Source organism: Ovis canadensis, chromosome 16 (assembly GCF_042477335.2).
Source record: "Ovis canadensis isolate MfBH-ARS-UI-01 breed Bighorn chromosome 16, ARS-UI_OviCan_v2, whole genome shotgun sequence".
NCBI classification, from domain to species: Eukaryota; Metazoa; Chordata; class Mammalia; order Artiodactyla; family Bovidae; genus Ovis; species Ovis canadensis.
In genome coordinates, this window is record NC_091260.1 from 6,038,026 (window position 1) to 6,107,796 (window position 69,771).

Sequence of the window (69,771 nt, forward strand, 5' to 3'; positions counted from 1 at the left end):
TCGAGTGGAGACGGGTATGTCGGGGAACTTCTTGAGTTGCAGCAAGGGTGTGAAGGACCCTTTGGAAGTTCCAGTGGTTAGACGTGATTAGCCTCGAGAAGCCTCAGCGGAAATGGGCCTCATCTCGCCTGGAGGGCAAAACCTCCTGGATTTTCTCGAGTTGCGGCAGGTGCTCTAGACTTACGACGGGGACATCAGGGACCCGCTCTGGTGGCCTCAGGAAAGGCCAGTCCCCATGCGAGTTCCTCGGGGGCCTCTCGGGATTCCTCTCCCGTCGATGCCGGGGCCTAAGACCTTGTGTGGAGTCGGGGCCGGAACCTGAGGATTCCTCTCCAGTGCTGACATGGATCTTGGGGTACTTCTGGAGTCTCCCCAGGGGAATCAGTCCTCGTCTCGAATGCGGGCATGCACTTGCGCTTTCCTCCAGAGCGGTAGCAGCAGTGTCACGCAGTCCGCCGCGTGGATCAAAGGATCTATGGTTTTCCCTCGAGTCTTTCCCACGAGGCTTTCCCACGAGGCTTTCCCACAGGGCTGTCCCACGTGCACACGTGGTGGGAGTCGATCCTCGGCTTGAACCTCAAGGCAGTGCAGGGAAAACAGGTTCCTCTGGAATGGACTGACACATCTGGGGGACTCTTGGAATGGTGTCACGACCCTGGAGTTCCTCTCGCCTTTCCTGTGGAGAGCGCCTCCTCTTGAGATGCGACGGGAACGCCGGGAATTCTTTCCCTACGAAACAGGGAAAGGATCCCTCATCTCGAGCTAGGAGGCGGAAACGGGGCTCCCCTGGATGTGTGCGGGACCCCACGTGCTTCCTCTCGAGTGGAGACGGGTATGTCGGGTAACTTCTTGAGTTGCAGCAAGGGTGTGAATGACCCTTTGGAAGTTCCAGTGGTTAGATGTGATTGGCCTCGAGAAGCCTCAGCGGAAATGGGCCTCATCTCGCCTGGAGGGCAAAACCTCCTGGATTTTCTCGAGTTGCGGCAGGTGCTCTCGACTTACGACGGGGACCTCAGGGACCCGCTCTGGTGGCCTCAGGAAAGGCCAGTCCCCATGTGAGTTCCTCGGGGGCCTCTCGGGATTCCTCTCCCGTCGATGCCTGCGCCTAAGACCTTGTGTGGAGTCGGGGCCGGAAACTGAGGATTCCTCTCCAGTGCTGACATGGATCTTGGGGTACTTCTGGAGTCTCCGCAGGGGAGTCAGTCCTCGTCTCGAATGCGGGCATGCACTTGCGCTTTCCTCCAGAGCGGTAGCAGCAGTGTCACGCAGTCCGCCGCGTGCATCAAAGGATCTATGGTTTTCCCTCGAGTCTTTCCCACGAGGCTTTCCCACGAGGCTTTCCCACAGGGCTGTCCCACGTGCACACGTGGTGGGAGTCGATCCTCGGCTTGAACGTCACGGCAGTGCAGGGAAAACAGGTTCCTCTGGAATGGACTGACACATCTGGGGGACTCTTGGAATGGTGGCATGACCCTGGAGTTCCTCTCGCCTTTCCGGTGGAGAGCGCCTCCTCTTGAGATGCGACGGGAACGCCGGGAATTCTTTCCCTACGAAACAGGGAAAGGATCCCTCATCTCGTGCTAGGAGGCGGAAACGGGGCTCCCCTGGATGTGTGCGGGACACCACGTGCTTCCTCTCGAGTGCAGACGGGTATGTCGGGGAACTTCTTGAGTTGCAGCAAGGGTGTGAAGGACCCTTTGGAAGGTCCAGTGGTTAGATGTGATTGGCCTCGAGAAGCCTCAGCGGAAATGGGCCTCATCTCGCCTGGAGGGCAAAACCTCCTGGATTTTCTCGAGTTGCGGCAGGTGCTCTCGACTTACGACGGGGACCTCGGGGACCCGCTCTGGTGGCCTCAGGAAAGGCCAGTCCCCATGCGAGTTCCTCGGGGGCCGCTCGGGATTCCTCTCCCATCGATGCCGGGGCCTAAGACCTTGTGTGGAGTCGGGGCCGGAACCTGAGGATTCCTCTCCAGTGCTGACATGGATCTTGGGGTACTTCTGGAGTTTCCCCAGGGGAGTCAGTCCTCGTCTCGAATGCGGGCATGTACTTGCGCTTTCCTCCAGAGCGGTAGCAGCAGAGTCACGCAGTCCGCCGCGTGGATCAAAGGATCTATGGTTTTCCCTCGAGTCTTTCCCACGAGGCTTTCCCACAGGGCTGTCCCACGTGCACACGTCGTGGGAGTCGATCCTTGGCTTGAACGTCAAGGCAGTGCAGGGAAAACAGGTTCCTCTGGAATGGACTGACACATCTGGGGGACTCTTGGAATGGTGTCACGACCCTGGAGTTCCTCTCGCCTTTCCTTTGGAGAGCGCCTCCTCTTGAGATGCGACGGGAACGCCGGGAATTCTTTCCCTACGAAACAGGGAAAGGATCCCTCATCTCGTGCTAGGAGGCGGAAACGGGCCTCCCCTGGATGTGTGCGGGACACCACGTGCTTCCTCTCGAGTGCAGACGGGTATGTCGGGGAACTTCTTGAGTTGCAGCAAGGGTGTGAAGGACCCTTTGGAAGGTCCAGTGGTTAGATGTGATTGGCCTCGAGAAGCCTCAGCGGAAATGGGCCTCATTTCGCCTGGAGGGCAAAACCTCCTGGATTTTCTCGAGTTGCGGCAGGTGCTCTCGACTTACGACGGGGACCTCAGGGACCCGCTCTGGTGGCCTCAGGAAAGGCCAGTCCCCATGCGAGTTCCTCGGGGGCCTCTCGGCATTCCTCTCCCGTCGATGCCGGGGCCTAAGACCTTGTGTGGAGTCGGGGCCGGAACCTGAGGATTCCTGTCCAGTGCTGACATGGATCTTGGGGTACTTCTGGAGTCTCCCCAGGGGAGTCAGTCCTCGTCTCGAATGCGGGCATGCACTTGCGCTTTCCTCCAGAGCGGTAGCAGCAGTGTCACGCAGTCCGCCGCGTGCATCAAAGGATCTATGGTTTTCCCTCGAGTCTTTCCCACGAGGCTTTCCCACGAGGCTTTCCCACAGGGCTGTCCCACGTGCACACGTGGTGGGAGTCGATCCTCGGCTTGAACGTCAAGGCAGTGCAGGGAAAACAGGTTCCTCTGGAATGGACTGACACATCTGGGGGACTCTTGGAATGGTGGCACGACCCTGGAGTTCCTCTCGCCTTTCCTGTGGAGAGCGCCTCCTCTTGACATGCGACGGGAACGCCGGGAATTCTTTCCCTACGAAACAGGGAAAGGATCCCTCATCTCGAGCTAGGAGGCGGAAACGGGGCTCCCCTGGATGTGTGCGGGACCCTCGTGCTTCCTCTCGAGTGGAGACGAGTATGTCGGGGAACTTCTTGAGTTGCAGCAAGGGTGTGAAGGACCCTTTGGAAGGTCCAGTGGTTAGATGTGATTGGCCTCGAGAAGCCTCAGCGGAAATGGGCCTCATCTCGCCTGGAGGGCAAAACCTCCTGGATTTTCTCGAGTTGCGGCAGGTGCTCTCGACTTACGACGGGGACCTCGGGGACCCGCTCTGGTGGCCTCAGGAAAGGCCAGTCCCCATGCGAGTTCCTCGGGGGCCGCTCGGGATTCCTCTCCCATCGATGCCGGGGCCTAAGACCTTGTGTGGAGTCGGGGCCGGAACCTGAGGATTCCTCTCCAGTGCTGACATGGATCTTGGGGTACTTCTGGAGTTTCCCCAGGGGAGTCAGTCCTCGTCTCGAATGCGGGCATGTACTTGCGCTTTCCTCCAGAGCGGTAGCAGCAGAGTCACGCAGTCCGCCGCGTGGATCAAAGGATCTATGGTTTTCCCTCGAGTCTTTCCCACGAGGCTTTCCCACAGGGCTGTCCCACGTGCACACGTGGTGGGAGTCGATCCTTGGCTTGAACGTCAAGGCAGTGCAGGGAAAACAGGTTCCTCTGGAATGGACTGACACATCTGGGGGACTCTTGGAATGGTGTCACGACCCTGGAGTTCCTCTCGCCTTTCCTTTGGAGAGCGCCTCCTCTTGAGATGCGACGGGAACGCCGGGAATTCTTTCCCTACGAAACAGGGAAAGGATCCCTCATCTCGTGCTAGGAGGCGGAAACGGGCCTCCCCTGGATGTGTGCGGGACACCACGTGCTTCCTCTCGAGTGCAGACGGGTATGTCGGGGAACTTCTTGAGTTGCAGCAAGGGTGTGAAGGACCCTTTGGAAGGTCCAGTGGTTAGATGTGATTGGCCTCGAGAAGCCTCAGCGGAAATGGGCCTCATTTCGCCTGGAGGGCAAAACCTCCTGGATTTTCTCGAGTTGCGGCAGGTGCTCTCGACTTACGACGGGGACCTCAGGGACCCGCTCTGGTGGCCTCAGGAAAGGCCAGTCCCCATGCGAGTTCCTCGGGGGCCTCTCGGCATTCCTCTCCCGTCGATGCCGGGGCCTAAGACCTTGTGTGGAGTCGGGGCCGGAACCTGAGGATTCCTGTCCAGTGCTGACATGGATCTTGGGGTACTTCTGGAGTCTCCCCAGGGGAGTCAGTCCTCGTCTCGAATGCGGGCATGCACTTGCGCTTTCCTCCAGAGCGGTAGCAGCAGTGTCACGCAGTCCGCCGCGTGCATCAAAGGATCTAAGGTTTTCCCTCGAGTCTTTCCCACGAGGCTTTCCCACGAGGCTTTCCCACAGGGCTGTCCCACGTGCACACGTGGTGGGAGTCGATCCTCGGCTTGAACGTCAAGGCAGTGCAGGGAAAACAGGTTCCTCTGGAATGGACTGACACATCTGGGGGACTCTTGGAATGGTGGCACGACCCTGGAGTTCCTCTCGCCTTTCCTGTGGAGAGCGCCTCCTCTTGAGATGCGACGGGAACGCCGGGAATTCTTTCCCTACGAAACAGGGAAAGGATCCCTCATCTCGAGCTAGGAGGCGGAAACGGGGCTCCCCTGGATGTTTGCGGGACACCACGTGCTTCCTCTCGAGTGGAGACGGGTATGTCGGGGAACTTCTTGAGTTGCAGCAATGGTGTGAAGACCCTTTGGAAGTTCCAGTGGTTAGATGTTGTTGCCCTCGAGAAGCCTCAGCGGAAATGGGCCTCCTCTCGCCTGGAGGGTAAAACCTCCTGGATTTTCTCGAGTTGCGGCAGGTGCTCTCGACTTACGACGGGGACCTCAGGGACCCGCTCTGGTGGCCTCAGGAAAGGCCAGTCCCCATGCCAGTTCCTCGGGGGCCTCTCGGGCTTCCTCTCCCGTCGATGCCGGGGCCTAAGACCTTGTGTGGAGTCGGGGCCGGAACCTGAGGATTCCTCTCCAGTGCTGACATGGATCTTGGGGTACTTCTGGAGTCTCCCCCGGGGAGTCAGTCCTCGTCTCGAATGCGGGCATGCACTTGCGCTTTCCTCCAGAGCGGTAGCAGCAGTGTCACGCAGTCCGCCGCGTGGATCAAAGGATCTATGGTTTTCCCTCGAGTCTTTCCCACGAGGCTTTCCCACGAGGCTTTCCCACAGGGCTGTCCCACGTGCACACGTGGTGGGAGTCGATCCTCGGCTTGAACGTCAAGGCAGTGCAGGGAAAACAGGTTCGTCTGGAATGGACTGACACATCTGGGGGACTCTTGGAATGGTGGCATGACCCTGGAGTTCCTCTCGCCTTTCCTGTGGAGAGCGCCTCCTCTTGAGATGCGACGGGAACGCCGGGAATTCTTTCCCTTCGAAACAGGGAAAGGATCCCTCATCTCGAGCTAGGAGGCGGAAACGGGGCTCCCCTGGATGTTTGCGGGACACCACGTGCTTCCTCTCGAGTGGAGACGGGTATGTCGGGGAACTTCTTGAGTTGCAGCAAGGGTGTGAAGGACCCTTTGGAAGTTCCAGTGGTTAGATGTGATTGGCCTCGAGAAGCCTCAGCGGAAATGGGCCTCATCTCGCCTGGAGGGCAAAACCTCCTGGATGTTCTCGAGTTGCGGCAGGTGCTCTCGACTTACGACGGGGACCTCAGGGACCCTCTCTGGTGGCCTCAGGAAAGGCCAGTCCCCGTGCTAGTTCCTCGGGGGCCTCTCGGGATTCCTCTCCCGTCGATGCCGGGGCCTAAGACCTTGTGTGGAGTCGGGGCCAGAACCTGAGGTTTCCTCTCCAGTGCTGACATGGATCTTGGGGTACTTCCGGAGTCTCCCCAGGGGAGTCAGTCCTCGTCTCGAATGCGGGCATGCACTTGCGCTTTCCTCCAGAGCGGTAGCAGTAGTGTCATGCAGTCCGCCGCGTGGATCAAAGGATCTATGGTTTTCCCTCGAGTCTTTCCCACGAGGCTTTCCCACGAGGCTTTCCCACAGGGCTGTCCCACGTGCACACGTGGTGGGAGTCGATCCTCGGCTTGAACGTCAAGGCAGTGCAGGGAGAGCAGGTTCCTCTGGAATGGACTGACACATCTGGGGGACTCTTGGAATGGTGGCACGACCCTGGAGTTCCTCTCGCCTTTCCTGTGGAGAGCGCCTCCTCTTGAGATGCGACGGGAACGCCGGGAATTCTTTCCCTACGAAACAGGGAAAGGATCCCTCATCTCGAGCTAGGAGGCGGAAACGGGGCTCCCCTGGATGTGTGCGGGACCCTCGTGCTTCCTCTCGAGTGGAGACGGGTATGTCGGGGAACTTCTTGACTTGCAGCAAGGGTGTGAAGGACCCTTTGGAAGTTCCAGTGGTTAGATGTGATTAGCCTTGAGAAGCCTCAGCGGAAATGGGCCTCATCTCGCCTGGAGGGCAAAACCTCCTGGATTTTCTCGAGTTGCGGCAGGTGCTCTCGACTTACGCCGGGGAAGTCAAGGACCCGCTCTGGTGGCTTCAGGAAAGGCCAGTCCCCATGCGAGTTCCTCGGGGGCCTCTCGGGATTCCTCTCCCGTCGATGCCGGATCCTAAGACCTTGTGTGGAGTCGGGGCCGGAACCTGAGGATTCCTCTCCAGTGCTGACATGGATCTAGGGGTACTTCTGGAGTCTCCCCAGGGGAGTCAGTCCTCGTCTCGAATGCGGGCATGCACTTGCGCTTTCCTCCAGAGCGGTAGTAGCAGTGTCACGCAGTCCGCCGCGTGGATCAAAGGATCTATGGTTTTCCCTCGAGTCTTTCCCACGAGGCTTTCCCACGAGGCTTTCCTACAGGGCTGTCCCACGTGCACACGTGGTGGGAGTCGATCCTCGGCTTGAACGTCAAAGCAGTGCAGGGAAAACAGGTTCCTCTGGAATGGACCTACACATCTGGGGGACTCTTGGAATGGTGGCACGACCCTGGAGTTCCTCTCGCCTTTCCTGTGGAGAGCGCCTCCTCTTGAGATGCGACGGGAACGCCGGGAATTCTTTCCCTACGAAACAGGGAAAGGATCCCTCATCTCGAGCTAGGAGGCGGAAACGGGGCTCCCCTGGATGTGTGCGGGACACCACGTGCTTCCTCTCTAGTGGAGACGGGTATGTCGGGGAACTTCTTGAGTTGCAGCAAGGGTGTGAAGGACCCTTTGGAAGTTCAATTGGTTAGATGTGATTGGCCTCGAGAAGCCTCAGCGGAAATGGGCCTCATCTCGCCTGGAGGGCAAAACCTCCTGGATTTTCTCGAGTTGCGGCAGGTGTTCTCGACTTACGACGGGGACCTCAGGGACCCGCTCTGGTGCCCTCAGGAAAGGCCAGTCCCCATGCGAGTTCCTCGGGGGCCTCTCGGGATTCCTCTCCCGTCGATGCCTGGGCCTAAGACCTTGTGTGGAGTCGGGGCCGGAACCTGAGGATTCCTCTCCAGTGCTGACATGGATCTTGGGGTACTTCTGGAGTCTCCCCAGGGGAGTCAGTCCTCGTCTCGAATGCGGGCATGCACTTGCGCTTTCCTCCAGAGCGGTAGCAGCAGTGTCACGCAGTCCGCCGCGTGGATCAAAGGATCTATGGTTTTCCCTCGAGTCTTTCCCACGTTGCTTTCCCACGAGGCTTTCCCACAGAGCTGTCCCACGTGCACACGTGGTGGGAGTCGATCCTCGGCTTGAACGTCAAGGCAGTGCAGGGAAAACAGGTTCCTCTGGAATGGACTGACACATCTGGGGGACTCTTGGAATGGTGGCACGACCCTGGAGTTCCTCTCGCCTTTCCTGTGGAGAGCGCCTCCTCTTGAGATGCGACGGGAACGCCGGGAATTCTTTCCCTACGAAACAGGGAAAGGATCCCTCATCTCGAGCTAGGAGGCGGAAACGGGGCTCCCCTGGATGTGTGCGGGACCCACGGGCTTCCTCTCGAGTGGAGACGGGTATGTCGGGGAACTTCTTGAGTTGCAGCAATGGTGTGAAGGACCCTTTGGAAGTTCCAGTGGTTAGACGTGATTAGCCTCGAGAAGCCTCAGCGGAAATGGGCCTCATCTCGCCTGGAGGGCAAAACCTCCTGGATTTTCTCGAGTTGCGGCAGGTGCTCTCGACTTACGACGGGGACCTCAGGGACCCGCTCTGGTGGCCTCAGGAAAGGCCAGTCCCCATGCGAGTTCCTCGGGGGCCTCTCGGGATTCCTCTCCCGTCGATGCCGGGGCCTAAGACCTTGTGTGGAGTCGGGGCCGGAACCTGAGGATTCCTCTCCAGTGCTGACATGGATCTTGGGGTACTTCTGGAGTCTCCGCAGGGGAGTCAGTCCTCGTCTCGAATGCGGGCATGCACTTGCGCTTTCCTCCAGAGCGGTAGCAGCAGTGTCACGCAGTCCGCCGCGTGGATCAAAGGATCTATGGTTTTCCCTCGAGTCTTTCCTACGAGGCTTTCCCACGAGGCTTTCCCACAGGGCTGTCCCACGTGCACACGTGGTGGGAGTCGATCCTCGGCTTGAACGTCAAGGCAGTGCAGGGAAAACAGGTTCCTCTGGAATGGACTGACACATCTGGGGGACTCTTGGAATGGTGGCATGACCCTGGAGTTCCTCTCGCCTTTCCTGTGGAGAGCGCCTCCTCTTGAGATGCGACGGGAACGCCGGGAATTCTTTCCCTACGAAACAGGGAAAGGATCCCTCATCTCGAGCTAGGAGGCGGAAACGGGGCTCCCCTGGATGTGTGCGGGACCCCACGTGCTTCCTCTCGAGTGGAGACGGGTATGTCGGGGAACTTCTTGAGTTGCAGCAATGGTGTGAAGGACCCTTTGGAAGTTCCAGTGGTTAGATGTGATTGGCCTCGAGAAGCCTCAGCGGAAATGGGCCTCATCTCGCCTGGAGGGCAAAACCTCCTGGATTTTCTCGAGTTGCGGCAGGTGCTCTCGACTTACGACGGGGACCTCAGGGACCCGCTCTGGTGGCCTCAGGAAAGGCCAGTCCCCATGCGAGTTCCTCGGGGGCCTCTCGGGATTCCTCTCCCGTCGATGCCGGGGCCTAAGACCTTGTGTGGAGTCGGGGCCGGAACCTGAGGATTCCTCTCCAGTGCTGACATGGATCTTGGGGTACTTCTGGAGTCTCCCCAGGGGAGTCAGTCCTCGTCTCGAATGCGGGCATGCACTTGCGCTTTCCTCCAGAGCGGTAGCAGCAGTGTCACGCAGTCCGCCGCGTGGATCAAAGGATCTATGGTTTTCCCTCGAGTCTTTCCCACGAGGCTTTCCCACGAGGCTTTCCCACAGGGCTGTCCCACGTGCACACGTGGTGGGAGTCGATCCTCTGCTTGAACGTCAAGGCAGTGCAGGGAAAACAGGTTCCTCTGGAATGGACTGACACATCTGGGGGACTCTTGGAATGGTGGCATGACCCTGGAGTTCCTATCGCCTTTCCTGTGGAGAGCGCCTCCTCTTGAGATGCGACGGGAACGCCGGGAATTCTTTCCCTACGAAACAGGGAAAGGATCCCTCATCTCGAGCTAGGAGGCGGAAACGGGGCTCCCCTGGATGTGTGCGGGACCCCACGTGCTTCCTCTCGAGTGGAGACGGGTATGTCGGGTAACTTCTTGAGTTGCAGCAAGGGTGTGAATGACCCTTTGGAAGTTCCAGTGGTTAGATGTGATTGGCCTCGAGAAGCCTCAGCGGAAATGGGCCTCATCTCGCCTGGAGGGCAAAACCTCCTGGGTTTTCTCGAGTTGCGGCAGGTGCTCTCGACGTAGGACGGGGACCTCAGGGACCCGCTCTGGTGGCCTCAGGAAAGGCCAGTCCCCATGTGAGTTCCTCGGGGGCCTCTCGGGATTCCTCTCCCGTCGATGCCTGGGCCGAAGACCTTGTGTGGAGTCGGGGCCGGAAACTGAGGATTCCTCTCCAGTGCTGACATGGATCTTGGGGTACTTCTGGAGTCTCCCCAGGGGAGTCAGTCCTCGTCTCGAATGCGGGCATGCACTTGCGCTTTCCTCCAGAGCGGTAGCAGCAGTGTCACGCAGTCCGCCGCGTGGATTAAAGGATCTATGGTTTTCCCTCGAGTCTTTCCCACGATGCTTTCCCACGAGGCTTTCCCACAGGGCTGTCCCACGTGCACACGTGGTGGGAGTCGATCCTCGGCTTGAACGTCAAGGCAGTGCAGGGAAAACAGTTTCCTCTGGAATGGACTGACACATCTGGGGGACTCTTGGAATGGTGGCATGACCCTGGAGTTCCTCTCGCCTTTCCTGTGGAGAGCGCCTCCTCTTGAGATGCGACGGGAACGCCGGGAATTCTTTCCCTACGAAACAGGGAAAGGATCCCTCATCTCGAGCTTGGAGGCGGAAATGGGGCTCCCCTGGATGTGTGCGGGACACCACGTGCTTCCTGTCGAGTGCAGACGGGTATGTCGGGGAACTTCTTGAGTTGCAGCAAGGGTGTGAATGTCCCTTTGGAAGTTCCAGTGGTTAGATGTGATTGGCCTCGAGAAGCCTCAGCGGAAATGGGCCTCATCTCGCCTGGAGGGCAAAACCTCCTGGATTTTCTCGAGTTGCGGCAGGTGCTCTCGACTTACGACGGGGACCTCGGGGACCCGCTCTGGTGGCCTCAGGAAAGGCCAGTCCCCATGCGAGTTCCTCGGGGGCCTCTCGGGATTCCTCTCCCGTCGATGCTGGGGCCTAAGACCTTGTGTGGAGTCGGGGCCGGAACCTGAGGATTCCTCTCCAGTGCTGACATGGATCTTGGGGTACTTCTGGAGTCTCCCCAGGGGAATCAGTCCTCGTCTCGAATGCGGGCATGCACTTGCGCTTTCCTCCAGAGCGGTAGCAGCAGTGTCACGCAGTCCGCCGCGTGGATCAAAGGATCTATGGTTTTCCCTCGAGTCTTTCCCACGAGGCTTTCCCACGAGGCTTTCCCACAGGGCTGTCCCACGTGCACACGTGGTGGGAGTCGATCCTCGGCTTGAACCTCAAGGCAGTGCAGGGAAAACAGGTTCCTCTGGAATGGACTGACACATCTGGGGGACTCTTGGAATGGTGTCACGACCCTGGAGTTCCTCTCGCCTTTCCTGTGGAGAGCGCCTCCTCTTGAGATGCGACGGGAACGCCGGGAATTCTTTCCCTACGAAACAGGGAAAGGATCCCTCATCTCGAGCTAGGAGGCGGAAACGGGGCTCCCCTGGATGTGTGCGGGACCCCACGTGCTTCCTCTCGAGTGGAGACGGGTATGTCGAGGAACTTCTTGAGTTGCAGCAAGGGTGTGAATGACCCTTTGGAAGTTCCAGTGGTTAGATGTGATTGGCCTCGAGAAGCCTCAGCGGAAATGGGCCTCATCTCGCCTGGAGGGCAAAACCTCCTGGATTTTCTCGAGTTGCGGCAGGTGCTCTCGACTTACGACGGGGACCTCAGGGACCCGCTCTGGTGGCCTCAGGAAAGGCCAGTCCCCATGTGAGTTCCTCGGGGGCCTCTCGGGATTCCTCTCCCGTCGATGCCTGCGCCTAAGACCTTGTGTGGAGTCGGGGCCGGAAACTGAGGATTCCTCTCCAGTGCTGACATGGATCTTGGGGTACTTCTGGAGTCTCCCCAGGGGAGTCAGTCCTCGTCTCGAATGCGGGCATGCACTTGCGCTTTCCTCCAGAGCGGTAGCAGCAGTGTCACGCAGTCCGCCGCGTGGATCAAAGGATCTATGGTTTTCCCTCGAGTTTTTCCCACGAGGCTTTCCCACGAGGCTTTCCCACAGGGCTGTCCCACGTGCACACGTGGTGGGAGTCGATCCTCGGCTTGAACGTCAAGGCAGTGCAGGGAAAACAGGTTCCTCTGGAATGGACTGACACATCTGGGGGACTCTTGGAATGGTGGCACGACCCTGGAGTTCCTCTCGCCTTTCCTGTGGAGAGCGCCTCCTCTTGAGATGCGACGGGAACGCCGGGAATTCTTTCCCTACGAAACAGGGAAAGGATCCCTCATCTCGTGCTAGGAGGCGGAAACGGGGCTCCCCTGGATGTGTGCGGGACACCACGTGCTTCCTCTCGAGTGCAGACGGGTATGTCGGGGAACTTCTTGAGTTGCATCAAGGGTGTGAAGGACCCTTTGGAAGGTCCAGTGGTTAGATGTGATTGGCCTCGAGAAGCCTCAGCGGAAATGGGCCTCATCTCGCCTGGAGGGCAAAACCTCCTGGATTTTCTCGAGTTGCGGCAGGTGCTCTCGACTTTGGACGGGGACCTCAGGGACCCTCTCTGGTGGCCTCAGGAAAGGCCAGTCCCCATGCGAGTTCCTCGGGGGCCTCTCGGGATTCCTCTCCCGTCGATGCCAGGGCCTAAGACCTTGTGTGAAGTCGGGGCCGAAAACTGAGGATTCCTCTCCAGTGCTGACATGGATCTTGGGGTACTTCTGGAGTCTCCGCAGGGGAGTCAGTCCTCGTCTCGAATGCGGGCATGCACTTGCGCTTAACTCCAGAGCGGTAGCAGCAGTGTCACGCAGTCCGCCGCGTGGATCAAAGGATCTATGGTTTTCCCTCGAGACTTTCCCACGAGGCTTTCCTACGAGGCTTTCCCACAGGGCTGTCCCACGTGCACACGTGGTGGGAGTCGATCCTCGGCTTGAACGTCAAGACAGTGCAGGGAAAACAGGTTCCTCTGGAATGGACTGACACATCTGGGGGACTCTTGGAATGGTGGCACGACCCTGGAGTTCCTCTCGCCTTTCCTGTGGAGAGCGCCTCCTCTTGAGATGCGACGGGAACGCCGGGAATTCTTTCCCTACGAAACAGGGAAAGGATCCCTCATCTCGAGCTAGGAGGCGGAAACGGGGCTCCCCTGGATGTGTGCGGGACCCACGGGCTTCCTCTCGAGTGGAGACGGGTATGTCGGGGAACTTCTTGAGTTGCAGCAAGGGTGTGAAGGACCCTTTGGAAGTTCCAGTGGTTAGACGTGATTAGCCTCGAGAAGCCTCAGCGGAAATGGGCCTCATCTCGCCTGGAGGGCAAAACCTCCTGGATTTTCTCGAGTTGCGGCAGGTGCTCTAGACTTACGACGGGGACATTAGGGACCCGCTCTGGTGGCCTCAGGAAAGGCCAGTCCCCATGCGAGTTCCTCGGGGGCCTCTCGGGATTCCTCTCCCTTCGATGCCGGGGCCTAAGACCTTGTGTGGAGTCGGGGCCGGAACCTGAGGATTCCTCTCCAGTGCTGACATGGATCTTGGGGTACTTCTGGAGTCTCCGCAGGGGAGTCAGTCCTCGTCTCGAATGCGGGCATGCACTTGCGCTTTCCTCCAGAGCGGTAGCAGCAGTGTCACGCAGTCCGCCGCGTGGATCAAAGGATCTATGGTTTTCCCTCGAGTCTTTCCCACGTTGCTTTCCCACGAGGCTTTCCCACAGAGCTGTCCCACGTGCACACGTGGTGGGAGTCGATCCTCGGCTTGAACGTCAAGGCAGTGCAGGGAAAACAGGTTCCTCTGGAATGGACTGACACATCTGGGGGACTCTTGGAATGGTGGCACGACCCTGGAGTTCCTCTCGCCTTTCCTGTGGAGAGCGCCTCCTCTTGAGATGCGACGGGAACGCCGGGAATTCTTTCCCTACGAAACAGGGAAAGGATCCCTCATCTCGAGCTAGGAGGCGGAAACGGGGCTCCCCTGGATGTGTGCGGGACCCACGGGCTTCCTCTCGAGTGGAGACGGGTATGTCGGGGAACTTCTTGAGTTGCAGCAAGGGTGTGAAGGACCCTTTGGAAGTTCCAGTGGTTAGATGTGATTGGCCTCGAGAAGCCTCAGCGGAAATGGGCCTCATCTCGCCTGGAGGGCAAAACTTCCTGGATTTTCTCGAGTTGCGGCAGGTGCTCTCGACTTACGACGGGGACCTCAGGGAACCGCTCTGGTGGCCTCAGGAAAGGCCAGTCCCCATGCGAGTTCCTCGGGGGCCTCTCGGGATCCCTATCCCGTCGATGCCGGGGCCTAAGACCTTGTGTGGAGTCGGGGCCGGAACCTGAGGATTCCTCTCCAGTGCTGACATGGATCTTCGGGTACTTCTGGAGTCTCCCCAGGGGAGTCAGTCCTCGTCTCGAATGCGGGCATGCACTTGCGCTTTCTTCCAGAGCGGTAGCAGCAGTGTCACGCAGTCCACCGCGTGGATCAAAGGATCTATGGTTTTCCCTCGAGTCTTTCCCACGAGGCTTTCCCACGAGGCTTTCCCACAGGGCTGTCCCACGTGCACACGTGGTGGGAGTCGATCCTCGGCTTGAACGTCAAGGCAGTGCAGGGAAAACAGGTTCCTCTGGAATGGACTGACACATCTGGGGGACTCTTGGAATGGTGGCACGACCCTGGAGTTCCTCTCGCCTTTCCTGTGGAGAGCGCCTCCTCTTGAGATGCGACGGGAACGCCGGGAATTCTTTCCCTACGAAACAGGGAAAGGATCCCTCATCTCGTGCTAGGAGGCGGAAACGGGGCTCCACTGGATGTGTGCGGGACACCACGTGCTTCCTCTCGAGTGCAGACGGGTATGTCGGGGAACTTCTTGAGTTGCATCAAGGGTGTGAAGGACCCTTTGGAAGGTCCAGTGGTTAGATGTGATTGGCCTCGAGAAGCCTCAGCGGAAATGGGCCTCATCTCGCCTGGAGGGCAAAACCTCCTGGATTTTCTCGAGTTGCGGCAGGTGCTCTCGACTTAGGACGGGGACCTCAGGGACCCGCTCTGGTGGCCTCAGGAAAGGCCAGTCCCCATGCGAGTTCCTCGGGGGCCTCTCGGGATTCCTCTCCCGTCGATGCCAGGGCCTAAGACCTTGTGTGGAGTCGGGGCCGGAACCTGAGGATTCCTCTCCAGTGCTGACATGGATCTTGGGGTACTTCTGGAGTCTCCGCAGGGGAGTCAGTCCTCGTCTCGAATGCGGGCATGCACTTGCGCTTTCCTCCAGAGCAGTAGCAGCAGTGTCACGCAGTCCGCCGCGTGGATCAAAGGATCTATGGTTTTCCCTCGAGACATTCCCACGAGGCTTTCCTACGAGGCTTTCCCACAGGGCTGTCCCACGTGCACACGTGGTGGGAGTCGATCCTCGGCTTGAACGTCAAGGCAGTGCAGGGAAAACAGGTTCCTCTGGAATGCACTGACACATCTGGGGGACTCTTGGAATGGTGTCACGACCCTGGAGTTCCTCTCGCCTTTCCTGTGGAGAGCGCCTCCTCTTGAGATGCGAGGGGAACGCCGGGAATTCTTTCCCTACGAAACAGGGAAAGGATCCCTCATCTCGAGCTAGGAGGCGGAAACGGGGCTCCCCTGGATGTGTGCAGGACCCCACGTGCTTCCTCTCGAGTGGAGACGGGTATGTCGGGGAACTTCTTGAGTTGCAGCAATGGTGTGAAGGACCCTTTGGAAGTTCCAGTGGTTAGATGTGATACGCCTCGAGAAGCCTCAGCGGAAATGGGCCTCATCTCGCCTGGAGGGCAAAACCTCCTGGATTTTCTCGAGTTGCGGCAGGTGCTCTCGCCTTACGATGGGGACCTCAGGGACCCGCTCTGGTGGCCTCAGGAAAGGCCAGTCCCCATGCGAGTTCCTCGGGGGCCTCTCGGGATTCCTCTCCCGTCGATGCCGGGGCCTAAGACCTTGTGTGGAGTCGGGGCCGGAACCTGAGGATTCCTCTCCAGTGCTGACATGGATCTAGGGGTACTTCTGGAGTCTCCCCAGGGGAGTCAGTCCTCGTCTCGAATGCGGGCATGCACTTGCGCTTTCCTCCAGAGCGGTAGTAGCAGTGTCACGCAGTCCGCCGCGTGGATCAAAGGATCTATGGTTTTCCCTCGAGTCTTTCCCACGAGGCTTTCCCACGAGGCTTTCCTACAGGGCTGTCCCACGTGCACACGTGGTGGGAGTCGATCCTCGGCTTGAACGTCAAAGCAGTGCAGGGAAAACAGGTTCCTCTGGAATGGACCTACACATCTGGGGGACTCTTGGAATGGTGGCACGACCCTGGAGTTCCTCTCGCCTTTCCTGTGGAGAGCGCCTCCTCTTGAGATGCGACGGGAACGCCGGGAATTCTTTCCCTACGAAACAGGGAAAGGATCCCTCATCTCGAGCTAGGAGGCGGAAACGGGGCTCCCCTGGATGTGTGCGGGACACCACGTGCTTCCTCTCTAGTGGAGACGGGTATGTCGGGGAACTTCTTGAGTTGCAGCAAGGGTGTGAAGGACCCTTTGGAAGTTCAATTGGTTAGATGTGATTGGCCTCGAGAAGCCTCAGCGGAAATGGGCCTCATCTCGCCTGGAGGGCAAAACCTCCTGGATTTTCTCGAGTTGCGGCAGGTGTTCTCGACTTACGACGGGGACCTCAGGGACCCGCTCTGGTGCCCTCAGGAAAGGCCAGTCCCCATGCGAGTTCCTCGGGGGCCTCTCGGGATTCCTCTCCCGTCGATGCCTGGGCCTAAGACCTTGTGTGGAGTCGGGGCCGGAACCTGAGGATTCCTCTCCAGTGCTGACATGGATCTTGGGGTACTTCTGGAGTCTCCCCAGGGGAGTCAGTCCTCGTCTCGAATGCGGGCATGCACTTGCGCTTTCCTCCAGAGCGGTAGCAGCAGTGTCACACAGTCCGCCGCGTGGATCAAAGGATCTATGGTTTTCCCTCGAGTCTTTCCCACGTTGCTTTCCCACGAGGCTTTCCCACAGAGCTGTCCCACGTGCACACGTGGTGGGAGTCGATCCTCGGCTTGAACGTCAAGGCAGTGCAGGGAAAACAGGTTCCTCTGGAATGGACTGACACATCTGGGGGACTCTTGGAATGGTGGCACGACCCTGGAGTTCCTCTCGCCTTTCCTGTGGAGAGCGCCTCCTCTTGAGATGCGACGGGAACGCCGGGAATTCTTTCCCTACGAAACAGGGAAAGGATCCCTCATCTCGAGCTAGGAGGCGGAAACGGGGCTCCCCTGGATGTGTGCGGGACCCACGGGCTTCCTCTCGAGTGGAGACGGGTATGTCGGGGAACTTCTTGAGTTGCAGCAATGGTGTGAAGGACCCTTTGGAAGTTCCAGTGGTTAGACGTGATTAGCCTCGAGAAGCCTCAGCGGAAATGGGCCTCATCTCGCCTGGAGGGCAAAACCTCCTGGATTTTCTCGAGTTGCGGCAGGTGCTCTCGACTTACGACGGGGACCTCAGGGACCCGCTCTGGTGGCCTCAGGAAAGGCCAGTCCCCATGCGAGTTCCTCGGGGGCCTCTCGGGATTCCTCTCCCGTCGATGCCGGGGCCTAAGACCTTGTGTGGAGTCGGGGCCGGAACCTGAGGATTCCTCTCCAGTGCTGACATGGATCTTGGGGTACTTCTGGAGTCTCCGCAGGGGAGTCAGTCCTCGTCTCGAATGCGGGCATGCACTTGCGCTTTCCTCCAGAGCGGTAGCAGCAGTGTCACGCAGTCCGCCGCGTGGATCAAAGGATCTATGGTTTTCCCTCGAGTCTTTCCTACGAGGCTTTCCCACGAGGCTTTCCCACAGGGCTGTCCCACGTGCACACGTGGTGGGAGTCGATCCTCGGCTTGAACGTCAAGGCAGTGCAGGGAAAACAGGTTCCTCTGGAATGGACTGACACATCTGGGGGACTCTTGGAATGGTGGCATGACCCTGGAGTTCCTCTCGCCTTTCCTGTGGAGAGCGCCTCCTCTTGAGATGCGACGGGAACGCCGGGAATTCTTTCCCTACGAAACAGGGAAAGGATCCCTCATCTCGAGCTAGGAGGCGGAAACGGGGCTCCCCTGGATGTGTGCGGGACCCCACGTGCTTCCTCTCGAGTGGAGACGGGTATGTCGGGGAACTTCTTGAGTTGCAGCAATGGTGTGAAGGACCCTTTGGAAGTTCCAGTGGTTAGATGTGATTGGCCTCGAGAAGCCTCAGCGGAAATGGGCCTCATCTCGCCTGGAGGGCAAAACCTCCTGGATTTTCTCGAGTTGCGGCAGGTGCTCTCGACTTACGACGGGGACCTCAGGGACCCGCTCTGGTGGCCTCAGGAAAGGCCAGTCCCCATGCGAGTTCCTCGGGGGCCTCTCGGGATTCCTCTCCCGTCGATGCCGGGGCCTAAGACCTTGTGTGGAGTCGGGGCCGGAACCTGAGGATTCCTCTCCAGTGCTGACATGGATCTTGGGGTACTTCTGGAGTCTCCCCAGGGGAGTCAGTCCTCGTCTCGAATGCGGGCATGCACTTGCGCTTTCCTCCAGAGCGGTAGCAGCAGTGTCACGCAGTCCGCCGCGTGGATCAAAGGATCTATGGTTTTCCCTCGAGTCTTTCCCACGAGGCTTTCCCACGAGGCTTTCCCACAGGGCTGTCCCACGTGCACACGTGGTGGGAGTCGATCCTCTGCTTGAACGTCAAGGCAGTGCAGGGAAAACAGGTTCCTCTGGAATGGACTGACACATCTGGGGGACTCTTGGAATGGTGGCATGACCCTGGAGTTCCTATCGCCTTTCCTGTGGAGAGCGCCTCCTCTTGAGATGCGACGGGAACGCCGGGAATTCTTTCCCTACGAAACAGGGAAAGGATCCCTCATCTCGAGCTAGGAGGCGGAAACGGGGCTCCCCTGGATGTGTGCGGGACCCCACGTGCTTCCTCTCGAGTGGAGACGGGTATGTCGGGGAACTTCTTGAGTTGCAGCAAGGGTGTGAATGACCCTTTGGAAGTTCCAGTGGTTAGATGTGATTGGCCTCGAGAAGCCTCAGCGGAAATGGGCCTCATCTCGCCTGGAGGGCAAAACCTCCTGGGTTTTCTCGAGTTGCGGCAGGTGCTCTCGACGTAGGACGGGGACCTCAGGGACCCGCTCTGGTGGCCTCAGGAAAGGCCAGTCCCCATGTGAGTTCCTCGGGGGCCTCTCGGGATTCCTCTCCCGTCGATGCCTGGGCCGAAGACCTTGTGTGGAGTCGGGGCCGGAAACTGAGGATTCCTCTCCAGTGCTGACATGGATCTTGGGGTACTTCTGGAGTCTCCCCAGGGGAGTCAGTCCTCGTCTCGAATGCGGGCATGCACTTGCGCTTTCCTCCAGAGCGGTAGCAGCAGTGTCACGCAGTCCGCCGCGTGGATTAAAGGATCTATGGTTTTCCCTCGAGTCTTTCCCACGATGCTTTCCCACGAGGCTTTCCCACAGGGCTGTCCCACGTGCACACGTGGTGGGAGTCGATCCTCGGCTTGAACGTCAAGGCAGTGCAGGGAAAACAGTTTCCTCTGGAATGGACTGACACATCTGGGGGACTCTTGGAATGGTGGCATGACCCTGGAGTTCCTCTCGCCTTTCCTGTGGAGAGCGCCTCCTCTTGAGATGCGACGGGAACGCCGGGAATTCTTTCCCTACGAAACAGGGAAAGGATCCCTCATCTCGAGCTTGGAGGCGGAAATGGGGCTCCCCTGGATGTGTGCGGGACACCACGTGCTTCCTGTCGAGTGCAGACGGGTATGTCGGGGAACTTCTTGAGTTGCAGCAAGGGTGTGAATGTCCCTTTGGAAGTTCCAGTGGTTAGATGTGATTGGCCTCGAGAAGCCTCAGCGGAAATGGGCCTCATCTCGCCTGGAGGGCAAAACCTCCTGGATTTTCTCGAGTTGCGGCAGGTGCTCTCGACTTACGACGGGGACCTCGGGGACCCGCTCTGGTGGCCTCAGGAAAGGCCAGTCCCCATGCGAGTTCCTCGGGGGCCTCTCGGGATTCCTCTCCCGTCGATGCTGGGGCCTAAGACCTTGTGTGGAGTCGGGGCCGGAACCTGAGGATTCCTCTCCAGTGCTGACATGGATCTTGGGGTACTTCTGGAGTCTCCCCAGGGGAATCAGTCCTCGTCTCGAATGCGGGCATGCACTTGCGCTTTCCTCCAGAGCGGTAGCAGCAGTGTCACGCAGTCCGCCGCGTGGATCAAAGGATCTATGGTTTTCCCTCGAGTCTTTCCCACGAGGCTTTCCCACGAGGCTTTCCCACAGGGCTGTCCCACGTGCACACGTGGTGGGAGTCGATCCTCGGCTTGAACCTCAAGGCAGTGCAGGGAAAACAGGTTCCTCTGGAATGGACTGACACATCTGGGGGACTCTTGGAATGGTGTCACGACCCTGGAGTTCCTCTCGCCTTTCCTGTGGAGAGCGCCTCCTCTTGAGATGCGACGGGAACGCCGGGAATTCTTTCCCTACGAAACAGGGAAAGGATCCCTCATCTCGAGCTAGGAGGCGGAAACGGGGCTCCCCTGGATGTGTGCGGGACCCCACGTGCTTCCTCTCGAGTGGAGACGGGTATGTCGAGGAACTTCTTGAGTTGCAGCAAGGGTGTGAATGACCCTTTGGAAGTTCCAGTGGTTAGATGTGATTGGCCTCGAGAAGCCTCAGCGGAAATGGGCCTCATCTCGCCTGGAGGGCAAAACCTCCTGGATTTTCTCGAGTTGCGGCAGGTGCTCTCGACTTACGACGGGGACCTCAGGGACCCGCTCTGGTGGCCTCAGGAAAGGCCAGTCCCCATGTGAGTTCCTCGGGGGCCTCTCGGGATTCCTCTCCCGTCGATGCCTGCGCCTAAGACCTTGTGTGGAGTCGGGGCCGGAAACTGAGGATTCCTCTCCAGTGCTGACATGGATCTTGGGGTACTTCTGGAGTCTCCCCAGGGGAGTCAGTCCTCGTCTCGAATGCGGGCATGCACTTGCGCTTTCCTCCAGAGCGGTAGCAGCAGTGTCACGCAGTCCGCCGCGTGGATCAAAGGATCTATGGTTTTCCCTCGAGTTTTTCCCACGAGGCTTTCCCACGAGGCTTTCCCACAGGGCTGTCCCACGTGCACACGTGGTGGGAGTCGATCCTCGGCTTGAACGTCAAGGCAGTGCAGGGAAAACAGGTTCCTCTGGAATGGACTGACACATCTGGGGGACTCTTGGAATGGTGGCACGACCCTGGAGTTCCTCTCGCCTTTCCTGTGGAGAGCGCCTCCTCTTGAGATGCGACGGGAACGCCGGGAATTCTTTCCCTACGAAACAGGGAAAGGATCCCTCATCTCGTGCTAGGAGGCGGAAACGGGGCTCCCCTGGATGTGTGCGGGACACCACGTGCTTCCTCTCGAGTGCAGACGGGTATGTCGGGGAACTTCTTGAGTTGCATCAAGGGTGTGAAGGACCCTTTGGAAGGTCCAGTGGTTAGATGTGATTGGCCTCGAGAAGCCTCAGCGGAAATGGGCCTCATCTCGCCTGGAGGGCAAAACCTCCTGGATTTTCTCGAGTTGCGGCAGGTGCTCTCGACTTTGGACGGGGACCTCAGGGACCCTCTCTGGTGGCCTCAGGAAAGGCCAGTCCCCATGCGAGTTCCTCGGGGGCCTCTCGGGATTCCTCTCCCGTCGATGCCAGGGCCTAAGACCTTGTGTGAAGTCGGGGCCGAAAACTGAGGATTCCTCTCCAGTGCTGACATGGATCTTGGGGTACTTCTGGAGTCTCCGCAGGGGAGTCAGTCCTCGTCTCGAATGCGGGCATGCACTTGCGCTTAACTCCAGAGCGGTAGCAGCAGTGTCACGCAGTCCGCCGCGTGGATCAAAGGATCTATGGTTTTCCCTCGAGACTTTCCCACGAGGCTTTCCTACGAGGCTTTCCCACAGGGCTGTCCCACGTGCACACGTGGTGGGAGTCGATCCTCGGCTTGAACGTCAAGGCAGTGCAGGGAAAACAGGTTCCTCTGGAATGGACTGACACATCTGGGGGACTCTTGGAATGGTGGCACGACCCTGGAGTTCCTCTCGCCTTTCCTGTGGAGAGCGCCTCCTCTTGAGATGCGACGGGAACGCCGGGAATTCTTTCCCTACGAAACAGGGAAAGGATCCCTCATCTCGAGCTAGGAGGCGGAAACGGGGCTCCCCTGGATGTGTGCGGGACCCACGGGCTTCCTCTCGAGTGGAGACGGGTATGTCGGGGAACTTCTTGAGTTGCAGCAAGGGTGTGAAGGACCCTTTGGAAGTTCCAGTGGTTAGACGTGATTAGCCTCGAGAAGCCTCAGCGGAAATGGGCCTCATCTCGCCTGGAGGGCAAAACCTCCTGGATTTTCTCGAGTTGCGGCAGGTGCTCTAGACTTACGACGGGGACATTAGGGACCCGCTCTGGTGGCCTCAGGAAAGGCCAGTCCCCATGCGAGTTCCTCGGGGGCCTCTCGGGATTCCTCTCCCTTCGATGCCGGGGCCTAAGACCTTGTGTGGAGTCGGGGCCGGAACCTGAGGATTCCTCTCCAGTGCTGACATGGATCTTGGGGTACTTCTGGAGTCTCCGCAGGGGAGTCAGTCCTCGTCTCGAATGCGGGCATGCACTTGCGCTTTCCTCCAGAGCGGTAGCAGCAATGTCACGCAGTCCGCCGCGTGGATCAAAGGATCTATGGTTTTCCCTCGAGTCTTTCCCACGTTGCTTTCCCACGAGGCTTTCCCACAGAGCTGTCCCACGTGCACACGTGGTGGGAGTCGATCCTCGGCTTGAACGTCAAGGCAGTGCAGGGAAAACAGGTTCCTCTGGAATGGACTGACACATCTGGGGGACTCTTGGAATGGTGGCACGACCCTGGAGTTCCTCTCGCCTTTCCTGTGGAGAGCGCCTCCTCTTGAGATGCGACGGGAACGCCGGGAATTCTTTCCCTACGAAACAGGGAAAGGATCCCTCATCTCGAGCTAGGAGGCGGAAACGGGGCTCCCCTGGATGTGTGCGGGACCCACGGGCTTCCTCTCGAGTGGAGACGGGTATGTCGGGGAACTTCTTGAGTTGCAGCAAGGGTGTGAAGGACCCTTTGGAAGTTCCAGTGGTTAGATGTGATTGGCCTCGAGAAGCCTCAGCGGAAATGGGCCTCATCTCGCCTGGAGGGCAAAACTTCCTGGATTTTCTCGAGTTGCGGCAGGTGCTCTCGACTTACGACGGGGACCTCAGGGAACCGCTCTGGTGGCCTCAGGAAAGGCCAGTCCCCATGCGAGTTCCTCGGGGGCCTCTCGGGATCCCTATCCCGTCGATGCCGGGGCCTAAGACCTTGTGTGGAGTCGGGGCAGGAACCTGAGGATTCCTCTCCAGTGCTGACATGGATCTTCGGGTACTTCTGGAGTCTCCCCAGGGGAGTCAGTCCTCGTCTCGAATGCGGGCATGCACTTGCGCTTTCTTCCAGAGCGGTAGCAGCAGTGTCACGCAGTCCACCGCGTGGATCAAAGGATCTATGGTTTTCCCTCGAGTCTTTCCCACGAGGCTTTCCCACGAGGCTTTCCCACAGGGCTGTCCCACGTGCACACGTGGTGGGAGTCGATCCTCGGCTTGAACGTCAAGGCAGTGCAGGGAAAACAGGTTCCTCTGGAATGGACTGACACATCTGGGGGACTCTTGGAATGGTGGCACGACCCTGGAGTTCCTCTCGCCTTTCCTGTGGAGAGCGCCTCCTCTTGAGATGCGACGGGAACGCCGGGAATTCTTTCCCTACGAAACAGGGAAAGGATCCCTCATCTCGTGCTAGGAGGCGGAAACGGGGCTCCCCTGGATGTGTGCGGGACACCACGTGCTTCCTCTCGAGTGCAGACGGGTATGTCGGGGAACTTCTTGAGTTGCAGCAAGGGTGTGAAGGACCCTTTGGAAGGTCCAGTGGTTAGATGTGATTGGCCTCGAGAAGCCTCAGCGGAAATGGGCCTCATCTCGCCTGGAGGGCAAAACCTCCTGGATTTTCTCGAGTTGCGGCAGGTGCTCTCGACTTAGGACGGGGACCTCAGGGACCCGCTCTGGTGGCCTCAGGAAAGGCCAGTCCCCATGCGAGTTCCTCGGGGGCCTCTCGGGATTCCTCTCCCGTCGATGCCAGGGCCTAAGACCTTGTGTGGAGTCGGGGCCGGAACCTGAGGATTCCTCTCCAGTGCTGACATGGATCTTGGGGTACTTCTGGAGTCTCCGCAGGGGAGTCAGTCCTCGTCTCGAATGCGGGCATGCACTTGCGCTTTCCTCCAGAGCAGTAGCAGCAGTGTCACGCAGTCCGCCGCGTGGATCAAAGGATCTATGGTTTTCCCTCGAGACTTTCCCACGAGGCTTTCCTACGAGGCTTTCCCACAGGGCTGTCCCACGTGCACACGTGGTGGGAGTCGATCCTCGGCTTGAACGTCAAGGCAGTGCAGGGAAAACAGGTTCCTCTGGAATGGACTGACACATCTGGGGGACTCTTGGAATGGTGGCACGACCCTGGAGTTCCTCTCGCCTTTCCTGTGGAGAGCGCCTCCTCTTGAGATGCGACGGGAACGCCGGGAATTCTTTCCCTACGAAACAGGGAAAGGATCCCTCATCTCGAGCTAGGAGGCGGAAACGGGGCTCCCCTGGATGTGTGCGGGACCCACGGGCTTCCTCTCGAGTGGAGACGGGTATGTCGGGGAACTTCTTGAGTTGCAGCAAGGGTGTGAAGGACCCTTTGGAAGTTCCAGTGGTTAGACGTGATTAGCCTCGAGAAGCCTCAGCGGAAATGGGCCTCATCTCGCCTGGAGGGCAAAACCTCCTGGATTTTCTCGAGTTGCGGCAGGTGCTCTAGACTTACGACGGGGACATCAGGGACCCGCTCTGGTGGCCTCAGGAAAGGCCAGTCCCCATGCGAGTTCCTCGGGGGCCTCTCGGGATTCCTCTCCCGTCGATGCCGGGGCCTAAGACCTTGTGTGGAGTCGGGGCCGGAACCTGAGGATTCCTCTCCAGTGCTGACATGGATCTTGGGGTACTTCTGGAGTCTCCCCAGGGGAATCAGTCCTCGTCTCGAATGCGGGCATGCACTTGCGCTTTCCTCCAGAGCGGTAGCAGCAGTGTCACGCAGTCCGCCGCGTGGATCAAAGGATCTATGGTTTTCCCTCGAGTCTTTCCCACGAGGCTTTCCCACGAGGCTTTCCCACAGGGCTGTCCCACGTGCACACGTGGTGGGAGTCGATCCTCGGCTTGAACCTCAAGGCAGTGCAGGGAAAACAGGTTCCTCTGGAATGGACTGACACATCTGGGGGACTCTTGGAATGGTGTCACGACCCTGGAGTTCCTCTCGCCTTTCCTGTGGAGAGCGCCTCCTCTTGAGATGCGACGGGAACGCCGGGAATTCTTTCCCTACGAAACAGGGAAAGGATCCCTCATCTCGAGCTAGGAGGCGGAAACGGGGCTCCCCTGGATGTGTGCGGGACCCCACGTGCTTCCTCTCGAGTGGAGACGGGTATGTCGGGTAACTTCTTGAGTTGCAGCAAGGGTGTGAATGACCCTTTGGAAGTTCCAGTGGTTAGATGTGATTGGCCTCGAGAAGCCTCAGCGGAAATGGGCCTCATCTCGCCTGGAGGGCAAAACCTCCTGGATTTTCTCGAGTTGCGGCAGGTGCTCTCGACTTACGACGGGGACCTCAGGGACCCGCTCTGGTGGCCTCAGGAAAGGCCAGTCCCCATGTGAGTTCCTCGGGGGCCTCTCGGGATTCCTCTCCCGTCGATGCCTGCGCCTAAGACCTTGTGTGGAGTCGGGGCCGGAAACTGAGGATTCCTCTCCAGTGCTGACATGGATCTTGGGGTACTTCTGGAGTCTCCGCAGGGGAGTCAGTCCTCGTCTCGAATGCGGGCATGCACTTGCGCTTTCCTCCAGAGCGGTAGCAGCAGTGTCACGCAGTCCGCCGCGTGCATCAAAGGATCTATGGTTTTCCCTCGAGTCTTTCCCACGAGGCTTTCCCACGAGGCTTTCCCACAGGGCTGTCCCACGTGCACACGTGGTGGGAGTCGATCCTCGGCTTGAACGTCACGGCAGTGCAGGGAAAACAGGTTCCTCTGGAATGGACTGACACATCTGGGGGACTCTTGGAATGGTGGCATGACCCTGGAGTTCCTCTCGCCTTTCCGGTGGAGAGCGCCTCCTCTTGAGATGCGACGGGAACGCCGGGAATTCTTTCCCTACGAAACAGGGAAAGGATCCCTCATCTCGTGCTAGGAGGCGGAAACGGGGCTCCCCTGGATGTGTGCGGGACACCACGTGCTTCCTCTCGAGTGCAGACGGGTATGTCGGGGAACTTCTTGAGTTGCAGCAAGGGTGTGAAGGACCCTTTGGAAGGTCCAGTGGTTAGATGTGATTGGCCTCGAGAAGCCTCAGCGGAAATGGGCCTCATCTCCGCCTGGAGGGCAAAACCTCCTGGATTTTCTCGAGTTGCGGCAGGTGCTCTCGACTTACGACGGGGACCTCGGGGACCCGCTCTGGTGGCCTCAGGAAAGGCCAGTCCCCATGCGAGTTCCTCGGGGGCCGCTCGGGATTCCTCTCCCATCGATGCCGGGGCCTAAGACCTTGTGTGGAGTCGGGGCCGGAACCTGAGGATTCCTCTCCAGTGCTGACATGGATCTTGGGGTACTTCTGGAGTTTCCCCAGGGGAGTCAGTCCTCGTCTCGAATGCGGGCATGTACTTGCGCTTTCCTCCAGAGCGGTAGCAGCAGAGTCACGCAGTCCGCCGCGTGGATCAAAGGATCTATGGTTTTCCCTCGAGTCTTTCCCACGAGGCTTTCCCACAGGGCTGTCCCACGTGCACACGTCGTGGGAGTCGATCCTTGGCTTGAACGTCAAGGCAGTGCAGGGAAAACAGGTTCCTCTGGAATGGACTGACACATCTGGGGGACTCTTGGAATGGTGTCACGACCCTGGAGTTCCTCTCGCCTTTCCTTTGGAGAGCGCCTCCTCTTGAGATGCGACGGGAACGCCGGGAATTCTTTCCCTACGAAACAGGGAAAGGATCCCTCATCTCGTGCTAGGAGGCGGAAACGGGCCTCCCCTGGATGTGTGCGGGACACCACGTGCTTCCTCTCGAGTGCAGACGGGTATGTCGGGGAACTTCTTGAGTTGCAGCAAGGGTGTGAAGGACCCTTTGGAAGGTCCAGTGGTTAGATGTGATTGGCCTCGAGAAGCCTCAGCGGAAATGGGCCTCATTTCGCCTGGAGGGCAAAACCTCCTGGATTTTCTCGAGTTGCGGCAGGTGCTCTCGACTTACGACGGGGACCTCAGGGACCCGCTCTGGTGGCCTCAGGAAAGGCCAGTCCCCATGCGAGTTCCTCGGGGGCCTCTCGGCATTCCTCTCCCGTCGATGCCGGGGCCTAAGACCTTGTGTGGAGTCGGGGCCGGAACCTGAGGATTCCTGTCCAGTGCTGACATGGATCTTGGGGTACTTCTGGAGTCTCCCCAGGGGAGTCAGTCCTCGTCTCGAATGCGGGCATGCACTTGCGCTTTCCTCCAGAGCGGTAGCAGCAGTGTCACGCAGTCCGCCGCGTGCATCAAAGTATCTATGGTTTTCCCTCGAGTCTTTCCCACGAGGCTTTCCCACGAGGCTTTCCCACAGGGCTGTCCCACGTGCACACGTGGTGGGAGTCGATCCTCGGCTTGAACGTCAAGGCAGTGCAGGGAAAACAGGTTCCTCTGGAATGGACTGACACATCTGGGGGACTCTTGGAATGGTGGCACGACCCTGGAGTTCCTCTCGCCTTTCCTGTGGAGAGCGCCTCCTCTTGACATGCGACGGGAACGCCGGGAATTCTTTCCCTACGAAACAGGGAAAGGATCCCTCATCTCGAGCTAGGAGGCGGAAACGGGGCTCCCCTGGATGTGTGCGGGACCCTCGTGCTTCCTCTCGAGTGGAGACGAGTATGTCGGGGAACTTCTTGAGTTGCAGCAAGGGTGTGAAGGACCCTTTGGAAGGTCCAGTGGTTAGATGTGATTGGCCTCGAGAAGCCTCAGCGGAAATGGGCCTCATCTCGCCTGGAGGGCAAAACCTCCTGGATTTTCTCGAGTTGCGGCAGGTGCTCTCGACTTACGACGGGGACCTCGGGGACCCGCTCTGGTGGCCTCAGGAAAGGCCAGTCCCCATGCGAGTTCCTCGGGGGCCGCTCGGGATTCCTCTCCCATCGATGCCGGGGCCTAAGACCTTGTGTGGAGTCGGGGCCGGAACCTGAGGATTCCTCTCCAGTGCTGACATGGATCTTGGGGTACTTCTGGAGTTTCCCCAGGGGAGTCAGTCCTCGTCTCGAATGCGGGCATGTACTTGCGCTTTCCTCCAGAGCGGTAGCAGCAGAGTCACGCAGTCCGCCGCGTGGATCAAAGGATCTATGGTTTTCCCTCGAGTCTTTCCCACGAGGCTTTCCCACAGGGCTGTCCCACGTGCACACGTGGTGGGAGTCGATCCTTGGCTTGAACGTCAAGGCAGTGCAGGGAAAACAGGTTCCTCTGGAATGGACTGACACATCTGGGGGACTCTTGGAATGGTGTCACGACCCTGGAGTTCCTCTCGCCTTTCCTTTGGAGAGCGCCTCCTCTTGAGATGCGACGGGAACGCCGGGAATTCTTTCCCTACGAAACAGGGAAAGGATCCCTCATCTCGTGCTAGGAGGCGGAAACGGGCCTCCCCTGGATGTGTGCGGGACACCACGTGCTTCCTCTCGAGTGCAGACGGGTATGTCGGGGAACTTCTTGAGTTGCAGCAAGGGTGTGAAGGACCCTTTGGAAGGTCCAGTGGTTAGATGTGATTGGCCTCGAGAAGCCTCAGCGGAAATGGGCCTCATTTCGCCTGGAGGGCAAAACCTCCTGGATTTTCTCGAGTTGCGGCAGGTGCTCTCGACTTACGACGGGGACCTCAGGGACCCGCTCTGGTGGCCTCAGGAAAGGCCAGTCCCCATGCGAGTTCCTCGGGGGCCTCTCGGCATTCCTCTCCCGTCGATGCCGGGGCCTAAGACCTTGTGTGGAGTCGGGGCCGGAACCTGAGGATTCCTGTCCAGTGTTGACATGGATCTTGGGGTACTTCTGGAGTCTCCCCAGGGGAGTCAGTCCTCGTCTCGAATGCGGGCATGCACTTGCGCTTTCCTCCAGAGCGGTAGCAGCAGTGTCACGCAGTCCGCCGCGTGCATCAAAGGATCTAAGGTTTTCCCTCGAGTCTTTCCCACGAGGCTTTCCCACGAGGCTTTCCCACAGGGCTGTCCCACGTGCACACGTGGTGGGAGTCGATCCTCGGCTTGAACGTCAAGGCAGTGCAGGGAAAACAGGTTCCTCTGGAATGGACTGACACATCTGGGGGACTCTTGGAATGGTGGCACGACCCTGGAGTTCCTCTCGCCTTTCCTGTGGAGAGCGCCTCCTCTTGAGATGCGACGGGAACGCCGGGAATTCTTTCCCTACGAAACAGGGAAAGGATCCCTCATCTCGAGCTAGGAGGCGGAAACGGGGCTCCCCTGGATGTTTGCGGGACACCACGTGCTTCCTCTCGAGTGGAGACGGGTATGTCGGGGAACTTCTTGAGTTGCAGCAATGGTGTGAAGACCCTTTGGAAGTTCCAGTGGTTAGATGTTGTTGCCCTCGAGAAGCCTCAGCGGAAATGGGCCTCCTCTCGCCTGGAGGGTAAAACCTCCTGGATTTTCTCGAGTTGCGGCAGGTGCTCTCGACTTACGACGGGGACCTCAGGGACCCGCTCTGGTGGCCTCAGGAAAGGCCAGTCCCCATGCCAGTTCCTCGGGGGCCTTTCGGGATTCCTCTCCCGTCGATGCCGGGGCCTAAGACCTTGTGTGGAGTCGGGGCCGGAACCTGAGGATTCCTCTCCAGTGCTGACATGGATCTTGGGGTACTTCTGGAGTCTCCCCCGGGGAGTCAGTCCTCGTCTCGAATGCGGGCATGCACTTGCGCTTTCCTCCAGAGCGGTAGCAGCAGTGTCACGCAGTCCGCCGCGTGGATCAAAGGATCTATGGTTTTCCCTCGAGTCTTTCCCACGAGGCTTTCCCACGAGGCTTTCCCACAGGGCTGTCCCACGTGCACACGTGGTGGGAGTCGATCCTCGGCTTGAACGTCAAGGCAGTGCAGGGAAAACAGGTTCGTCTGGAATGGACTGACACATCTGGGGGACTCTTGGAATGGTGGCATGACCCTGGAGTTCCTCTCGCCTTTCCTGTGGAGAGCGCCTCCTCTTGAGATGCGACGGGAACGCCGGGAATTCTTTCCCTTCGAAACAGGGAAAGGATCCCTCATCTCGAGCTAGGAGGCGGAAACGGGGCTCCCCTGGATGTTTGCGGGACACCACGTGCTTCCTCTCGAGTGGAGACGGGTATGTCGGGGAACTTCTTGAGTTGCAGCAAGGGTGTGAAGGACCCTTTGGAAGTTCCAGTGGTTAGATGTGATTGGCCTCGAGAAGCCTCAGCGGAAATGGGCCTCATCTCGCCTAGAGGGCAAAACCTCCTGGATGTTCTCGAGTTGCGGCAGGTGCTCTCGACTTACGACGGGGACCTCAGGGACCCTCTCTGGTGGCCTCAGGAAAGGCCAGTCCCCGTGCTAGTTCCTCGGGGGCCTCTCGGGATTCCTCTCCCGTCGATGCCGGGGCCTAAGACCTTGTGTGGAGTCGGGGCCAGAACCTGAGGTTTCCTCTCCAGTGCTGACATGGATCTTGGGGTACTTCCGGAGTCTCCCCAGGGGAGTCAGTCCTCGTCTCGAATGCGGGCATGCACTTGCGCTTTCCTCCAGAGCGGTAGCAGTAGTGTCATGCAGTCCGCCGCGTGGATCAAAGGATCTATGGTTTTCCCTCGAGTCTTTCCCACGAGGCTTTCCCACGAGGCTTTCCCACAGGGCTGTCCCACGTGCACACGTGGTGGGAGTCGATCCTCGGCTTGAACGTCAAGGCAGTGCAGGGAGAGCAGGTTCCTCTGGAATGGACTGACACATCTGGGGGACTCTTGGAATGGTGGCACGACCCTGGAGTTCCTCTCGCCTTTCCTGTGGAGAGCGCCTCCTCTTGAGATGCGACGGGAACGCCGGGAATTCTTTCCCTACGAAACAGGGAAAGGATCCCTCATCTCGAGCTAGGAGGCGGAAACGGGGCTCCCCTGGATGTGTGCGGGACCCTCGTGCTTCCTCTCGAGTGGAGACGGGTATGTCGGGGAACTTCTTGACTTGCAGCAAGGGTGTGAAGGACCCTTTGGAAGTTCCAGTGGTTAGATGTGATTAGCCTTGAGAAGCCTCAGCGGAAATGGGCCTCATCTCGCCTGGAGGGCAAAACCTCCTGGATTTTCTCGAGTTGCGGCAGGTGCTCTCGACTTACGCCGGGGAAGTCAAGGACCCGCTCTGGTGGCTTCAGGAAAGGCCAGTCCCCATGCGAGTTCCTCGGGGGCCTCTCGGGATTCCTCTCCCGTCGATGCCGGATCCTAAGACCTTGTGTGGAGTCGGGGCCGGAACTTGAGGATTCCTCACCAGTGTTTACACGGATCTTGGGGTTTTTCTGGAGTCTCCCCAGGGGAGTCAGTCCTCGTCTCGAATGCGGGCATGCACTTGCGCTTTCCTCCAGAGCGGTAGCAGCAGTGTCACGCATTCCGCTGCGTGGAACAAAGGATCTAAGTTTTTCCCTCGAGTCTTTCCCACGAGGCTTTCCCACGAGGCTTTCCCACAGGGCTGTCCCACGTGCACACGTGGAGAGAGTCCATCCTCAGCTTGAACGTCAAGGCAGTGCAGGGAAAACAGGTTCCTCTGGAATGGACTGACACCTCTGGGGGACTCTTGGAATGGTGGCACGACCCTGGAGTTCCTCTCGCCTTTCCTGTGGAGAGCGCCTCCTCTTGAGATGGGACGGGAACGCCGGGAATTCTTTCCCTACGAAACAGGGAAAGGATCCCTCATTTCGAGCTACGAGGCGGAAACGGGGCTCCCCTGGATGTGTGCGGGACCCTCGTTCTTCCTCTCGAGTGGAGACGGGTATGTCGGGGAACTTCTTGAGTTGCAGCAAGGGTGTGAAGGACCCTTTGGAAGTTCCAGTGGTTAGATGTGATTAGCCTCGAGAAGTCTCAGCGGAAATGGGCCTCATCTCGCCTGGAGGGCAAAACCTCCTGGATGTTCTCGAGTTGCGGCAGGTGCTCTCGACTTACGACGGGGACCTCAGGGACCCGCTCTGGTGGCCTCAGGAAAGGCCAGTCCCCGTGCTAGTTCCTCGGGGGCCTCTCGGGATTTCTCTCCCGTCGATGCCGGGGCCTAAGACCTTGTGTGGAGTCGGGGCCGGAACCAGAGGTTTCCTCTCCAGTGCTGACCTGGATCTTGGGGTACTTCTGGAGTCTCCCCAGGGGAGTCAGTCCTCGTCTCGAATGCGGGCATGCACTTGCGCTTTCCTCCAGAGCGGTAGCAGCAGTGTCACGCAGTCCGCCGCGTGCATCAAAGTATCTATGGTTTTCCCTCGAGTCTTTCCCACGAGGCTTTCCCACGAGGCTTTCCCACAGGGCTGTCCCACGTGCACACGTGGTGGGAGTCGATCCTCGGCTTGAACGTCAAGGCAGTGCAGGGAAAACAGGTTCCTCTGGAATGGACTGACACATCTGGGGGACTCTTGGAATGGTGGCACGACCCTGGAGTTCCTCTCGCCTTTCCTGTGGAGAGCGCCTCCTCTTGACATGCGACGGGAACGCCGGGAATTCTTTCCCTACGAAACAGGGAAAGGATCCCTCATCTCGAGCTAGGAGGCGGAAACGGGGCTCCCCTGGATGTGTGCGGGACCCTCGTGCTTCCTCTCGAGTGGAGACGAGTATGTCGGGGAACTTCTTGAGTTGCAGCAAGGGTGTGAAGGACCCTTTGGAAGGTCCAGTGGTTAGATGTGATTGGCCTCGAGAAGCCTCAGCGGAAATGGGCCTCATCTCGCCTGGAGGGCAAAACCTCCTGGATTTTCTCGAGTTGCGGCAGGTGCTCTCGACTTACGACGGGGACCTCGGGGACCCGCTCTGGTGGCCTCAGGAAAGGCCAGTCCCCATGCGAGTTCCTCGGGGGCCGCTCGGGATTCCTCTCCCATCGATGCCGGGGCCTAAGACCTTGTGTGGAGTCGGGGCCGGAACCTGAGGATTCCTCTCCAGTGCTGACATGGATCTTGGGGTACTTCTGGAGTTTCCCCAGGGGAGTCAGTCCTCGTCTCGAATGCGGGCATGTACTTGCGCTTTCCTCCAGAGCGGTAGCAGCAGAGTCACGCAGTCCGCCGCGTGGATCAAAGGATCTATGGTTTTCCCTCGAGTCTTTCCCACGAGGCTTTCCCACAGGGCTGTCCCACGTGCACACGTGGTGGGAGTCGATCCTTGGCTTGAACGTCAAGGCAGTGCAGGGAAAACAGGTTCCTCTGGAATGGACTGACACATCTGGGGGACTCTTGGAATGGTGTCACGACCCTGGAGTTCCTCTCGCCTTTCCTTTGGAGAGCGCCTCCTCTTGAGATGCGACGGGAACGCCGGGAATTCTTTCCCTACGAAACAGGGAAAGGATCCCTCATCTCGTGCTAGGAGGCGGAAACGGGCCTCCCCTGGATGTGTGCGGGACACCACGTGCTTCCTCTCGAGTGCAGACGGGTATGTCGGGGAACTTCTTGAGTTGCAGCAAGGGTGTGAAGGACCCTTTGGAAGGTCCAGTGGTTAGATGTGATTGGCCTCGAGAAGCCTCAGCGGAAATGGGCCTCATTTCGCCTGGAGGGCAAAACCTCCTGGATTTTCTCGAGTTGCGGCAGGTGCTCTCGACTTACGACGGGGACCTCAGGGACCCGCTCTGGTGGCCTCAGGAAAGGCCAGTCCCCATGCGAGTTCCTCGGGGGCCTCTCGGCATTCCTCTCCCGTCGATGCCGGGGCCTAAGACCTTGTGTGGAGTCGGGGCCGGAACCTGAGGATTCCTGTCCAGTGTTGACATGGATCTTGGGGTACTTCTGGAGTCTCCCCAGGGGAGTCAGTCCTCGTCTCGAATGCGGGCATGCACTTGCGCTTTCCTCCAGAGCGGTAGCAGCAGTGTCACGCAGTCCGCCGCGTGCATCAAAGGATCTAAGGTTTTCCCTCGAGTCTTTCCCACGAGGCTTTCCCACGAGGCTTTCCCACAGGGCTGTCCCACGTGCACACGTGGTGGGAGTCGATCCTCGGCTTGAACGTCAAGGCAGTGCAGGGAAAACAGGTTCCTCTGGAATGGACTGACACATCTGGGGGACTCTTGGAATGGTGGCACGACCCTGGAGTTCCTCTCGCCTTTCCTGTGGAGAGCGCCTCCTCTTGAGATGCGACGGGAACGCCGGGAATTCTTTCCCTACGAAACAGGGAAAGGATCCCTCATCTCGAGCTAGGAGGCGGAAACGGGGCTCCCCTGGATGTTTGCGGGACACCACGTGCTTCCTCTCGAGTGGAGACGGGTATGTCGGGGAACTTCTTGAGTTGCAGCAATGGTGTGAAGACCCTTTGGAAGTTCCAGTGGTTAGATGTTGTTGCCCTCGAGAAGCCTCAGCGGAAATGGGCCTCCTCTCGCCTGGAGGGTAAAACCTCCTGGATTTTCTCGAGTTGCGGCAGGTGCTCTCGACTTACGACGGGGACCTCAGGGACCCGCTCTGGTGGCCTCAGGAAAGGCCAGTCCCCATGCCAGTTCCTCGGGGGCCTCTCGGGATTCCTCTCCCGTCGATGCCGGGGCCTAAGACCTTGTGTGGAGTCGGGGCCGGAACCTGAGGATTCCTCTCCAGTGCTGACATGGATCTTGGGGTACTTCTGGAGTCTCCCCCGGGGAGTCAGTCCTCGTCTCGAATGCGGGCATGCACTTGCGCTTTCCTCCAGAGCGGTAGCAGCAGTGTCACGCAGTCCGCCGCGTGGATCAAAGGATCTATGGTTTTCCCTCGAGTCTTTCCCACGAGGCTTTCCCACGAGGCTTTCCCACAGGGCTGTCCCACGTGCACACGTGGTGGGAGTCGATCCTCGGCTTGAACGTCAAGGCAGTGCAGGGAAAACAGGTTCGTCTGGAATGGACTGACACATCTGGGGGACTCTTGGAATGGTGGCATGACCCTGGAGTTCCTCTCGCCTTTCCTGTGGAGAGCGCCTCCTCTTGAGATGCGACGGGAACGCCGGGAATTCTTTCCCTTCGAAACAGGGAAAGGATCCCTCATCTCGAGCTAGGAGGCGGAAACGGGGCTCCCCTGGATGTTTGCGGGACACCACGTGCTTCCTCTCGAGTGGAGACGGGTATGTCGGGGAACTTCTTGAGTTGCAGCAAGGGTGTGAAGGACCCTTTGGAAGTTCCAGTGGTTAGATGTGATTGGCCTCGAGAAGCCTCAGCGGAAATGGGCCTCATCTCGCCTAGAGGGCAAAACCTCCTGGATGTTCTCGAGTTGCGGCAGGTGCTCTCGACTTACGACGGGGACCTCAGGGACCCTCTCTGGTGGCCTCAGGAAAGGCCAGTCCCCGTGCTAGTTCCTCGGGGGCCTCTCGGGATTCCTCTCCCGTCGATGCCGGGGCCTAAGACCTTGTGTGGAGTCGGGGCCAGAACCTGAGGTTTCCTCTCCAGTGCTGACATGGATCTTGGGGTACTTCCGGAGTCTCCCCAGGGGAGTCAGTCCTCGTCTCGAATGCGGGCATGCACTTGCGCTTTCCTCCAGAGCGGTAGCAGTAGTGTCATGCAGTCCGCCGCGTGGATCAAAGGATCTATGGTTTTCCCTCGAGTCTTTCCCACGAGGCTTTCCCACGAGGCTTTCCCACAGGGCTGTCCCACGTGCACACGTGGTGGGAGTCGATCCTCGGCTTGAACGTCAAGGCAGTGCAGGGAGAGCAGGTTCCTCTGGAATGGACTGACACATCTGGGGGACTCTTGGAATGGTGGCACGACCCTGGAGTTCCTCTCGCCTTTCCTGTGGAGAGCGCCTCCTCTTGAGATGCGACGGGAACGCCGGGAATTCTTTCCCTACGAAACAGGGAAAGGATCCCTCATCTCGAGCTAGGAGGCGGAAACGGGGCTCCCCTGGATGTGTGCGGGACCCTCGTGCTTCCTCTCGAGTGGAGACGGGTATGTCGGGGAACTTCTTGACTTGCAGCAAGGGTGTGAAGGACCCTTTGGAAGTTCCAGTGGTTAGATGTGATTAGCCTTGAGAAGCCTCAGCGGAAATGGGCCTCATCTCGCCTGGAGGGCAAAACCTCCTGGATTTTCTCGAGTTGCGGCAGGTGCTCTCGACTTACGCCGGGGAAGTCAAGGACCCGCTCTGGTGGCTTCAGGAAAGGCCAGTCCCCATGCGAGTTCCTCGGGGGCCTCTCGGGATTCCTCTCCCGTCGATGCCGGATCCTAAGACCTTGTGTGGAGTCGGGGCCGGAACTTGAGGATTCCTCACCAGTGTTTACACGGATCTTGGGGTTTTTCTGGAGTCTCCCCAGGGGAGTCAGTCCTCGTCTCGAATGCGGGCATGCACTTGCGCTTTCCTCCAGAGCGGTAGCAGCAGTGTCACGCATTCCGCTGCGTGGAACAAAGGATCTAAGTTTTTCCCTCGAGTCTTTCCCACGAGGCTTTCCCACGAGGCTTTCCCACAGGGCTGTCCCACGTGCACACGTGGAGAGAGTCCATCCTCAGCTTGAACGTCAAGGCAGTGCAGGGAAAACAGGTTCCTCTGGAATGGACTGACACCTCTGGGGGACTCTTGGAATGGTGGCACGACCCTGGAGTTCCTCTCGCCTTTCCTGTGGAGAGCGCCTCCTCTTGAGATGGGACGGGAACGCCGGGAATTCTTTCCCTACGAAACAGGGAAAGGATCCCTCATTTCGAGCTACGAGGCGGAAACGGGGCTCCCCTGGATGTGTGCGGGACCCTCGTTCTTCCTCTCGAGTGGAGACGGGTATGTCGGGGAACTTCTTGAGTTGCAGCAAGGGTGTGAAGGACCCTTTGGAAGTTCCAGTGGTTAGATGTGATTAGCCTCGAGAAGTCTCAGCGGAAATGGGCCTCATCTCGCCTGGAGGGCAAAACCTCCTGGATGTTCTCGAGTTGCGGCAGGTGCTCTCGACTTACGACGGGGACCTCAGGGACCCGCTCTGGTGGCCTCAGGAAAGGCCAGTCCCCGTGCTAGTTCCTCGGGGGCCTCTCGGGATTTCTCTCCCGTCGATGCCGGGGCCTAAGACCTTGTGTGGAGTCGGGGCCGGAACCAGAGGTTTCCTCTCCAGTGCTGACATGGATCTTGGGGTACTTCCGGAGTCTCCCCAGGGGAGTCAGTCCTCGTCTCGAATGCGGGCATGCACTTGCGCTTTCCTCCAGAGCGGTAGCAGCAGTGTCATGCAGTCCGCCGCGTGGATCAAAGGATCGATGGTTTTCCCTCGAGTCTTTCCCACGAGGCTTTCCCACGAGGCTTTCCCACAGGACTGTCCCACGTGCACACGTGGTGGCAGTCGATCCTCGGCTTGAACGTCAAGGCAGTGCAGGGAGAGCAGGTTCCTCTGGAATGGACTGACACATCTGGGGGACTCTTGGAATGGTGGCACGACCCTGGAGTTCCTCTCGCCTTTCCTGTGGAGAGCGCCTCCTCTTGAGATGCGACGGGAACGACGGGAATTCTTTCCCTACGGAACAGGGAAAGGATCCCTCATCTCGAGTTAGGAGGCGGAAACGGGGCTCCCCTGGATGTGTGCGGGACCCTCGTGCTTCCTCTCGAGTGGAGACGGGTATGTCGGGAAACTTCTTGAGTTGCAGCAAGGGTGTGAAGGACCCTTTGGAAGTTCCAGTGGTTAGATGTGATTAGCCTCGAGAAGCCTCAGCGGAAATGGGCCTCATCTCGCCTGGAGGGCAAAACCTCCTGGATTTTCTCGAGTTGCGGCAGGTGCTCTCGACTTACGACTGGGACCTCAGGGACCCGCTCTGGTGGCCTCAGGAAAGGCAGGTCCCCATGCGAGTTCCTCGGGGGCCTCTCGGGATTCCTCTCCCGTCGATGCCGGGCCTAGGAACTTGTGTGGATTCGGGGCCGGAACCTGAGGTTTCCTCTCCAGTGCTGACATCGATCTTGGGGTACTTCTGAGTCTCCCCAGGGGGTCAGTCCTCGTCTCCAATGCAGGCATGCACTTGCGCTTTCCTCCAGAGCGGTAGCAGCAGTGTCACGCAGTCCGCCGCGTGGATCAAAGGATCTATGGTTTTCCCTCGAGCCTTTCCCACGAGGCTTTCCCACGAGGCTTTCCCACAGGGCTGTACCACGTGCACACGTGGTGGGAGTCGATCCTCGGCTTGAACGTCGAGGCAGTGCAGGGAAAACAGGTTCCTCTGGAATGGACTGAAACATCTGGGGGACTCTTGGAATGGTGGCACGACCCTGGAGTTCCTCTCGCCTTTCGTGTGGAGAGCGCCTCCTCTTGAGATGCGACGGGAACGCGGGAAATTCTTTCCCTTCGAAACAGGGAAAGTATCCCTCATCTCGAGCTAGGAGGCGGAAACGGGGCTCCCCTGGATGTGTGCGGGACCCTCGTGCTTCCTGTCGAGTGGAGACGGGTATGTCGGGGAACTTCTTGAGTTGCAGCAAGGGTGTGAAGGACCCTTTGGAAGTTCCAGCGGTTAGATGTGATTAGCCTGGAGAAGCCTCAGCGGAAATGGGTCTCATCTCGCCTGGAGGGCAAAACCTCCTGGATTTTCTCGAGTTGCGGCAGGTGCTCTCGACTTACGACGGGGACCTCAGGGACCCGCTCTGGTGGCCTCAGGAAAGGCCAGTCCCCATGCGAGATCCTCGGGGGCCTCTCGGGATTCCTCTCCCGTCGATGCTGGGGCCTAAGACCTTGTGTGGAGTCGGGGCCGGAACCTGAGGATTCCTCTCCAGTGCTGACATGGATCTTGGGGTACTTCTGGAGTCTCCCATGGGGAGTCAGTCCTCGTCTCGAATGCAGACATGCACTTGCGCTTCCCTCCAGAGCGGTAGCAGCAGTGTCACACATTCCGCCGCGTGCATCAAGGGATCTATGTCTTTCCCTCGTGGCTTTCCCAAGAGGCTTTCCCACAGGGCTGTCCCACGTGCACACGTGGTGGGAGTCGATCCTCGGCTTGAACGTCAAGGCAGTGCAGGGAAAACAGGTTCCTCTGGAATGGACTGACCCATCTGGGGAACTCTTGGAATGGTGTCACGACCCTGGAGTTCCTCTCGCCTTTCCTGTGGAGAGCGCCTCCTCTTGAGATGCGACGGGAACGCCAGGAATTCTTTCCCTTTGAAACAGGGAAAGGATCCCTCATCTCGAGCTAGGAGGCGGAAACGGGGCTCCCCTGGATGTGTGCGGGACCCTCGTGCTTCCTCTCGAGTGGAGACGGGTATGTCGGGGAACTTCTTGAGATGCAGCAAGGGTGTGAAGGACCCTTTGGAAGTTCCAGCGGTTAGATGTGATTAGCCTCGAGAATCCTCAGCGGAAATGGGCCTCATCTCGCCTGGAGGGCAAAACTTCCTGGATTTTCTCGAGTTGCGGCAGGTGCTCTCGACTTACAACGGGGACCTCAGGGACCCGTTTTGGTGGCCTCAGGAAAGGCCAGTCCCCATGCGAGTTCCTCGGGGGCCTCTCGGGATTCCTCTCCCGTCGATGCCGGGGCCTAAGACCTTGTGTGGAGTCGGGGCCGGAACCTGAGGATTCCTCTCCAGTGCTGACATGGATCTTGGGGTACTTCTGGAGTCTCCCCAGGGGAGTCAGTCCTCATCTCGAATGCGGGCATGCACTTGCGGTTTCCTCCAGAGCGGTAGCAGCAGTGTCACGCAGTCCGCCGCGTGGATCAAAGGATCTATGGTTTTCCCTCGAGTGTTTCTCACGAGGCTTTCCCACGAGGTTTTCCCACAGGGCTGTGCCACGTGCACACGTTGTGGGAGTCGATCCTTGGCTTGAACGTCAAGGCAGTGCAGGGAAAACAGGTTCCTCTGGAATGGACTGACACATCTGGGGGACTCTTGGAATGGTGGCACGACCCTGGAGTTCCTCTCGCCTTTCCTGTGGAGAGCGCCTCCTCTTGAGATGCGACGGGAACGCCGGGAATTCCTTCCCTACGAAACAGGGAAAGGATCCCTCATCTCGAGCTAGGAGGCGAAAACGGGGCTCGCCTGGATGTGTGCGGGACCCTCGTGCTTCCTCTCGAGTGGAGACGAGTATGTCGGGGAACTTCTTGAGTTGCAGCAAGGGTGTGAAGGACCCTTTGGAAGTTCCAGCGGTTAGACGTGATTAGCCTCGAGAAGCCTCAGCGGAAATGGGCCTCATCTCTCCTGGAGGGCAAAACCTCCTGGATTTTCTCGAGTTGCGGCAGGTGCTCTCGACTTACGACGGGGACCTCAGGGACCCGCTCTGGTGGCCTCAGGAAAGGCCAGTCCCCATGCGAGTTCCTCGGGGGCCTCTCGGGATTCCTCTCCCGTCGATGCCGGGGCCTAAGACCTTGTGTGGAGTCGGGGCCGGAACCTGAGGATTCCTCTCCAGTGCTGACATGGATCTTGGGGTACTTCTGGAGTCTCCCCAGGGGAGTCAGTCCTCGTCTCGAATGCGGGCATGCACTTGCGCTTTCCTCCAGAGCGGTAGCAGCAGTGTCACGCAGTCCGCCGCGTGGATCAAAGGATCTATGGTTTTCCCTCGAGTCTTTTCCACGAGGCTTTCCCACGAGGCTTTCCCACAGGGCTGTCCCACGTGCACACGTGGTGGGAGTCGATCCTCGGCTTGAACGTTGAGGCAGTGCAGGGAAAACAGGTTCCTCTGGAATGTACTGACACATCTGGGGGACTCTTGGAATGGTGGCACGACCCTGGAGTTCCTCTCGCCTTTCGTGTGGAGAGGGCCTCCTCTTGAGATGCGACGGGAACGCCGGGAATTCTTTCCCTTCGAAACAGGGAAAGGATCCCTCATCTCGAGCTAGGAGGCGGAAACGGGGCTCCCCTGGATGTGTGCGGGACCCTCGTGCTTCCTGTCGAGTGGAGACGGGTATGTCGGGGAACTTCTTGAGTTGCAGCAAGGGTGTGAAGGACCCTTTTGAAGTTCCAGTTTTTAGATGTGATTAGCCTCGAGAAGCCTCAGCGGAAATGGGCCTCATCTCGCCTGGAGGGCAAAACCTCCTGGATTTTCTCGAGTTGCGGCAGGTGCTCTCGACTTACAACGGGGACCTCAGGGACCCGTTCTGGTGGCCTCAGGAAAGGCCAGTCCCCATGCGAGTTCCTCGGGGGCCTCTCGGGATTACTCTCCCGTCGATGCCGGGGCCTAAGACCTTGTGTGCAGTCGGGGCCGGAACCTGAGGATTCCTCTCCAGTGCTGACATGGATCTTGGGGTACTTCTGGAGTCTCCCCCGGGGAGTCAGTCCTCGTCTCGAATGCGGGCATGCACTTGCGCTTTCCTCCAGAGCGGTAGCAGCAGTGTCACGCAGTTCGCCGCGTGGATCAAAGGATCTATGGTTTTCCCTCGAGTGTTTCTCACGAGGCTTTCCCACGAGGCTTTCCCACAGGGCTGTCCCACGTGCACACGTTGTGGGAGTCGATCCTCGGCTTGAACGATAAGGCAGTGCAGGGAAAACAGGTTCCTCTGGAATGGACTGACACATCTGGGGGACTCTTGGAATGGTGGCACGACCCTGGAGTTCCTCTCGCCTTTCCTGTGGAGAGCGCCTCCTCTTGAGATGCGACGGGAACGCCGGGAATTCCTTCCCTACGAAACAGGGAAAGGATCCCTCATCTCGAGCTAGGAGGCGAAAACGGGGCTCCCCTGGATGTGTGCGGGACCCTCGTGCTTCCTCTCGAGTGGAGACGGGTATGTCGGGGAACTTCTTGAGTTGCAGCAAGGGTGTGAAGGACCCTTTGGAAGTTCCAGCGGTTAGATGTGATTAGCCTCGAGAAGCCTCAGCGGAAATGGGCCTCATCTCGCCTGGAGGGCAAAACCTCCTGGATTTTCTCGAGTTGCGGCATGTGCTCTCGACTTACGACGGGGACCTCAGGGACCCGCTCTGGTGGCCTCAGGAAAGGCCAGTCCCCATGCGAGTTCCTCGGGGGCCTCTCGGGATTCCTCTCCCGTCGATGCCGGGGCCTAAGACCTTGTGTGGAGTCGGGGCCGGAACCTGAGGATTCCTCTCCAGTGCTGACATGGATCTTGGGGTTCTTCTGGAGTCTCCGCAGGGGAGTCAGTCCTCGTCTCGAATGCGGGCATGCACTTGCGCTTTCCTCCAGAGCGGTAGCAGCAGTGTCACGCAGTCCGCCGCGTGGATCAAAGGATCTATGGTTTTCCCTCGAGTCTTTCCCACGAGGCTTTCCCACGAGGCTTTCCCACAGGGCTGTCCCACGTACACACGTGGTGGGAGTCGATCCTCGGCTTGAACGTCGAGGCAGTGCAGGGAAAACAGGTTCCTCTGGAATGGACTGACACATCTGGGGGACTCTTGGAATGGTGGCACGACCCTGGAGTTCCTCTCGCCTTTCCTGTGGAGAGCGCCTCCTCTTGAGATGCGACGGGAACGCCGGGAATTCTTTCCCTTCGAAACAGGGAAAGGATCCCTCATCTCGAGCTAGGAGGCGGAAACGGGGCTCCCCTGGATGTGTGCGGGACCCTCGTGCTTCCTCTCGAGTGGAGTCGGGTATGTCGGGGAACTTCTTGAGTTGCAGCAAGGGTGTGAAGGACCCTTTGGAAGTTCCAGTGGTTAGATGTGATTAGCCTCGGGAAGCCTCAGCGGAAATGGGCCTCATCTCGCCTGGAGGGCAAAACCTCCTGGATTTTCTCGAGTTGCGGCAGGTGCTCTCGACTTACGACGGGGACCTCAGGGACCCGCTCTGGTGGCCTCAGGAAAGGCCAGTCCCCATGCGAGTTCCTCGGGGGCCTCTCGGGATTCCTCTCCCGTCGATGCCGGGGCCTAAGACCTTGTGTGGAGTCGCGGCCGGAACCTGAGGATTCCTCTCCAATGATGACATGGATCTTGGGGTACTTCTTGAGTCTCCCCAGGGGAGTCAGTCCTCATCTCGAATGCAGACATGCACTTGCGCTTCCCTCCACAGCGGTAGCAGCAGTGTCACGCATTCCGCCGCGTGCATCAAGGGATCTATGGCTTTCCCTCGAGGCTTTCCCAAGAGGCTTTCCCACAGGGCTGTCCTACGTGCACACGTGGTGGGAGTCGATCCTCGGCTTGAATGTCAAGGCAGTGCAGGGAAAACAGGTTCCTCTGGAATGGACTGACACATCTGGGGGACTCTTGGAATGGTGGCACGACCCTGGAGTTCCTCTCGCCTTTCCTGTGGAGAGCGCCTCCTCTTGTGATGCGACGGGAACGCCGGGAATTCTTTCCCAACGAAGCAGGGAAAGGATCCCTCATCTCGAGCTAGTAGGCGGAAACGGGGCTCCCCTGGATGTGTGCGGGACCCTCGTGCTTCCTCTCGAGTGGAGACGGGTATGTCGGGGAACTTCTTGAGTTGCAGCAAGGGTGTGAAGGACCCTTTGGAAGTTCCAGTGGTTAGATGTGATTAGCCTCGAGAAGCCTCAGCGGAAATGGGCCTCATCTCGCCTGGAGGGCAAAACCTCCTGGATTTTCTCGAGTTGCGGCAGGTGCTCTCGACTTACGACGGGGACCTCAGGGACCCGCTCTGGTGGCCTCAGGAAAGGCCAGTCCCCATGCGAGTTCCTCGGGGGCCTCTCGGGATTCCTCTGCCTTCGATGCCGGGGCCTAAGACCTTGTGTGGAGTCGGGGCCGGAACCTGAGGATTCCTCTCCAGTGGTGACATGGATCTTGGGGTACTTCTGGAGTCTCCGCAGGGGAGTCAGTCCTCGTCTCGAATGCGGGCATGCACTTGAGCTTTCCTCCAGAGCGGTAGCAGCAGTGTCACGCAGTCCGCCGCGTGGATCAAAGGATCTATGGTTTTCCCTCAAATCTTTCCCACGAGGCTTTCCCATGAGGCTTTCCCACAGGGCTGTCCCACGTACACACGTGGTGGGAGTCGATCCTCGGCTTGAACGTCGAGGCAGTGCAGGGAAAACAGGTTCCTCTGGAATGGACGGACACATCTGGGGGACTCTTGGAATGGTGGCACGACCCTGGAGTTCCTCTCTCCTTTCCTGTGGAGAGCGCCTCCTCTTGACATGCGACGGGAACGCCGGGAATTCTTTCCCTTCGAAAAAGGGAAAGGATCCCTCGTCTCGAGCTAGGAGGCGGAAACGGTGCTCCCCTGGATGTGTGCGGGACCCTCGTTCTTCCTCTTGAGTGGAGTCGGGTATGTCGGGGAACTTCTTGAGTTGCATCAAGGGTGTGAAGGACCCTTTGGAAGTTCCAGTGGTTAGATGTGATTAGCCTCGAGAAGCCTCAGCGGAAATGGGCCTCATCTCGCCTGGAGGGCAAAACCTCCTGGATTTTCTCGAGTTGCGGCAGGTGCTCTCGACTTACGACGGGGACCTCCGGGACCCGCTCTGGTGGCCTTAGGAAAGGCCAGTCCCCATGCGAGTTCCTTGGGGGCCTCTCGGGTTTCCTCTCCCGTCGATGCCGGGGCCTAAGACCTTGTGTGGAGTCGCGGCCGGAACCTGAGGATTCCTCTCCAGTGCTGACATGGATCTTGGGGTACTTATGGAGTCTCCCCAGGGGAGTCAGTCCTCATCTCGAATGCAGACATGCACTTGCGCTTCCCTCCAAAGCGGTAGCAGCAGTGTCACGCATTCCGCCGCGTGCAACAAGGGATCTATGGCTTTCCCTCGAGGCTTTCCCAAGAGGCTTTCCCACAGGGCTGTCCCACGTGCACACGTGGTGGGAGTCGATCCTCGGCTTGAACGTCAAGGCAGTGCAGGGAAAACAGGTTCCTCTGGAATGGACTGACACATCTGGGGGACTCTTGGAATGGCGGCACGACCCTGGAGTTCCTCTCGCCTTTCCTGTGGAGAGCGCCTCCTCTTGAGATGCGACGGGAACGCCGGGAATTCTTTCCCAACGAAGCAGGGAAAGAGTACCTCATCTCGAGCTAGGAGGCGGAAACGGGGCTCCCCTGGATGTGTGCGGGACCCTCGTGCTTCCTCTCGAGTGGAGACGGGTATGTCGGGGAACTTCTTGAGTTGCAGCAAGGGTGTGAAGGACCCTTTGGAAGTTCCAGTGGTTAGATGTGATTAGCCTCGAGAAGCCTCAGCGGAAATGGGCCTCATCTCGCCTGGAGGGCAAAACCTCCTGGATTTTCTCGAGTTGCGGCAGGTGCTCTCGACTTACGACGGGGACCTCAGGGACCCGCTCTGGTGGCCTCAGGAAAGGCCAGTCCCCATGCGAGTTCCTCGGGGGCCTCTCGGGATTCCTCTGCCATCGATGCCAGGGCCTAAGACCTTGTGTGGAGTCGGGGCTGGAACCTGAGGATTCCTCTCCAGTGCTGACATGGATCTTGGGGTACTTCTGGAGTCTCCCCAGAGGAGTCAGTCCTCGTCTCGAATGCGGGCATGCACTTGCGCTTTCCTCCAGAGCGGTAGCAGCAGTGTCACGCATTCTGATAAGTGGATCAAGGGATCTATGGCTTTCCCTCGAGGCTTTCCCACGAGGGTTTCCCACAGGGCTGTCCCACGTGCACACGTGGTGGCAGTCGATCCTCGGCTTGAACGTCAAGGCAGTGCAGGGAAAACAGGTTCCTCTGGAATGGACTGACACATCTGGGGGACTCTTGGAATGGTGGCACGACCCTGGAGTTCCTCTCGCCTTTCCTGTGGAGAGCGCCTCCTCTTGAGATGCGACGGGAACGCCGGGAATTCTTTCCCTACGAAACAGGGAAAGGATCCCTCATCTCGATCTAGGAGGCGGAAACGGGGCTCCCCTGGATGTGTGCGGGACCCACGTGCTTCCTCTCGAGTGGAGACGGGTATGTCGGGGAACTTCTTGAGTTGCAGCAAGGGTGTGAAGGACCCTTTGGAAGTTCCAGTGGTTAGATGTGATTAGCCTCGAGAAGCCTCAGCGGAAATGGGCCTCATCTCGCCTGGAGGGCAAAACCTCCTGGATTTTCTCGAGTTGCGGCAGGTGCTCTCGACTTACGACGGGGACCTCAGGGACCCGCTGTGGTAGCCTCAGGAAAGGCCAGTCCCCATGCGAGTTCCTCGGGGGCCTCTCGGGATTCCTCTCCCGTCGATGCCGGGGCCTAAGACCTTGTGTGGAGTCGGGGCCGGAACCTGAGGATTCCTCTCCAGTGCTGACATGGATCTTGGGGTACTTCTGGAGTCTCCCCAGGGGAGTCAGTCCTCGTCTCGAATGCAGACATGCACTTGCGCTTCCCTCCAGAGCGGTAGCAGCAGTGTCACGCAGTCCGCCGCGTGCATCACGGGATCTATGGCTTTCCCTCGAGGCTTTCCCACGAGGCTTTCCCACAGGGCTGTCCCACGTGCACACGTGGTGGGAGTCCATCCTCGGCTTGAACGTCAAAGCAGTGGAGGGAAAACAGGTTCCTCTGGAATGGACTGACACATCTGGGGGACTCTTGGAATGGTGGAACGACCCTGGAGTTCCTCTCGCCTTTCCTGTGGAGAGCGCCTCCTCTTGAGATGCGACGGGAACGCCGGGAATTCTTTCCCTACGAAACAGGGAAAGGATCCCTCATCTCGAGCTAGGAGGCGGAAACGGGGCTCCCCTGGATGTGTGCGGGACCCTCGTGCTTCCTCTCGAGTGGAGACGGGTATGTCCGGGAAATTCTTGAGTTGCAGCAAGGGTGTGAAGGACCCTTTGGAAGTCCCAGCGGTTAGATGTGATTAGCCTCGAGAAGCCTCAGCGGAAATGGGCCTCATCTCGCCTGGAGGGCAAAACCTCCTGGATTTTCTCGAGTTGCGGCAGGTGCTCTCGACTTACGAGGGGGACTTCAGGGACCCGCTCTGGTGGCCTCAGGAAAGGCCAGTCCCCATGCGAGTTCCTCGGGGGCCTCTCGGGATTCCTCTCCCGTCGATGCCGGGTCCTAAGACCTTGTGTGGAGTCGGGGCTGGACCCTGAGGATTCCTCTCCAGTGCTGACATGGATCTTGGGGTACTTCTGGAGTCTCCCCAGGGGAGTCAGGCCTCGTCTCGAATGCGGGCATGCACTTGCGCTTTCCTCCAGAGCGGTAGTAGCAGTGTCACGCATTCTGCCGAGTGGATCAAGGGATCTATGGCTTTCCCTCGAGGCTTTCCCACGAGGGTTTCCCACAGGGCTGTCCCACGTGCACACGTGGTGGGAGTCGATCCTCGGCTTGAACGTCGAGGCAGTGCAGGGAAAACAGGTTCCTCTGGAATGGACGGACACATCAGGGGGACTCTTGGAATGGTGGCAGGACCCTGGAGTTCCTCTCGCCTTTCCTGTGTAGAGCGCCTCCTCTTGAGATGCGACGGGAACGCCGGGAATTCTTTCCCTTCGAAAAAGGGAAAGGATCCCTCGCCTCGAGCTAGGAGGCGGAAACGGGGCTCCCCTGGATGTGTGCGGGACCCTCGTTCTTCCTCTCGAGTGGAGTCGGGTATGTCGGGGAACTTCTTGAGTTGCAGCAAGGGTGTGAAGGACCCTTTGGAAGTTCCAGTGTTTAGATGTGATTAGCCTCGAGAAGCCTCAATGGAAATGGGCCTCATCTCGCCTGGAGGGCAAAACCTCCTGGATTTTCTCGAGTTGCGGCAGGTGCTCTCGACTTACGACGGGGACCTCCGGGACCCGCTCTGGTGGCCTCAGGAAAGGCCAGTCCCCATGCGAGTTCCTTGGGGGCCTCTCGGGTTTCCTCTCCCGTCGATGCCGGGGCCTAAGACCTTGTGTGGAGTCGCGGCCGGAACCTGAGGATTCCTCTCCAGTGCTGACATGGATCTTGGGGTACTTATGGAGTCTCCCCAGGGGAGTCAGTCCTCATCTCGAATGCAGACATGCACTTGCGCTTCCCTCCAAAGCGGTAGCAGCAGTGTCACGCATTCCGCCGCGTGCATCAAGGGATCTATGGCTTTCCCTCGAGGCTTTCCCAAGAGGCTTTCCCACAGGGCTGTCCCACGTGCACACGTGGTGGGAGTCGATCCTCGGCTTGAACGTCAAGGCAGTGCAGGGAAAACAGGTTCCTCTGGAATGCACTGACACATCTGGGGGACTCTTGGAATGGTGGCACGACCCTGGAGTTCCTCTCGCCTTTCCTGTGGAGAGCGCCTACTCTTGAGATGCGACGGGAACGCCGGGAATTCTTTCCCAACGAAGCAGGGAAAGAATCCCTCATCTCGAGCTAGGAGGCGGAAAGGGGGCTCCCCTGGATGTGTGCGGGACCCTCGTGCTTCCTCTCGAGTGGAGACGTGTATGTCGGGGAACTTCTTGAGTTGCAGCAAGGGTGTGAAGGACCCTTTGGAAGTTCCAGTGGTTAGATGTGATTAGCCTCGAGAAGCCTCAGCGGAAATGGGCCTCATCTCGCCTGGAGGGCAAAACCTCCTGGATTTTCTCGAGTTGCGGCAGGTGCTCTCGACTTACGACGGGGACCTCAGGGACCCGCTCTGGTGGCCTCAGGAATGGCCAGTCCCCATGCGAGTTCCTCGGGGGGCTCTCGGGATTCCTCTCCCGTCGATGCCGGGGCCTAAGACCTTGTGTGGAGTCGGGGCCGGAACCTGAGGATTCCTCTCCAGTGCTGACATGGATTTTGGGCTACTTCTGGAGTCTCCCCAGGGGAGTCAGTCCTCGTCTCGAATGCGGGCATGCACTTGCGCTTTCCTCCAGAGCGGTAGCAGCAGTGTCACGCAGTCCGCCGCGTGGATCAAAGGATCTATGGTTTTCCCTCGAGTCTTTCCCACGAGGCTTTCCCACGAGGCTTTCCCACAGGGCTGTCCCACGTGCACACGTGGTAAGAGTCGATCCTCGGCTTGAACGTCAAGGCAGTGCAGGGAAAAAAGTTTCCTCTGGAATGGACTTACACATCTGGGGGACTCTTGGAATGGTGGCACGACCCTGGAGTTCCTCTCGCCTTTCCTGTGGAGAGCGCCTCCTCTTGAGATGCGACGGGAACGCCGGGAATTCTTTCCCTACGAAACAGGGAAAGGATCCCTCATCTCGAGCTAGGAGGCGGAAACGGGGCTCCCCTGGATGTGTGCGGGACCCTCGTGCTTCCTCTCGAGTGGACACGGGTATGTCGGGGAACTTCTGGACTTGCAGCAAGGGTGTGAAGGACCCTTTGTAAGTTCCAGTGGTTAGATGTGTTTAGCCTCGAGAAGCCTCAGCGGAAATGGGCCTCATCTCGCTTGGAGGGCAAAACCTCCTGGATTTTCTCGAGTTGCGGCAGGTGCTCTCGACTTACGACGGGGACCTCAGGGACCCGCTCTGGTGGCCTCAGGAAAGGCCAGTCCCCATGCGAGTTCCTCGGGGGCCTCTCGGGATTCCTCTCCCGTCGATGCCGGGGCCTAAGACCTTGTGTGGAGTCGGGGCTGGAACCTGAGGATTCCTCTCCAGTGCTGACATGGATCTTGGGGTACTTCTGGAGTCTCCCCAGAGGAGTCAGTCCTCGTCTCGAATGCGGGCATGCACTTGCGCTTTCCTCCAGAGCGGTAGCAGCAGTGTCACGCAGTCCGCCGCGTGGATCAAAGGATCTATGGTTTTCCCTCGAGTCTTTCCCACGAGGCTTTCCCACGAGGCTTTCCCACAGGGCTGTCCCACGTGCACACGTGGTGGGAGTCGATCCTCGGCTTGAACGTCAAGGCAGTGCAGGGAAAACAGGTTCCTCTGGAATGGACTGACACATCTGGGGGACTCTTGGAATGGTGGCATGACCCTGGAGTTCCTCTCGCCTTTCCTGTGGAGAGCGCCTCCTCTTGAGATGCGACGGGAGCGCCGGGAATTCTTTCCCTACGAAACAGGGAAAGGATCACTCATCTCGAGCTAGGAGGCGGAAACGGGGCTCCCCTGGATGTGTGCGGGACACCACGTGCTTCCTCTCGAGTGCAGACGGGTATGTCGGGGAACTTCTTGAGTTACAGCAAGGGTGTGAAGGACCCTTTGGAAGTTCCAGTGGTTAGATGTGATTGGCCTCGAGAAGCCTCAGCGGAAATGGGCCTCATCTCGCCTGGAGGGCAAAAGCTCCTGGATTTTCTCGAGTTGCGGCAGGTGCTCTCGACTTACGACGGGGACCTCAGGGACCCGCTCTGGTGGCCTCAGGAAAGGTCAGTCCCCATGCGAGTTCCTCGGGGGCCTCTCGGGATTCCTCTCCCGTCGATGTCGGGGCCTAAGACCTTGTGTGGAGTCGGGGCCGGAACCTGAGGATTCCTCTCCAGGGCTGACATGGATCTTGGGGTACTTCTGGAGTCTCCCCAGGGGAGTCAGTCCTCGTCTCGAATGCGGGCATGCACTTGCGCTTTCCTCCAGAGCGGTAGGAGCAGTGTCACGCAGTCCGCCGCGTGGATCAAAGGATCTATGGTTTTCCCTCGAGTCTTTCCCACGAGGCTTTCCCACGAGGCTTTCCCACAGGGCTGTCCCACGTGCACACGTGGTGGGAGTCGATCCTCGGCTTGAAAGTCAATGCAGTGCAGGGAAAACAGGTTCCTCTGGAATGGACTGACACATGTGGGGGACTCTTGGAATGGTGTCATGACCCTGGAGTTCCTCTCGCCTTTCCTGTGGAGAGCGCCTCCTCTTGAGATGCGACGGGAACGCCGGGAATTCTTTCCCTACGAAACAGGGAAAGGATCCCTCATCTCGAGCTAGGAGGCGGAAACGGGGCTCCCCTGGATGTGTGCGGGACCCCACGTGCTTCCTCTCGAGTGCAGACGGGTATGTCGGGGAACTTCTTGAGTTGCAGCAATGGTGTGAAGGACCCTTTGGAAGTTCCAGTGGTTAGATGTGATTGGCCTCGAGAAGCCTCAGCGGAAATGGGCCTCATCTCGCCTGGAGGGCAAAACCTCCTGGATTTTCTCGAGTTGCGGCAGGTGCTCTCGACTTACGACGGGGACCTCAGGGACCCGCTCTGGTGGCCTCAGGAAAGGCCAGTCCCCAGGCGAGTTCCTCGGGGGCCTCTCGAGATTCCTCTCCCGTCGATGCCGGGGCCTAAGACCTTGTGTGGAGTCGGGGCCGGAACCTGAGGATTCCTCTCCAGTGCTGACATGGATCTTGGGGTACTTCTGGAGTCTCCCCAGGGGAGTCAGTCCTCATCTCAAATGCAGACATGCACTTGCGCTTCCCTCCAAAGCGGTAGCAGCAGTGTCACGCATTCCGCCGCGTGCATCAAGGGATCTATGGCTTTCCCTCGAGGCTTTCCCAAGAGGCTTTCCCACAGGGCTGTCCCACGTGCACACGTGGTGGGAGTCGATCTTCGGCTTGAACGTCAAAGCAGTGCAGGGAAAACAGGTTCCTCTGGAATGGACTGACACATCTGGGGGACTCTTGGAATGGTGGCACGACCCTGGAGTTCCTCTCGCCTTTCCTGTGGAGAGCGCCTCCTCTTGAGATGCGACGGGAACGCCGGGAATTCTTTCCCAACGAAGCAGGGAAAGGATCCCTCATCTCGAGCTAGTAGGCGGAAACGTGGCTCCCCTTGATGTGTGCGGGACCCTCGTGCTTCTTCTCGAGTGGAGACGGGTATGTCGGGGAACTTCTTGAGTTGCAGCAAGGGTGTGAAGGACCCTTTGGAAGGTCCAGTGGTTAGATGTGATTAGCCTCGAGAAGCCTCAGCGGAAATGGGCCTCATCTCGCCTGGAGGGCAAAACCTCCTGGATTTTCTCGAGTTGCGGCAGGTGCTCTCGAGTTACGACGGGGACCTCAGGGACCCGCTCTGGTGGCCTCAGGAAAGGCAAGTCCCCATGCGAGTTCCTCGGGGGCCTCTCGGGATTCCTCTGCCTTCGATGCCGGGGCCTAAGACCTTGTGTGGAGTCGGGGCCGGAACCTGAGGATTCCTCTCCAGTGCTGACATGGATCTTGGGGTACTTCTGGAGTCTCCGCAGGGGAGTCAGTCCTCGTCTCGAATGCGGGCATGCACTTGCGCTTTCCTCCAGAGCGGTAGCAGCAGTGTCACGCAGTCCGCCGCGTGGATCAAAGGATCTATGGTTTTCCCTCGAATCTTTCCCACGAGGCTTTCCCACGAGGCTTTCCCACAGGGCTGTCCCACGTACACACGTTGTGGGAGTCGATCCTCGGCTTGAACGTCGAGGCAGTGCAGGGAAAACAGGTTCCTCTGGAATGGACGGACACATCTGGGGGACTCTTGGAATGGTGGCACGACCCTGGAGTTCCTCTCGCCTTTCCTGTGGAGAGCGCCTCCTCTTGAGATGCGACGGGAACGCCGGGAATTCTTTCCCAACGAAGCAGGGAAAGAATCCCTCATCTCGAGCTAGGAGGCGGAAACGGGGCTCCCCTGGATGTGTGCGGGACCCTCGTGCTTCCTCTCGAGTGGAGACGGGTATGTCGGGGAACTTCTTGAGTTGCAGCAAGGGTGTGAAGGACCCTTTGGAAGATCCAGTGGTTAGATGTGATTATCCTCGAGAAGCCTCAGCGGAAATGGGCCTCATCTCGCCTGGAGGGCAAAACCTCCTGGATTTTCTCGAGTTGCGGCAGGTGCTCTCGACTTACGACGGGGACCTCAGGGACCCGCTCTGGTGGCCTCAGGAAAGGCCAGTCCCCATGCGAGTTCCTCGGGGGGCTCTCGGGATTCCTCTCCCGGCGATGCTGGCCCTAAGACATTGTGTGGAGTCGGGGCCGGAACCTGAGGATTCCTCTCCAGTGCTGACATGGATTTTGGGCTACTTCTGGAGTCTCCCCAGGGGAGTCAGTCCTCGTCTCGAATGCGGGCATGGACTTGCGCTTTCCTCCAAGCGGTAGCAGCAGTGTCACGCAGTCCGCCGCGTGGATCAAAGGATCTATGGTTTTCCCTCGAGTCTTTCCCAAGAGGCTTTCCCACGAGGCTTTCCCACTGGGCTGTCCCACGTGCACACGTGGAAAGAGTCGATCCTCGGCTTGAACGTCAAGGCAGTGCAGGGAAAAAAGGTTCCTCTGGAATGGACTTACACATCTGGGGGACTCTTGGAATGGTGGCACGACCCTGGAGTTCCTCTCGCCTTTCCTGTGGAGAGCGCCTCCTCTTGACATGCGACGGGAACGCCGGGAATTCTTTCCCTACGAAACAGGGAAAGGATCCCTCATCTCGAGCTAGGAGGCGGAAACGGGGCTCCCCTGGATGTGTGCGGGACCCTCGTGCTTCCTCTCGAGTGGAGACGAGTATGTCGGGGAACTTCTTGAGTTGCAGCAAGGGTGTGAAGGACCCTTTGGAAGGTCCAGTGGTTAGATGTGATTGGCCTCGAGAAGCCTCAGCGGAAATGGGCCTCATCTCGCCTGGAGGGCAAAACCTCCTGGATTTTCTCGAGTTGCGGCAGGTGCTCTCGACTTACGACGGGGACCTCGGGGACCCGCTCTGGTGGCCTCAGGAAAGGCCAGTCCCCATGCGAGTTCCTCGGGGGCCGCTCGGGATTCCTCTCCCATCGATGCCGGGGCCTAAGACCTTGTGTGGAGTCGGGGCCGGAACCTGAGGATTCCTCTCCAGTGCTGACATGGATCTTGGGGTACTTCTGGAGTTTCCCCAGGGGAGTCAGTCCTCGTCTCGAATGCGGGCATGTACTTGCGCTTTCCTCCAGAGCGGTAGCAGCAGAGTCACGCAGTCCGCCGCGTGGATCAAAGGATCTATGGTTTTCCCTCGAGTCTTTCCCACGAGGCTTTCCCACAGGGCTGTCCCACGTGCACACGTGGTGGGAGTCGATCCTTGGCTTGAACGTCAAGGCAGTGGAGGGAAAACAGGTTCCTCTGGAATGGACTGACACATCTGGGGGACTCTTGGAATGGTGTCACGACCCTGGAGTTCCTCTCGCCTTTCCTTTGGAGAGCGCCTCCTCTTGAGATGCGACGGGAACGCCGGGAATTCTTTCCCTACGAAACAGGGAAAGGATCCCTCATCTCGTGCTAGGAGGCGGAAACGGGCCTCCCCTGGATGTGTGCGGGACACCACGTGCTTCCTCTCGAGTGCAGACGGGTATGTCGGGGAACTTCTTGAGTTGCAGCAAGGGTGTGAAGGACCCTTTGGAAGGTCCAGTGGTTAGATGTGATTGGCCTCGAGAAGCCTCAGCGGAAATGGGCCTCATTTCGCCTGGAGGGCAAAACCTCCTGGATTTTCTCGAGTTGCGGCAGGTGCTCTCGACTTACGACGGGGACCTCAGGGACCCGCTCTGGTGGCCTCAGGAAAGGCCAGTCCCCATGCGAGTTCCTCGGGGGCCTCTCGGCATTCCTCTCCCGTCGATGCCGGGGCCTAAGACCTTGTGTGGAGTCGGGGCCGGAACCTGAGGATTCCTGTCCAGTGCTGACATGGATCTTGGGGTACTTCTGGAGTCTCCCCAGGGGAGTCAGTCCTCGTCTCGAATGCGGGCATGCACTTGCGCTTTCCTCCAGAGCGGTAGCAGCAGTGTCACGCAGTCCGCCGCGTGCATCAAAGGATCTAAGGTTTTCCCTCGAGTCTTTCCCACGAGGCTTTCCCACGAGGCTTTCCCACAGGGCTGTCCCACGTGCACACGTGGTGGGAGTCGATCCTCGGCTTGAACGTCAAGGCAGTGCAGGGAAAACAGGTTCCTCTGGAATGGACTGACACATCTGGGGGACTCTTGGAATGGTGGCACGACCCTGGAGTTCCTCTCGCCTTTCCTGTGGAGAGCGCCTCCTCTTGAGATGCGACGGGAACGCCGGGAATTCTTTCCCTACGAAACAGGGAAAGGATCCCTCATCTCGAGCTAGGAGGCGGAAACGGGGCTCCCCTGGATGTTTGCGGGACACCACGTGCTTCCTCTCGAGTGGAGACGGGTATGTCGGGGAACTTCTTGAGTTGCAGCAATGGTGTGAAGACCCTTTGGAAGTTCCAGTGGTTAGATGTTGTTGCCCTCGAGAAGCCTCAGCGGAAATGGGCCTCCTCTCGCCTGGAGGGTAAAACCTCCTGGATTTTCTCGAGTTGCGGCAGGTGCTCTCGACTTACGACGGGGACCTCAGGGACCCGCTCTGGTGGCCTCAGGAAAGGCCAGTCCCCATGCCAGTTCCTCGGGGGCCTTTCGGGATTCCTCTCCCGTCGATGCCGGGGCCTAAGACCTTGTGTGGAGTCGGGGCCGGAACCTGAGGATTCCTCTCCAGTGCTGACATGGATCTTGGGGTACTTCTGGAGTCTCCCCCGGGGAGTCAGTCCTCGTCTCGAATGCGGGCATGCACTTGCGCTTTCCTCCAGAGCGGTAGCAGCAGTGTCACGCAGTCCGCCGCGTGGATCAAAGGATCTATGGTTTTCCCTCGAGTCTTTCCCACGAGGCTTTCCCACGAGGCTTTCCCACAGGGCTGTCCCACGTGCACACGTGGTGGGAGTCGATCCTCGGCTTGAACGTCAAGGCAGTGCAGGGAAAACAGGTTCGTCTGGAATGGACTGACACATCTGGGGGACTCTTTGAATGGTGGCATGACCCTGGAGTTCCTCTCGCCTTTCCTGTGGAGAGCGCCTCCTCTTGAGATGCGACGGGAACGCCGGGAATTCTTTCCCTTCGAAACAGGGAAAGGATCCCTCATCTCGAGCTAGGATGCGGAAACGGGGCTCCCCTGGATGTTTGCGGGACACCACGTGCTTCCTCTCGAGTGGAGACGGGTATGTCGGGGAACTTCTTGAGTTGCAGCAATGGTGTGAAGGTCCCTTTGGAAGTTCCAGTGGTTAGATGTGGTTGGCCTCGAGAAGCCTCAGCGGAAATGGGCCTCCTCTCGCCTGGAGGGCAAAACCTCCTGGATTTTCTCGAGTTGCGGCAGGTGCTCTCGACTTACGACGGGGACCTCAGGGACCCGCTCTTGTGGCCTCAGGAAAGGCCAGTCCCCATGCGAGTTCCTCGGGGGCCTCTCGGGATTCCTCTCCCTTCGATGCCGGGGCCTAAGACCTTGTGTGGAGTCGGGGCCGGAACCTGAGGATTCCTCTCCAGTGCTGACATGGATCTTGGGGTACTTCTGGAGTCTCCCCAGGGGAGTCAGTCCTCGTCTCGAATGCGGGCACGCACTTGCGCTTTCCTCCAGAGCGGTAGCAGCAGTGTCACGCAGTCCGCCGCGTGGATCAAAGGATCTATGGTTTTCCCTCGAGTCTTTCCCACGAGGCTTTCCCACGAGGCTTTCCCACAGGTCTGTCCCCCGTGCACACGTGGTGGGAGTCGATCCTCGGCTTGAAGGTCAAGGCAGTGCAGGGAAAACAGGTTCCTCTGGAATGGATTGACACATCTGGGGGACTCTTGGAATGGTGTCACGACCCTGGAGTTCCTCTCGCCTTTCCTGTGGAGAGCGCCTCCTCTTGAGATGCGACGGGAACGCAGGGAATTCTTTCCCTACGAAACAGGGAAAGGATCCCTCATCTCGAGCTAGGAGGCGGAAACGGGGCTCCCCTGGATGTGTGCGGGACCCCACGTGCTTCCTCTCGAGTGGAGACGGGTATGTCGGGGAACTTCTTGAGTTGCAGCAATGGTGTGAAGGACCATTTGGAAGTTCCAGTGGTTAGATGTGGTTGGCCTCGAGAAGCCTCAGCGGAAATGGGCCTCCTCTTGCATGGAGGGCAAAACCTCCTGGATTTTCTCGAGTTGCGGCAGGTGCTCTCGACTTACGACGGGGACCTCAGGGACCCGCTCTGGTGGCCTCAGGAAAGGCCAGTCCCCATGCGAGTTCCTCGGGGGCCTCTCGGGATTCCTCTCCCGTCGATGCCGGGGCCTAAGACCTTGTGTGGAGTCGGGGCCGGAACCTGAGGATTCCTCTCCAGTGCTGACATGGATCTTGGGGTACTTCTGGAGTCTCCCCAGGGGAGTCAGTCCTCGTCTCGAATGCGGGCATGCACTTGCGCTTTCCTCCAGAGCGGTAGCAGCAGTGTCACGCAGTCCGCCGCGTGGATCAAAGGATCTATGGTTTTCCCTCGAGTCTTTTCCACGAGGCTTTCCCACGAGGCTTTCCCACAGGGCTGTCCCACGTGCACACGTGGTGGGAGTCGATCCTCGGCTTGAACGTTGAGGCAGTGCAGGGAAAACAGGTTCCTCTGGAATGTACTGACACATCTGGGGGACTCTTGGAATGGTGGCACGACCCTGGAGTTCCTCTCGCCTTTCGTGTGGAGAGGGCCTCCTCTTGAGATGCGACGGGAACGCCGGGAATTCTTTCCCTTCGAAACAGGGAAAGGATCCCTCATCTCGAGCTAGGAGGCGGAAACGGGGCTCCCCTGGATGTGTGCGGGACCCTCGTGCTTCCTGTCGAGTGGAGACGGGTATGTCGGGGAACTTCTTGAGTTGCAGCAAGGGTGTGAAGGACCCTTTTGAAGTTCCAGTGGTTAGATGTGATTAGCCTCGAGAAGCCTCAGCGGAAATGGGCCTCATCTCGCCTGGAGGGCAAAACCTCCTGGATTTTCTCGAGTTGCGGCAGGTGCTCTCGACTTACAACGGGGACCTCAGGGACCCGTTCTGGTGGCCTCAGGAAAGGCCAGTCCCCATGCGAGTTCCTCGGGGGCCTCTCGGGATTACTCTCCCGTCGATGCCGGGGCCTAAGACCTTGTGTGCAGTCGGGGCCGGAACCTGAGGATTCCTCTCCAGTGCTGACATGGATCTTGGGGTACTTCTGGAGTCTCCCCAGGGGAGTCAGTCCTCGTCTCGAATGCGGGCATGCACTTGCGCTTTCCTCCAGAGCGGTAGCAGCAGTGTCACGCAGTTCGCCGCGTGGATCAAAGGATCTATGGTTTTCCCTCGAGTGTTTCTCACGAGGCTTTCCCACGAGGCTTTCCCACAGGGCTGTCCCACGTGCACACGTTGTGGGAGTCGATCCTCGGCTTGAACGATAAGGCAGTGCAGGGAAAACAGGTTCCTCTGGAATGGACTGACACATCTGGGGGACTCTTGGAATGGTGGCACGACCCTGGAGTTCCTCTCGCCTTTCCTGTGGAGAGCGCCTCCTCTTGAGATGCGACGGGAACGCCGGGAATTCCTTCCCTACGAAACAGGGAAAGGATCCCTCATCTCGAGCTCGGAGGCGAAAACGGGGCTCCCCTGGATGTGTGCGGGACCCTCGTGCTTCCTCTCGAGTGGAGACGGGTATGTCGGGGAACTTCTTGAGATGCAGCAAGGGTGTGAAGGACCCTTTGGAAGTTCCAGCGGTTAGATGTGATTAGCCTCGAGAAGCCTCAGCGGAAATGGGCCTCATCTCGCCTGGAGGGCAAAACCTCCTGGATTTTCTCGAGTTGCGGCATGTGCTCTCGACTTACGACGGGGACCTCAGGGACCCGCTCTGGTGGCCTCAGGAAAGGCCAGTCCCCATGCGAGTTCCTCGGGGGCCTCTCGGGATTCCTCTCCCGTCGATGCCGGGGCCTAAGACCTTGTGTGGAGTCGGGGCCGGAACCTGAGGATTCCTCTCCAGTGCTGACATGGATCTTGGGGTTCTTCTGGAGTCTCCGCAGGGGAGTCAGTCCTCGTCTCGAATGCGGGCATGCACTTGCGCTTTCCTCCAGAGCGGTAGCAGCAGTGTCACGCAGTCCGCCGCGTGGATCAAAGGATCTATGGTTTTCCCTCGAGTCTTTCCCACGAGGCTTTCCCACGAGGCTTTCCCACAGGGCTGTCCCACGTACACACGTGGTGGGAGTCGATCCTCGGCTTGAACGTCGAGGCAGTGCAGGGAAAACAGGTTCCTCTGGAATGGACTGACACATCTGGGGGACTCTTGGAATGGTGGCACGACCCTGGAGTTCCTCTCGCCTTTCCTGTGGAGAGCGCCTCCTCTTGAGATGCGACGGGAACGCCGGGAATTCTTTCCCTTCGAAACAGGGAAAGGATCCCTCATCTCGAGCTAGGAGGCGGAAACGGGGCTCCCCTGGATGTGTGCGGGACCCTCGTTCTTCCTCTCGAGTGGAGTCGGGTATGTCGGGGAACTTCTTGAGTTGCAGCAAGGGTGTGAAGGACCCTTTGGAAGTTCCAGTGGTTAGATGTGATTAGCCTCGGGAAGCCTCAGCGGAAATGGGCCTCATCTCGCCTGGAGGGCAAAACCTCCTGGATTTTCTCGAGTTGCGGCAGGTGCTCTCGACTTACGACGGGGACCTCAGGGACCCGCTCTGGTGGCCTCAGGAAAGGCCAGTCCCCATGCGAGTTCCTTGGGGGCCTCTCGGGTTTCCTCTCCCGTCGATGCCGGGGCCTAAGACCTTGTGTGGAGTCGCGGCCGGAACCTGAGGATTCCTCTCCAATGATGACATGGATCTTGGGGTACTTCTTGAGTCTCCCCAGGGGAGTCAGTCCTCATCTCGAATGCAGACATGCACTTGCGCTTCCCTCCACAGCGGTAGCAGCAGTGTCACGCATTCCGCCGCGTGCATCAAGGGATCTATGGCTTTCCCTCGAGGCTTTCCCAAGAGGCTTTCCCACAGGGCTGTCCTACGTGCACACGTGGTGGGAGTCGATCCTCGGCTTGAATGTCAAGGCAGTGCAGGGAAAACAGGTTCCTCTGGAATGGACTGACACATCTGGGGGACTCTTGGAATGGTGGCACGACCCTGGAGTTCCTCTCGCCTTTCCTGTGGAGAGCGCCTCCTCTTGTGATGCGACGGGAACGCCGGGAATTCTTTCCCAACGAAGCAGGGAAAGGATCCCTCATCTCGAGCTAGTAGGCGGAAACGGGGCTCCCCTGGATGTGTGCGGGACCCACGTGCTTCCTCTCGAGTGGAGACGGGTATGTCGGGGAACTTCTTGAGTTGCAGCAAGGGTGTGAAGGACCCTTTGGAAGTTCCAGTGGTTAGATGTGATTAGCCTCGAGAAGCCTCAGCGGAAATGGGCCTCATCTCGCCTGGAGGGCAAAACCTCCTGGATTTTCTCGAGTTGCGGCAGGTGCTCTCGACTTACGACGGGGACCTCAGGGACCCGCTCTGGTGGCCTCAGGAAAGGCCAGTCCCCATGCGAGTTCCTCGGGGGCCTCTCGGGATTCCTCTGCCTTCGATGCCGGGGCCTAAGACCTTGTGTGGAGTCGGGGCCGGAACCTGAGGATTCCTCTCCAGTGCTGACATGGATCTTGGGGTACTTCTGGAGTCTCCCCAGGGGAGTCAGTCCTCGTCTCGAATGCGGGCATGCACTTGCGCTTTCCTCCAGAGCGGTAGGAGCAGTGTCACGCAGTCCGCCGCGTGGATCAAAGGATCTATGGTTTTCCCTCAAGTCTTTCCCACGAGGCTTTCCCACGAGGCTTTCCCACAGGGCTGTCCCACGTGCACACGTGGTGGGAGTCGATCCTCGGCTTGAAAGTCAATGCAGTGCAGGGAAAACAGGTTCCTCTGGAATGGACTGACACATGTGGGGGACTCTTGGAATGGTGTCATGACCCTGGAGTTCCTCTCGCCTTTCCTGTGGAGAGCGCCTCCTCTTGAGATGCGACGGGAACGCCGGGAATTCTTTCCCTTCGAAACAGGGAAAGGATCCCTCATCTCGAGCTAGGAGGCGGAAACGGGGCTCCCCTGGATGTGAGCGGGACACCACGTGCTTCCTCTCGAGTGCAGACGGGTATGTCGGGGAACTTCTTGAGTTGCAGCAAGGGTGTGAAGGACCCTTTGGAAGTTCCAGTGGTTAGATGTGATTGGCCTCGAGAAGCCTCAGCGGAAATGGGCCTCATCTCGCCTGGAGGGCAAAACCTCCTGGATGTTCTCGAGTTGCGGCAGGTGCTCTCGACTTACGACGGGGACCTCAGGGACCCTCTCTGGTGGCCTCAGGAAAGGCCAGTCCCCGTGCTAGTTCCTAGGGGGCCTCTCGGGATTCCTCTCCCGTCGATGCCGGGGCCTAAGACCTTGTGTGGAGTCGGGGCCAGAACCTGAGGTTTCCTCTCCAGTGCTGACATGGATCTTGGGGTACTTCCGGAGTCTCCCCAGGGGAGTCAGTCCTCGTCTCGAATGCGGGCATGCACTTGCGCTTTCCTCCAGAGCGGTAGCAGTAGTGTCATGCAGTCCGCCGCGTGGATCAAAGGATCTATGGTTTTCCCTCGAGTCTTTCCCACGAGGCTTTCCCACGAGGCTTTCCCACAGGGCTGTCCCACGTGCACACGTGGTGGGAGTCGATCCTCGGCTTGAACGTCAAGGCAGTGCAGGGAGAGCAGGTTCCTCTGGAATGGACTGACACATCTGGGGGACTCTTGGAATGGTGGCACGACCCTGGAGTTTCTCTCGCCTTTCCTGTGGAGAGCGCCTCCTCTTGAGATGCGACGGGAATGCCGGGAATTCTTTCCCTACGAAACAGGGAAAGGATCCCTCATCTCGAGCTAGGAGGCGGAAACGGGGCTCCCCTGGATGTGTGCGGGACCCTCGTGCTTCCTCTCGAGTGGAGACGGGTATGTCGGGGAACTTCTTGACTTGCAGCAAGGGTGTGAAGGACCCTTTGGAAGTTCCAGTGGTTAGATGTGATTAGCCTTGAGAAGCCTCAGCGGAAATGGGCCTCATCTCGCCTGGAGGGCAAAACCTCCTGGATTTTCTCGAGTTGCGGCAGGTGCTCTCGACTTACGCCGGGGAAGTCAAGGACCCGCTCTGGTGGCTTCAGGAAAGGCCAGTCCCCATGCGAGTTCCTCGGGGGCCTCTCGGGATTCCTCTCCCGTCGATGCCGGATCCTAAGACCTTGTGTGGAGTCGGGGCCGGAACTTGAGGATTCCTCACCAGTGTTTACACGGATCTTGGGGTTTTTCTGGAGTCTCCCCAGGGGAGTCAGTCCTCGTCTCGAATGCGGGCATGCACTTGCGCTTTCCTCCAGAGCGGTAGCAGCAGTGTCACGCATTCCGCTGCGTGGATCAAAGGATCTAAGTTTTTCCCTCGAGTCTTTCCCACGAGGCTTTCCCACGAGGCTTTCCCACAGGGCTGTCCCACGTGCACACGTGGAGAGAGTCCATCCTCAGCTTGAACGTCAAGGCAGTGCAGGGAAAACAGGTTCCTCTGGAATGGACTGACACCTCTGGGGGACTCTTGGAATGGTGGCACGACCCTGGAGTTCCTCTCGCCTTTCCTGTGGAGAGCGCCTCCTCTTGAGATGGGACGGGAACGCCGGGAATTCTTTCCCTACGAAACAGGGAAAGGATCCCTCATTTCGAGCTACGAGGCGGAAACGGGGCTCCCCTGGATGTGTGCGGGACCCTCGTTCTTCCTCTCGAGTGGAGACGGGTATGTCGGGAAACTTCTTGAGTTGCAGCAAGGGTGTGAAGGACCCTTTGGAAGTTCCAGTGGTTAGATGTGATTAGCCTCGAGAAGCCTCAGCGGAAATGGGCCTCATCTCGCCTGGAGGGCAAAACCTCCTGGATTTTCTCGAGTTGCGGCAGGTGCTCTCGACTTACGACTGGGACCTCAGGGACCCGCTCTGGTGGCCTCAGGAAAGGCAGGTCCCCATGCGAGTTCCTCGGGGGCCTCTCGGGATTCCTCTCCCGTCGATGCCGGGCCTAGGAACTAGTGTGGATTCGGGGCCGGAACCTGAGGTTTCCTCTCCAGTGCTGACATCGATCTTGGGGTACTTCTGAGTCTCCCCAGGGGGTCAGTCCTCGTCTCCAATGCAGGCATGCACTTGCGCTTTCCTCCAGAGCGGTAGCAGCAGTGTCACGCAGTCCGCCGCGTGGATCAAAGGATCTATGGTTTTCCCTCGAGCCTTTCCCACGAGGCTTTCCCACGAGGCTTTCCCACAGGGCTGTACCACGTGCACACGTGGTGGGAGTCGATCCTCGGCTTGAACGTCGAGGCAGTGCAGGGAAAACAGGTTCCTCTGGAATGGACTGAAACATCTGGGGGACTCTTGGAATGGTGGCACGACCCTGGAGTTCCTCTCGCCTTTCGTGTGGAGAGCGCCTCCTCTTGAGATGCGACGGGAACGCGGGAAATTCTTTCCCTTCGAAACAGGGAAAGTATCCCTCATCTCGAGCTAGGAGGCGGAAACGGGGCTCCCCTGGATGTGTGCGGGACCCTCGTGCTTCCTGTCGAGTGGAGACGGGTATGTCGGGGAACTTCTTGAGTTGCAGCAAGGGTGTGAAGGACCCTTTGGAAGTTCCAGCGGTTAGATGTGATTAGCCTGGAGAAGCCTCAGCGGAAATGGGTCTCATCTCGCCTGGAGGGCAAAACCTCCTGGATTTTCTCGAGTTGCCACAGGTGCTCTCGACTTACGACGGGGACCTCAGGGACCCGCTCTGGTGGCCTCAGGAAAGGCCAGTCCCCATGCGAGATCCTCGGGGGCCTCTCGGGATTCCTCTCCCGTCGATGCTGGGGCCTAAGACCTTGTGTGGAGTCGGGGCCGGAACCTGAGGATTCCTCTCCAGTGCTGACATGGATCTTGGGGTACTTCTGGAGTCTCCCATGGGGAGTCAGTCCTCGTCTCGAATGCAGACATGCACTTGCGCTTCCCTCCAGAGCGGTAGCAGCAGTGTCACACATTCCGCCGCGTGCATCAAGGGATCTATGTCTTTCCCTCGTGGCTTTCCCAAGAGGCTTTCCCACAGGGCTGTCCCACGTGCACACGTGGTGGGAGTCGATCCTCGGCTTGAACGTCAAGGCAGTGCAGGGAAAACAGGTTCCTCTGGAATGGACTGACCCATCTGGGGAACTCTTGGAATGGTGTCACGACCCTGGAGTTCCTCTCGCCTTTCCTGTGGAGAGCGCCTCCTCTTGAGATGCGACGGGAACGCCAGGAATTCTTTCCCTTTGAAACAGGGAAAGGATCCCTCATCTCGAGCTAGGAGGCGGAAACGGGGCTCCCCTGGATGTGTGCGGGACCCTCGTGCTTCCTCTCGAGTGGAGACGGGTATGTCGGGGAACTTCTTGAGATGCAGCAAGGGTGTGAAGGACCCTTTGGAAGTTCCAGCGGTTAGATGTGATTAGCCTCGAGAATCCTCAGCGGAAATGGGCCTCATCTCGCCTGGAGGGCAAAACTTCCTGGATTTTCTCGAGTTGCGGCAGGTGCTCTCGACTTACAACGGGGACCTCAGGGACCCGTTTTGGTGGCCTCAGGAAAGGCCAGTCCCCATGCGAGTTCCTCGGGGGCCTCTCGGGATTCCTCTCCCGTCGATGCCGGGGCCTAAGACCTTATGTGGAGTCGGGGCCGGAACCTGAGGATTCCTCTCCAGTGCTGACATGGATCTTGGGGTACTTCTGGAGTCTCCCCAGGGGAGTCAGTCCTCATCTCGAATGCGGGCATGCACTTGCGCTTTCCTCCAGAGCGGTAGCAGCAGTGTCACGCAGTCCGCCGCGTGGATCAAAGGATCTATGGTTTTCCCTCGAGTGTTTCTCACGAGGCTTTCCCACGAGGTTTTCCCACAGGGCTGTGCCACGTGCACACGTTGTGGGAGTCGATCCTTGGCTTGAACGTCAAGGCAGTGCAGGGATAACAGGTTCCTCTGGAATGGACTGACACATCTGGGGGACTCTTGGAATGGTGGCACGACCCTGGAGTTCCTCTCGCCTTTCCTGTGGAGAGCGCCTCCTCTTGAGATGCGACGGGAACGCCGGGAATTCCTTCCCTACGAAACAGGGAAAGGATCCCTCATCTCGAGCTACGAGGCGAAAACGGGGCTCGCCTGGATGTGTGCGGGACCCTCGTGCTTCCTCTCGAGTGGAGACGAGTATGTCGGGGAACTTCTTGAGTTGCAGCAAGGGTGTGAAGGACCCTTTGGAAGTTCCAGCGGTTAGACGTGATTAGCCTCGAGAAGCCTCAGCGGAAATGGGCCTCATCTCTCCTGGAGGGCAAAACCTCCTGGATTTTCTCGAGTTGCGGCAGGTGCTCTCGACTTACGACGGGGACCTCAGGGACCCGCTCTGGTGGCCTCAGGAAAGGCCAGTCCCCATGCGAGTTCCTCGGGGGCCTCTCGGGATTCCTCTCCCGTCGATGCCGGGGCCTAAGACCTTGTGTGGAGTCGGGGCCGGAACCTGAGGATTCCTCTCCAGTGCTGACATGGATCTTGGGGTACTTCTGGAGTCTCCCCAGGGGAGTCAGTCCTCGTCTCGAATGCGGGCATGCACTTGCGCTTTCCTCCAGAGCGGTAGCAGCAGTGTCACGCAGTCCGCCGCGTGGATCAAAGGATCTATGGTTTTCCCTCGAGTCTTTTCCACGAGGCTTTCCCACGAGGCTTTCCCACAGGGCTGTCCCACGTGCACACGTGGTGGGAGTCGATCCTCGGCTTGAACGTTGAGGCAGTGCAGGGAAAACAGGTTCCTCTGGAATGTACTGACACATCTGGGGGACTCTTGGAATGGTGGCACGACCCTGGAGTTCCTCTCGCCTTTCGTGTGGAGAGGGCCTCCTCTTGAGATGCGACGGGAACGCCGGGAATTCTTTCCCTTCGAAACAGGGAAAGGATCCCTCATCTCGAGCTAGGAGGCGGAAACGGGGCTCCCCTGGATGTGTGCGGGACCCTCGTGCTTCCTGTCGAGTGGAGACGGGTATGTCGGGGAACTTCTTGAGTTGCAGCAAGGGTGTGAAGGACCCTTTTGAAGTTCCAGTGGTTAGATGTGATTAGCCTCGAGAAGCCTCAGCGGAAATGGGCCTCATCTCGCCTGGAGGGCAAAACCTCCTGGATTTTCTCGAGTTGCGGCAGGTGCTCTCGACTTACAACGGGGACCTCAGGGACCCGTTCTGGTGGCCTCAGGAAAGGCCAGTCCCCATGCGAGTTACTCGGGGGCCTCTCGGGATTACTCTCCCGTCGATGCCGGGGCCTAAGACCTTGTGTGCAGTCGGGGCCGGAACCTGAGGATTCCTCTCCAGTGCTGACATGGATCTTGGGGTACTTCTGGAGTCTCCCCAGGGGAGTCAGTCCTCGTCTCGAATGCGGGCATGCACTTGCGCTTTCCTCCAGAGCGGTAGCAGCAGTGTCACGCAGTTCGCCGCGTGGATCAAAGGATCTATGGTTTTCCCTCGAGTGTTTCTCACGAGGCTTTCCCACGAGGCTTTCCCACAGGGCTGTCCCACGTGCACACGTTGTGGGAGTCGATCCTCGGCTTGAACGATAAGGCAGTGCAGGGAAAACAGGTTCCTCTGGAATGGACTGACACATCTGGGGGACTCTTGGAATGGTGGCACGACCCTGGAGTTCCTCTCGCCTTTCCTGTGGAGAGCGCCTCCTCTTGAGATGCGACGGGAACGCCGGGAATTCCTTCCCTACGAAACAGGGAAAGGATCCCTCATCTCGAGCTAGGAGGCGAAAACGGGGCTCCCCTGGATGTGTGCGGGACCCTCGTGCTTCCTCTCGAGTGGAGACGGGTATGTCGGGGAACTTCTTGAGTTGCAGCAAGGGTGTGAAGGACCCTTTGGAAGTTCCAGTGGTTAGATGTGATTAGCCTCGAGAAGCCTCAGCGGAAATGGGCCTCATCTCGCCTGGAGGGCAAAACCTCCTGGATTTTCTCGAGTTGCGGCATGTGCTCTCGACTTACGACGGGGACCTCAGGGACCCGCTCTGGTGGCCTCAGGAAAGGCCAGTCCCCATGCGAGTTCCTCGGGGGCCTCTCGGGATTCCTCTCCCGTCGATGCCGGGGCCTAAGACCTTGTGTGGAGTCGGGGCCGGAACCTGAGGATTCCTCTCCAGTGCTGACATGGATCTTGGGGTTCTTCTGGAGTCTCCGCAGGGGAGTCAGTCCTCGTCTCGAATGCGGGCATGCACTTGCGCTTTCCTCCAGAGCGGTAGCAGCAGTGTCACGCAGTCCGCCGCGTGGATCAAAGGATCTATGGTTTTCCCTCGAGTCTTTCCCACGAGGCTTTCCCACGAGGCTTTCCCACAGGGCTGTCCCACGTACACACGTGGTGGGAGTCGATCCTCGGCTTGAACGTCGAGGCAGTGCAGGGAAAACAGGTTCCTCTGGAATGGACTGACACATCTGGGGGACTCTTGGAATGGTGGCACGACCCTGGAGTTCCTCTCGCCTTTCCTGTGGAGAGCGCCTCCTCTTGAGATGCGACGGGAACGCCGGGAATTCTTTCCCTTCGAAACAGGGAAAGGATCCCTCATCTCGAGCTAGGAGGCGGAAACGGGGCTCCCCTGGATGTGTGCGGGACCCTCGTTCTTCCTCTCGAGTGGAGTCGGGTATGTCGGGGAACTTCTTGAGTTGCAGCAAGGGTGTGAAGGACCCTTTGGAAGTTCCAGTGGTTAGATGTGATTAGCCTCGGGAAGCCTCAGCGGAAATGGGCCTCATCTCGCCTGGAGGGCAAAACCTCCTGGATTTTCTCGAGTTGCGGCAGGTGCTCTCGACTTACGACGGGGACCTCAGGGACCCGCTCTGGTGGCCTCAGGAAAGGCCAGTCCCCATGCGACTTCCTCGGGGGCCTCTCGGGTTTCCTCTCCCGTCGATGCCGGGGCCTAAGACCTTGTGTGGAGTCGCGGCCGGAACCTGAGGATTCCTCTCCAATGATGACATGGATCTTGGGGTACTTCTTGAGTCTCCCCAGGGGAGTCAGTCCTCATCTCGAATGCAGACATGCACTTGCGCTTCCCTCCACAGCGGTAGCAGCAGTGTCACGCATTCCGCCGCGTGCATCAAGGGATCTATGGCTTTCCCTCGAGGCTTTCCCAAGAGGCTTTCCCACAGGGCTGTCCTACGTGCACACGTGGTGGGAGTCGATCCTCGGCTTGAATGTCAAGGCAGTGCAGGGAAAACAGGTTCCTCTGGAATGGACTGACACATCTGGGGGACTCTTGGAATGGTGGCACGACCCTGGAGTTCCTCTCGCCTTTCCTGTGGAGAGCGCCTCCTCTTGTGATGCGACGGGAACGCCGGGAATTCTTTCCCAACGAAGCAGGGAAAGGATCCCTCATCTCGAGCTAGTAGGCGGAAACGGGGCTCCCCTGGATGTGTGCGGGACCCTCGTGCTTCCTCTCGAGTGGAGACGGGTATGTCGGGGAACTTCTTGAGTTGCAGCAAGGGTGTGAAGGACCCTTTGGAAGTTCCAGTGGTTAGATGTGATTAGCCTCGAGAAGCCTCAGCGGAAATGGGCCTCATCTCGCCTGGAGGGCAAAACCTCCTGGATTTTCTCGAGTTGCGGCAGGTGCTCTCGACTTACGACGGGGACCTCAGGGACCCGCTCTGGTGGCCTCAGGAAAGGCCAGTCCCCATGCGAGTTCCTCGGGGGCCTCTCGGGATTCCTCTGCCTTCGATGCCGGGGCCTAAGACCTTGTGTGGAGTCGGGGCCGGAACCTGAGGATTCCTCTCCAGTGGTGACATGGATCTTGGGGTACTTCTGGAGTCTCCCCAGGGGAGTCAGTCCTCGTCTCGAATGCGGGCATGCACTTGCGCTTTCCTCCAGAGCGGTAGGAGCAGTGTCACGCAGTCCGCCGCGTGGATCAAAGGATCTATGGTTTTCCCTCGAGTCTTTCCCACGAGGCTTTCCCACGAGGCTTTCCCACAGGGCTGTCCCACGTGCACACGTGGTGGGAGTCGATCCTCGGCTTGAAAGTCAATGCAGTGCAGGGAAAACAGGTTCCTCTGGAATGGACTGACACATGTGGGGGACTCTTGGAATGGTGTCATGACCCTGGAGTTCCTCTCGCCTTTCCTGTGGAGAGCGCCTCCTCTTGAGATGCGACGGGAACGCCGGGAATTCTTTCCCTACGAAACAGGGAAAGGATCCCTCATCTCGAGCTAGGAGGCGGAAACGGGGCTCCCCTGGATGTGTGCGGGACCCCACGTGCTTCCTCTCGAGTGCAGACGGGTATGTCGGGGAACTTCTTGAGTTGCAGCAATGGTGTGAAGGACCCTTTGGAAGTTCCAGTGGTTAGATGTGATTGGCCTCGAGAAGCCTCAGCGGAAATGGGCCTCATCTCGCCTGGAGGGCAAAACCTGGATTTTCTCGAGTTGCGGCAGGTGCTCTCGACTTACGACGGGGACCTCAGGGACCCGCTCTGGTGGCCTCAGGAAAGGCCAGTCCCCATGCGAGTTCCTCGGGGGCCTCTCGAGATTCCTCTCCCGTCGATGCCGGGGCCTAAGACCTTGTGTGGAGTCGGGGCCGGAACCTGAGGATTCCTCTCCAGTGCTGACATGGATCTTGGGGTACTTCTGGAGTCTCCCCAGGGGAGTCAGTCCTCATCTCAAATGCAGACATGCACTTGCGCTTCCCTCCAAAGCGGTAGCAGCAGTGTCACGCATTCCGCCGCGTGCATCAAGGGATCTATGGCTTTCCCTCGAGGCTTTCCCAAGAGGCTTTCCCACAGGGCTGTCCCACGTGCACACGTGGTGGGAGTCGATCTTCGGCTTGAACGTCAAAGCAGTGCCGGGAAAACAGGTTCCTCTGGAATGGACTGACACATCTGGGGGACTCTTGGAATGGTGGCACGACCCTGGAGTTCCTCTCGCCTTTCCTGTGGAGAGCGCCTCCTCTTGAGATGCGACGGGAACGCCGGGAATTCTTTCCCAACGAAGCAGGGAAAGGATCCCTCATCTCGAGCTAGTAGGCGGAAACGTGGCTCCCCTTGATGTGTGCGGGACCCTCGTGCTTCTTCTCGAGTGGAGACGGGTATGTCGGGGAACTTCTTGAGTTGCAGCAAGGGTGTGAAGGACCCTTTGGAAGGTCCAGTGGTTAGATGTGATTAGCCTCGAGAAGCCTCAGCGGAAATGGGCCTCATCTCGCCTGGAGGGCAAAACCTCCTGGATTTTCTCGAGTTGCGGCAGGTGCTCTCGAGTTACGACGGGGACCTCAGGGACCCGCTCTGGTGGCCTCAGGAAAGGCAAGTCCCCATGCGAGTTCCTCGGGGGCCTCTCGGGATTCCTCTGCCTTCGATGCCGGGGCCTAAGACCTTGTGTGGAGTCGGGGCCGGAACCTGAGGATTCCTCTCCAGTGCTGACATGGATCTTGGGGTACTTCTGGAGTCTCCGCAGGGGAGTCAGTCCTCGTCTCGAATGCGGGCATGCACTTGCGCTTTCCTCCAGAGCGGTAGCAGCAGTGTCACGCAGTCCGCCGCGTGGATCAAAGGATCTATGGTTTTCCCTCGAATCTTTCCCACGAGGCTTTCCCACGAGGCTTTCCCACAGGGCTGTC